This window comes from Bombus bifarius, unplaced genomic scaffold, assembly GCF_011952205.1.
Source record: "Bombus bifarius isolate JDL3187 unplaced genomic scaffold, Bbif_JDL3187 scf7180000008102, whole genome shotgun sequence".
NCBI lineage: Eukaryota > Metazoa > Arthropoda > Insecta > Hymenoptera > Apidae > Bombus > Bombus bifarius.
In genome coordinates this window covers 29,318-95,191 of record NW_022884447.1, presented here as the reverse complement: position 1 = coordinate 95,191, position 65,874 = coordinate 29,318, and the positions used below count along the sequence as shown (strand labels likewise).

Genomic DNA, 65,874 nt, shown 5'->3' with positions numbered 1-65,874 from the left:
GTAGGATAGGTAGTATACTTTCTGGTATGTGTGTTAATTATAAGTAGGTAGGGCCGGGCAGGTTGGCACAGTCTCTGGTCGGGTAGGCGCGTTTTCGTGTGACCAACCTGTTTCTGGAAATCTAATTTGAAAAATCGACGGTGAAACTGGCACGAGTAGAGCATGCACTCGTCTCTGGTTTTGCCTTTCGATTTTTCGAATTTCGCGGTCGCGGTCGCGAATGGGTCGAAACGAACGTTTATTGCTCGAGCACGCACATGCGAATGAGCAACGATTACTACTGTGATCGTTGGTCAGTCCATGTGCACTCCAATCAGCTTCCGCGGTTTATATTTTTATTTTACCTTTATAAGTTTTTTTTTTTTGTTTGCGATTTAGAAGTCTCGAGCTTAGATTTAAGTTTCAGCGGGCATTGCGCCCGAAGAAAGAAGAGGCTATAAGCCGAAGAGGCCCGGCAAACTGCCACTCAAGAGGGCAACTACTAATGGCTGCCCATCCTCTGGGTCATCCAGAGCATGGGAAGTCATTATTGTTACTACTTTGTCACTATGCTCGATTTTAGTATTTGTAGTAGTAGTAGTAGTAGTAGTAGTTTGCTTTTTTGGCCGATGTATATATCGGTCCATCGTCCCATTGGGCAAATCGCGATTTTTTTTATTAGTGTTGCGACAAATTAATTACGGGTTGTATTAGAGTTGCGAAATAACATCGCGGCTTTTCATTAATGTGGCGAGAAAATGATTACGGTTTGAATTAGAGTTGCGATAAAATGATAATCGCGTTTGCTTTAGAGTTGCGAATTACGATATCGCGATTGTCTTTTGCAATTTTTAGAATTTTTCCTGTTTTCTATTGTTTAAAATTAGATTATAAAAGTGTTAGTTTTCAATTAATTTTATAGTATTGCAAGTAGCAATACCAGAATATTTAAAGTAGCTTTTTTATATAGTAAATAGTAATTTTTATTAAATTCACTATAAGAGTTAGCGTTGCGATAATGTTCCATCGCGAGTTCTGCTAATTTTTCCTGTTAGCGTTGCGATAATGAATGATCGCGTTTTGTTGAGTAGAGTTGCGTTCATAAACTGCCCAAACCCTCCGACTGCAATTGTCGGACACTGTTCCTGGATCACACGTACAGCTGCAAGAGCTGTACAAGTGTGATCATTCATCGGCAACCTCCTACATGGTTGCACTGCGATATGTCAGCCCTCCACTCGCGATTTTTTTTATTAGTGTTGCGACAAATTAATTACGGGTTGTATTAGAGTTGCGAAATAACATCGCGGCTTTTCATTAGTGAGGCGAGAAAATGATTACGGTTTGAATTAGAGTTGCGATAAAATGATAATCGTGTTTGCTTTAGAGTTGCGAATTACGATATCGCGATTGTCTTTTGCAATTTTTAGAATTTTTCCTGTTTTCTATTGTTTAGAATTAGATTATAAAAGTGTTAGTTTTCAATTAATTTTATAATATTGCAAGTAGCAATACCAGAATATTTAAAGTAGCTTTTTTATATAGTAAATAGTAATTTTTATTAAATTCACTATAAGAGTTAGCGTTGCGATATTGTTCCATCGCGAGTTCTATTAATTTTTCCCTTTAGCGTTGCGATAATGAATGATCGCGTTTTGTTCACTAGAGTTGCGTTTACAAAATGCCCAAACCCTCCGACTGCATTTGTCGGACACTGCTCCTGGATCACACGTACAGCTGCAAGAGCTGTGCAAGTGTGATCGTTCATCAGCAACCTCTTAAATGGTTGCACTTCTATCTCTCGCTATTAGTGTTGCGTATTGCTTAAATACGAGTGCGTAGATTTATACTTATTAGAGTTGCGTATCAAATATCGGGAATTTTCAGACTTTTCTTTTTTTTTTTTTAATGGTAGATTAGATATAACGAAGCACTCATCGCGTTTGATTTTGAGAATTTTCTGTTTCATAAATATTAGTAGTAAACTAGTGTTGCGAAATAAGAATATTCAGTTCCACTCTCGGCGTGTTGATCGGGTTTATATAGAGTGGAAGACGATTGAATTTTAGTAGCCCTTCTGGCTACTGCTTTGTTTCCTTTTCAGCTCCCCTTATTACCACGTTTATTACTGAAAATACTGCTATAAGACATATTTCTTTGTCAGCGTTAACGTTACCATGACTGCTAAAATACAGAACTTTATTACAAATGTATGATATATATATATATATATATCATACATTTGTAATAATATCTTAATGTTGCTATGAAGGTTTAAAATATTTTTTAAAATTGAATTCATTGCAATTGGTACTAGTGCTGGTGATTGTTCGTTCTTAGAACCATAACTTTTAACATTTTTTCGACCGCGATATTTTCAATCTTTTAACAGTAATGTAGAATTTTATAAATATTCGAATTTCATATTGAATTTTTTATTCAGATTAAATTCAATCACTTAAAATACTTGTTTTCAACGTAACCCTAGTTTCGATTAAAAAGATACAAATGATTCTCTATATTTGCTAAAATTTAATCAATAGTCATTGATCTATAATTAACCATTATTAGTAGTTTATTTTCCATGTATAAAATGTTCTCGTTTTAAAGATACCTGTTTCTTTCATATACCAAATCAAATAAATGAGTTTGTTTCAAATTTATCAATTTGCAGAAAGTACATTTCAGTTACATATATGAAAATTTCATAGCATATTAAATATGTATGCTAGATACCCAAATGATTTTTCTTCCATTGTCTGATTGTTCAGGCTTCTTCCCGTCCCCTATTTTAAAAAGAAACATATTGCGGTAACGTTGGAGTATATAACTTTTCGATATTTTCAAAAGTATAGTACAACGAGTCGTATGTCTCTTTTGCAAGACTCAAAATTGTATACGCAATGTCAATAGTTTCATTTCCATTCTTTCGTTCCAAGTTAGACAAATGTATCTTTGATACCGAATGTTGCCAGTACGGTTGCGAATTACTGTACAATGTCTGTACTGATCGATGTAATCGTTTTCGCAAATTAATCAGTTGATTAACTTTTGGAAAACCACAACATCGATAAGTACAAACATTGCACAATAATTCAATACCAAGCTAAGAACCACGCTAATACAGTCCAGTTTGGATTACGAAAAGCCACGAAGAGAATTTTGGATAATCTAAACTGGACTGCAACGTGGGACGCCGTTGGACGCCGTTGGACGCCGTTGGACACCGTTGGACGCCGTGGGATACCGTCGGTAAAGTTTGGGTCTCCAAAAGCCTCCAACAGAATTTTGGATGATCTAGACTGGACTGCACCGTGGGACACCGTGGGATACCGTCGGTCCAGTTTGGGTCTCCAAAAGCCTCCAACAGAATTTTGGATGATCTAGACTGGACTGCACCGTGGGACACCGTGGGATACCGTCGGTCCAGTTTGGGTCTCCAAAAGCCTCCAACAGAATTTTGGATGATCTAGACTGGACTGCACCGTGGGACACCGTGGGATACCGTCGGTCCAGTTTGGGTCTCCAAAAGCCTCCAACAGAATTTTGGATGATCTAGACTGGACTGCAACGTGGGACACCGTGGGATACCGTCGGTCCAGTTTGGGTCTCCAAAAGCCTCCAACAGAATTTTGGATGATCTAGACTGGACTGCAACGTGGGACACCGTGGGATACCGTCGGTCCAGTTTGGGTCTCCAAAAGCCGCCAAAAGAATTTTGAATGATCTAGACTGGACTGCACCGTGGGACACCGTGGGATACCGTCGGTCCAGTTTGGGTCTCCAAAAGCCTCCAACAGAATTTTGGATGATCTAGACTGGACTGCACCGTGGGACACCGTGGGATACCGTCGGGCCAGTTTGGGTCTCCAAAAGCCTCCAACAGAATTTTGGATGATCTAGACTGGACTGCGACGTGGGACACCGTGGGATACCGTCGGTCTAGTTTGGGTCTCCAAAAGCCTCCAACAGAATTTTGGATGATCTAGACTGGACTGCACCGTGGGACACCGTGGGATACCGTCGGTCCATTTTGGGTCTCCAAAAGCCTCCAACAGAATTTTGGATGATCTAGACTGGACTGCAACGTGGGACACCGTGGGATGCCGTCGGTCCAGTTTGGGTCTCCAAAAGCCTTCAACAGAATTTTGGATGATCTAGACTGGACTGCAACGTGGGACACCGTGGGATACCGTCGGTCCAGTTTGGGTCTCCAAAAGCCTCCAACAGAATTTTGGATGATCTAGACTGGACTGCATCGTGGGACATCGTTGGACACCGTGGGACGTCGTCGGTCCAGTGTGGGTCACCAAATGCCGCGAAAAGAATTTTGGATGATCTACACTGGACTGCAACGTGGGACATCGTCGGTCCAGTGTGGGTCACCAAATGCCGCCAAAAGAATTTTGGATGATCTATACTGGACTGCAACGTGGGACATCGTCGGTCCAGTGTGGTTCACCAAATGCCGCGAAAAGAATTTTGGATGATCTAGACTGGACTGCACCGTGGGACTCCGTTGGATACCGTCGGTCCAGTTTGGGTCTCCAAAAGCCACCAACAGAATTTTGGATGATCTAGACTGGACTGCAACGTGGGACGCCGTTGGACACCGTGGGACGCCGTTGTACACCGAGGGACACCGTTGGACGACGTTGGACGACGTTGGACATCGTTGGACACCGTTGGACACCGTTGGACACCGTTGGACTCCGTTGGACACCGTTGGACACCGTTGGACATCGTTGGACATCGTTGGACATCGTTGGACATCGTTGGACATCGTTGGACATCGTTGGACACCGTTGGACACCGTTGGACACCGTTGGACACCGTTGGACACCGTTGGACGCCGTTGGACAACGTTGGACATCGTTGGACGCCGTTGGACACCGTTGGACGCCGTGAGACACCGTGGGATGCGTACGTTTTAGTCTTAATTAATCGTATGGTAGATACCTATGTTAAGTGCATTGTGAGCTCATTCTGTACAACGATATTTATCCACCTTAGAACGAAAAAAGAAAAATCTCGTCTCCCTCCACTCGCTTACCACACAGTACTTATTGTACTCGCGATTTATCGGTTCGCGATCACTCAGTTCTTTCAAACCGTAGCGTGACGTACTCGCTCGCGCGTATTCCGCGTACGTGCGGGTCAACGTGCACTGGACAACTCTTTGGATTCGTAAGTCGCCCCAAGGACACCTCTGTCCTGGTGACTGCTCGACGACTGCTCGACGTTCGCATCGTATCGCGGGAGTTGTCGTCGCGCCGGTGATGCTGGCGAATCTGTTGGGGATTCAGTCGTGGATCTGCAGTCCTGTCCGATTGGTACTTTGGTACTCGGTCAGGGACCTGCAATTTCACGTCCTCCGTAATTCTGTTCGGGCCCGCGGGAGTGGACCCCACTGTTCAGTTGAGGTCAATGCCTTCGTAATCCTGTTCAGCGGTCCCTCCCCGTGAGTGGACCCCACTGTTCAGTTGAGGCCTCTTGCCTTCGTAATCCTGTTCAGCGGTCCATCCCCGGGTTCCACATGTTCAGTTGGAGTGTGTTAAGTTGCTGGCCTATGTGCTGGATCCACGGCTGAATTACCCGTGGATCACTAGCATCATCGGTCGGCGCCATCGACCGCGACTCGTGTAAGTTTCGAACGGCGAAACAGGAATCGAGTTACGGTCAATTCTTGGGCTTTCCGCTGAACCTCGGGGTTATCTCGTGTACGGGGGTACGTCGTGTAGGTTTGTTAGTTCTTTCGAGAGATCGCGATCTCGTTCGTTTCGGGCGCGCCGCGTTTTTTTCCTTTATCATCTGATTCATCGGGCATTTTCTTGTTTACCCATTTTTAAGGGATACTGATTGAGATCACGTTAGAGTTTATAACTTTTCAGTATCTTCAATATCTTACAGTGTCGCAAAAATAGAACGATAACTAGTTTAGTACAGCGACTCGTATGTCCCTTCTGCGAGACACGAAATGGTATATACAGTGTCAGTAGCTACATTTTTTTCCTTTCATTCCAAGTTAGATAAATGTGTGTTTGATACCGAATGATGCCAGTAGGGATGCGAATTATTGTACGATATTTGTACTGATCGATGTAATCGTTGTGTGGGAGATGGATGTTGCGTTACGTAGGCTTTGTTCTCCGTTTGTAAAGATTCATGTAAGCGCTGCGTTGGAGATATGTGTTTCGCAGTTAGGCTACGAAACAACTATTTCCATACGCAGGCCCATGGTTAAGTAGAGTCAAAACTCGACATTCTGCCAACAGGTTGAATGTCGAGATCGATGTGTAGTGTTACATAACCCATGGGCGGGTCTCGTGCGTAGTCACCTCCTCGTGGTGAGACCTGGTAATTGGCATCCTTTTCCAAAAATTAATCAGTTGATTAATCTTTGGAAAACGATACCAAGCCAAGAACTACGCAACAGTCCAGTTTGGATCACCAAAATCCTCTAAGAGAATTTTGGATGATCTAGACTGGACTGCACCGTGGGACATCGTTGGGCACCGTGGGGCATCGTTGGACACCGTGGGACATCGTTTGACATCGTTGGACACCGTTGGACATCGGTGGACACCGTTAGACATCGTTGGACACCGTGGGATATGTCTTGATTATGTCAAGTCCATCGTGAGCCCATTCTGTACAATGATACTTATCTGACTAGGAACGATATAAAAAGATTATTCTCCTTCCTATCATTTTTCCCGTTTTTATTCTAATTTATTGTTTCATGTACGGAAGCGTGGCTCCATTGATTTGGCAAACGAAAGAAAGGGTCGCAATTTTGAATTTATTCTCTGTTTGATTGCTGTTTCTCTTTGGCTTCTCCCTACTTTTTAAGGGAAATGTAGTTCATTTGTCGGACATTTACGTGAGAACCGTGGAGTGAGTGTGGTGGTGTGCCAAAGTAGGATAGCATACTTTGTGGTGTCTGTTAATTATAAGTAGGTAGGCCCGGGCAGGTTGACACAGTCTCTGGTCTGGTAGGCGCGTTTTCGTGTGACCAACCTGTTTCTGGGAATCTAATTTGAAAAAACAACAATGAAACTGGCAAGAGTAGAGCACGCTCTCGCCTCTGGTTTTGTCCTTTCGATTTTTCGAATTTCGCGGTCGTTGTCGCGAATAGGCTCGAAACGAACGTATATTGCTCGAGCACGTACATGCGAGTGGGCAACGATCACTGCTGTGATCATCGGTCAGTCCATGTGCACTTCAATCAGCTTCCGCGGTTTATATTTTTATTTTACCTTTATAAGTTTTTTTTTTTTTTGTTTGCGATTTAGAAGTCTCGAGCTTAGATTTAAGTTTCGACGGGCATTGCGCCCGAAGAAAGAAGGGGCTAAGTCGAAGAGGCCCGGCAAACTGCCATTCAAGGGGGCGACTACTAATGATCCTCTGGGTCATCCGGAGCATGGGTAGTCATTCTTGTTACTACTTTGTCACTATGCTCGCTTTTGTATTTGCAGTAGTAGTAGTAGTAGTAGTTTTTTGCCTTTTTGACCGATGTACATATCGGTTCATCGTCACATTGGGCAAATCGTGATTTTTCTTATTAGTGTGGCGACGGATTAATTAGGGGTTGAATTAGAGCTGCGACATAACATCGCGGTTTTTCATTAGTATGGCGAGAGAATTATTACTGTTTGAATTAGAGTTGCTATAAAATGATAATCGCGTTTACTTTAGAGTTGCGAATTACGATAGCTTGATTGTCTTTTGCAATTTTTATTATGAATTTTTAGAATTTCTTATTGAACTATACGTATCAGAATTTATCCTGTTTTCTATTGTTTAAAATTAGATTATAGAAATGTTAGTTTTTAATTAATTTTATGGTATTGCAAGTCACAATACAAGAATTGTTAAAGTAGCTTTTTCATATAGTAAATAGTAATTTTTATTGAATGCACTGTAATAATTAGCGTTGCGATAATGAATGATCGCATTTTGTTAAGTAGAGTTGCGTTGACAAAATGCCCAAACCCTCCGACTGCATTTATCGGACACTGTTCCTGGATGACACAATACAGCAAGCAAGAGCTGTTCAAGTGTGATCGTTCATCGGCAATCTCCTAAATGGTTGCACTGCGATCTCTTGCTGTTAGTGTTGCTTATTTATATTTATTAGCGTAGATTTATATTTATTAGCGTTGTGTATCAAATTTCGGGGATTTTCAGACTTTATTTTTTCTTTTTTTTTTCATTTTTTCGTGCTAGGTTAATTGCTATTGCAGATATAACGAACCATTCTTCGCGTTTGATTTTGGAAATTTTGTGTTTCATAAATATTAGTAGTAAATTAATGTTGCGAAACAAGAATAGTCCCTTCCACCCACGGTTTGTTGATCCGATGTATATAGAGTGGAAGGCGATTAAATTTTAATAGCCCTTTTGGCTACTGCATTGTTTCTTTTTCAGCGCCCCTTATTACTACGTTTAGTACTGAAAATGCTGCTATAAAACATCCCTATTCCTTTGTTAACGTTAACGTTATCATGACCACTGAGATACAGAACTTTATGACAGAAATTTTTTTTTTTTTATTTTATTTTGTGCTTTACAATTTGTCCAGCAGGACATTTGGTAAATTTTTTTATGTATATAATTGTATGCGATTTCATGCGTAACAAAGTATTATAACGAAATGTGTTAATGTTGCTATGAAGACTTGAAATATTTTTTAAAACATAATTCGTTGCTATTGGAATTAATACTAGTGATTGTTCGTTCTTAGAACCAGAACTTTTAGAATCTTTTCGACCGCGATATTTTCAACCTTTTAACAGCAATGTAGAATTTTATAAATATTCGAATTTCATTTGCATGAAACAAAAGTTCATTCGCCATCATTGTTCGTTCGTAGCAAAAGTTCTGCATAAAATGATTTATGTACATATTTATCGGTTCATTATGTTGCAAATCACTATGTTGTTGTAGGAAATAACAGATACTGTTAAAAGTTGAAAGACAAAGCAAGTGATTTTATAATGATCGGATTTTCTTTCATCTTAGTTATTCCAAATGAAATTTTCAAGTTTTAATTCAGATTAAATTCAATTACTTAAAATTCTTGTTTTCAAAGTAACCCTAGTTTCCATTAAAAAGATACAAATGATATTTGCTAACATTTAATTAATAGTAATTTTATCTTTAATTAACCATTATCAGTAGTTCATTTTTCATATGTAAAATATTCTCTGTTTAGAGATGCCTGTTTCTCTTATATGCCAAATCCAGTAAATGAGTTTGTTTCAGATTTATCAATTTACAGAAAATACATTTCAGTTACATATTTGAACATTTCATAGCATCTTAAATATCTAATATGTTTCAGGCTCAAAAATAAAGAAAAAAAATATTAAAAATGAGAGAAATAAAAGAAGCGAGCAAAGAAAAGAAAGAAGCTAATATTACGAAATAATGTTTGAGCCTTATACTAAGTACAGGAAATAATTATACGTATTTTATAGAATTTTATTAAGCTTTCGCAGATTGAATTTGTTTCAGGGTTTTTTGTGACATCCAGTGAAGAGAATTCATACTCCATACAATATCGCTTCCCTTTCACTTTCCCTTTTTTACGTTTAGATTTGAGGTGGTGTGTCGTGATAGGTGCGTAAGGAATACTCAGATGTTTTAACGAACAATAGTTTATTAAGAACGAATTAACAGTCAGAGTCAACAAATAACAATTAACAGATACGATCAACAAATAACTGGTAACGATTAACAAGTAACAATAGACACCAAGAGTTCAATCGACGCGTTGCTATGCAATGGTACTGAGGAGTTATTTATTTCACAGCGTAAGACAGACTGACTGCCCTTTTGTTCCGGATCGAACGGATTCTTCCCTTCGTTGCCCATCGATATCCCCCACTAGCGTGCATTCATTAGATGTGCCGCCGCGGCTGGCACGTGTATGCTCTTTCGAGAATTCGGCGGAAAAAGCGTGAAGATATCGATGGTACATTGGGCACGTCGGTGTTGCGCTTTGACGGCGTCGCGTTTTGTATCCAGAGCCGTTGGAAAATTCCGTGGCCCGTGCCGCCACAGATTATTACGTAGATAGAAAAGGGAAAAGGTGAGTCTCCACTCGCAGCACTTCCTCGCGGTGAGATGCGGGCAATCAGTATTATTTGATATATAATTACTGATTATATCACTATACAGTAAAGCAATTAACTGTATAACTGGTATAATTATTAATTATATGGCAAGTAATATGGGATAATTGGCTGCAATCCTGACTAGGTGTTCGTATCAATATTCATTCATCTATACGAGCCTTTTATGACCATTGCATATGCACATTGGTATGTGTTTTTTTATTTGTGAATTATGGAGGCAAGGGATTAAAAGAAACATTAATTCCCTCTACTCGGAAATTTCATAGAACGGTTTTCGATATGCTTTTATGAATTTCCATGAGCAAGCAGGATTAACGTTTAGTGTGACATTCTTATTGCAAAACGTTGAGCGGGGTCGTTTACGTCTGTGAATATCATGGCTTTTTTCTCTACGACTTGTACGAGGTTAGTTGCCACCCCATGTGTCGTTCGATTTGAGGATTACTGTACGCCCCGCTGCTTAGTCTGACCTCTTTTCGTTCGTGTAAGGAGGATTGCTCGCGTGCAGGAATATTTTGTCCGATTTTAATTGTCATTAACTAAAAAACGAAGCCAAAACGCAATTTTTTTATTCTTGATTTCGGCTTCAAGAATCACCCCTTAAATTTCCTGACACCTGTAGCCAAACACCTGTATATTAGAAGCGCGACAGCTAGTGTTACCTGTACATCAAGTACTTTATTGTGCCGGATCCGGATTAAGCAGTGTACTACCTGTATATCAAATATTACACCGGCGTGTTGTGAACGCTCTAATATCACGTTCGACGCAGAGATTTAATCGAAACAGACAGAATTTTATTTAACGCTTCCCATAGTCGTTTGTTTTTCATTGTTATGCCGCTGGCAAACAAGCAGGGATATATTTTTATCGAACAATTTTTCTGTGATTAACGCATCCGTTGCACTCTTACTACGAGCGCACCATATCGCGTGAAAAACAATTTTCATTAACTCGATTTCCGCATCGTTTGATCAACGAAACGATATTCCTTTCAATCCGTAGCGGAACCGACTTCTGAAAGCTTTTAGGTTTTCTCCGGATCTCGCTATTCAGGAAATCGCGATTCCTCTCATTCTTGCTCGAATAAAAATTTCGTGGAGGCACCCGTATCGATTGAATTCCCTCGGGTTTCGCGTATTCCTGGACTGTGAAGCGGTAAACATCGTATCCAGTCGGGATCGGTAAACAAGAGACGGATACAGTCCACGGTTTCTTCGTGACGCTTGACTCGAGTGCGAATAAAGGGTGATATTTATTTCCTGATCGCGTTACGTGCTTTTTGCGACACCGTAGAAAGTGCCTGGGTGCTCGAGAGTCATTTTTCTCGCCCGGAAAATGCTCAAGAGAGTTTCCAAACTTCTTTGCACTCCCCTCTTCTGTTCATACCAGACGTACCAGGCGTGACCCAGGACTCGTTTCTTGTTTATACAGCACGATGCAATTAAGGAGAATGGAATTGTTAACGGAACTTGGGCCGAGGCTTGGCTTTTGTCCCTGTGTCCTAAACGGATCGTAAATCATTCTCGTATTCTCTAGTATACTGCTGGACCCGAAAAATATCCCACTCGAATGGCGACGCTGTAGCTTCCAGTCTACATTTATATTCTCTGGCAGTTTTGGCTGCTGCTGCCCGAGTAGTGAAACAAAATCACTTTTCGGCTAGTTCTTAAAATATTTCTATATACACGACAGTCCCGAAATCTGATGTTACAGAGCATTTTAATTTCCTACGCTTTCACTGTATCCATTTACATATAGTTATAGTTTACATATAGTTATATAGTTATATAGTTATAGTTTTAATATATTTTCATAACTTCAATTATAATTTACTTATAATTCTCAATGAGAATTGATTGTAAAAAGTCTATCAAATAAAAAAAAAATAGTTTTAATAGCGAACGTACGTACGTGAATTAATGCGTATGTAGTTTGAATATAGTGGATTGTAGCTCATAATAAGTTGAGATATTTTTGGGGATAAGACTTCGAGAATTGTGTGAATATTTATGTTGGAGTATTAATAAAATGCAAGAACCGATTCGGAAAATGCAAAGAGCGCTTCGGAAAATTCACGCGTAGTCTAGGATACTTAGTTCCACGTGAAATTTAACAGCTTGTGACAAGAATGGGACGCAGCTGCATACAGTAGCTCACGAAAGTATTCATTTCATGTCCATTTACATTAGTATACCTTAAAACAAATCTGTAAATGTACATATGTAGAAGTTGCAAGGTATTGAGTCACAAATTTATTTAAACAGTTAATTATTCATTATACTAATAAGCCTCGGTATTCAGTAGGATTATCTTTAACATTCAGTGCGTGTTTCGGAATATCAAAATTTATATAACGTATACAGTATATACATAATGATTTTCTATGATAAACGCTCAAATACGTTCGTAGGCCATCATACATCTCCTATGAGCATGGTAACTAGCAAGGCTCAAAGGCTTGTAATTATTTTTGGTCGTAATATGTTAAATCAACAGTTTACGCGTTTGCTCGACATACATGTTTCCTATTTTCTTTGAGGGCAAAACGAACCATAATCAACAGTCTGTCTTGAAGTGTCCATAAACGAAATTAAACGCTTTACCGGTGCTATAAATTTCTCATTAGTTAAACCAGATTTCGAACTCGAGGCTTGTTAACGACTAATTTACGCTTTCGTTCGAAATGAAACGACGTTGAAAATTTAGCGTCGAACTATCGTCAAGGTAATGTTCACGGGGTCGATGTCGATGTCGATGAAAAACGAACAGGTGGTAAATTTAACGGCTTCAAAAGATTGCTCCGTAAACTATAAATAAGCAAAATCACGAGGTGTCGTTACATAACATGCTCTGTTGGTTGAGTGGACTGCTCGTTAAAGGAGATTCACTCGTAAAGCACCTTGTGATATACGGCGCCAGCCTATAGTTCAAATTTTCGCGATATATACTCGATTCCCTGTGTTCACCCTCCGTTTGACAACCGACTTCCGTCGTGATATACGCCGGATCGGCAATAACGTGACCGATCGACGAATCGAGCCGGAAGAAAATTATTGCGGCTCCAGGATTCTTCCTACTGTAAACGTACCAATCGTTTTCGGATACTATGCAATAGCTAATGAAAAAAAGCTTCGAGAAGTTTATAAGAGATTATGCTGCACATTATATATCGTTTGTGACTCCAATAATTGTAGATTACAGTACAACAACATGGTAAATCACATTTTCTATTGCTTATAGAAAAGCAGTTTTAAAATTTAATAGGTTTTCAGTCAATCTCGTATTAGCAAAATCGTATTTATATTTAATTTTAGAATTAAACATGTGTTTCTTATCCGAATAAAAATAATCAAAATATCTTTGGCCATGATATTACGGTATTGAGAATATTCCATAACTGACAATTTATATCAGCTACTTTTAAAAAATGGCAAATAATAGAAATAACTCCTGTATAATTGAAAGTGGAGGAATTTCGTAGAAATTTATATAATCGTACGTAGATATCAATGTACACTCATTTCATTAGCCAAATCTGCGTTTAAAACTGGTTGCTTCTCAAACCAGAGATGTGAACGAAGGTAACATTGAATAAGCACGTGAATGAAACGCCAATAAATTGATAGAAAGTTTCAGCCTGTCCATTCGTAACAGCTTCCATTTCTGCTTTTAATTTCCGTTTTCAGTCCCGTCGCGTCGCGTCGGTGGAAAATCAAGAAACATTCCATCGCTGAATTTCTCTGCGGGATCGTCAAAACGCGCGTTTCAATCTGTTAATTGATTTTGTTAGCGGAATGGAATTAAGCATGGTACATCTCAAGGGAATGATCGCCAATGATATTGAAATGAAAGTTCAGCGAATAATAATACAAGAATGTAACACTGCTTGGTGTTTTCCTTCAATTACCGCGTGAAAACGCCCCGCGATTTCCCGCGAATAACTTTCCTTGTTCTTACGTACGTAATGGTTCTTACGTACTTTGCATAGGTCAAACTTTACGAGATCATTCTGTAAAATTGATTGGAATTTAATTTTTTATGTTCGCGATAAGAATTTGTAACGAGTTATTTCCAGAGCTTCTTTAAGAATTTCCTCAGACGACATTGTCATAAAGCTATTTCATAACGTTGTATTATTTTTTACTCTACTATATTTCTTTCATTCGCATTTTCCGTGTTCCATTATTGCTGGTATTTCTTTCTCGAATTGCTCGTGTTGCGCAATGCGGTCTCGCTGGTAAGCGAGCTGACTCGATAATGAAAAATTATAGAACGTACGTACGGCGTTAATGTAGTTGTAAAGGGACAGACCGTCGTCCCAAGGCTCCTCTTTCTCGCACGATAAATTGGCAGGCCTGAGGTCGTGGCTGCGATCCAACGCTGCCAAACCGTGCGCGAAAACCTGCACGCTGTCGTATACTAAAGCTGGTTCTGCCTGAAACATACGTTTCCCCTCTTGTGAAAAGTTGTTTGCATTCATGCATCTCGATTTCCTTGACTTAAGTTACAGTATATCGTTTTTAGATAGTTTGTTAGATGAGTTGAAAACTCTGTAAAAGTTCCTCTTAACACAAGAGGTTTACTTTACTGTGTAAACTCCATTGTCGATTTACAGTGAAGTAGATTTATCGAATAATGAACGCTAAAAGTGGTACACGAGATTTCGACAGAACGATGAAAAGAGTTTAGAGATCTTTTTGAATCACACTTCAAATCTATCGTTCGAAATCAAATTGTTCATTGTAAGTGTTTATCGCAGCACAGGAACTTTATTCTCAATGGAGTTAGAAAGTTTGTTAAAATTAGGTAACGATCACACTTTTTTGATCGAGAAATTTTTGTTTTGTATGCGAAGAACACTCCAAACAAAAAATCCATCCGCGATTGTTAAAGCCCTTACGAGGAAACTAGGCCGTGTTTCGAGTGCAGTCGATCGAGCGATCTTAATTTCGTTGCAATTTTCGCCACGAGTTTCACTTAATTACTGAAATGCTGACAAAACAGCTAGAAATCGACTTGTCGATAGTTCCGTCTGCTCTTTTCCTTCGTATTTCTACCAGTTTAATACTTCCTGTGTACAGTATACACAGTCGTGATTTTATGTTACACTTTAATTTTCACTGAGTAGGAAGAAAACAGTATTTGACTCACTGAACGAAAATTATATATTAACAAGTAACATCAATAAAGACGCAAATTGCAGCGAAACGCTAGCGAATCAACGGAGCATGATGGAACACACATACGGACCAATTTCCATAAATATTGAACTAATTAAATAGATTTACCATATTAATTTCGTGATCGAAAGAGCGTTATTGTATGGAACTTTCAATGCAAACGCATTCGTTTTTCTACCGAGCGCATTTTACGAGCCGATTTCAATAATTTTCTAGACTTTATCCAGCATAAAATCTCAATTTACTCGCATACATGCATATTCCTCATTATACGATGTGTTAACCCGCGATATAGCGTTTCATTCATGGTTAATCAATAATCTGAAGTAAAATAATCCGAAGCGATTAGAAACCATCAGACAGTGCCGTTTATTCTCTTTTCTATAACTCGTTCGAAAATGGCTATCCGTCATCGAAACTGATGCCATTAGAATCTGTAAATCTCCCTCTTTAAAATCGTTTTCGTTTTATTCAAATCGGACGATCCATTTCCGAGATATCGTCGTCCAAATCGCACCGTAATTTTTGATGGCTCGATGTATCTCTCTCTCTCTCGCGCGCACCAAAAACACTGACCTATCTCAATCGTGCCACGTGCGCGATGGTCAATGCAGGACAATGACACAGCGTGTCTTTTCATTACTACTACATACTCGATACGTACGCTGTTCCCAGAACTGAAACTAGGTCACGCCACTTTCCTGGAATTTCGCGCAACATCCCCATTCGCTATCTTATCTGGCCGTACAGGGTTGCTTCGAAGGTTTATATCTCGGCAACTTGTTGTTGTATCGACTTTAAACAAAGTACGTTTTGAGAGGGACACTTCCCTCTATGTTCCAAGGATACATTTATGGACAAATTTTTAGTGCGGAAGGTGTGAAATATTATATTTTATTCCTTGATACGTATCACGTTTGCACAGAAAGAGAGGTTTTTAATGTTCTATTGTATTCTTCGAATTTTCGGAGAAGCTTGCAAAATCTTTGAGAAGCTATCCCGTAATTCCGCGTAGAATTTTTATTTATGCTTTTATTTATTATGCTTTGGAATTTTATATCTTGGAAATCAATTATCGTATGAATTTTAAATAAAGCGCGTTTTAAAATGAACGCTCTCTTTTATGCCGTGAGAGTAATTTCGTGGGAAAATTTTTACCGTAGCATTATGTTTTAATAATTGATGGTTGGATCGATATATAAGAAGAAAAAGCATCCTCAAGTACATAGATACATAATCTATTCCTTACGTATTTCACGTAGATCGTAAAGAAAAGTTTCCGAATTTTCCTAATCGCAAGATTAAATGGAACACTGATAAAGATCCAGAGCCGATTTCACGCTACTTTTCTTACGCTATATCTAGTCTTTCTTTTCTACAAAAATTATTTCTCCGTCTGAAACTGCTTTTAGCCTGTGGGCGCTGTCTCTTGTCCAGTCATGCGCGATATTTTCGCGTTACGCGGTTTAAGGCAGCATCTCTGCGAAAGAATGCTCAGGCATCGACTCTTATTTCTTAAACTTCGCGCGATTGTATTGTGAGAAACCAGAAAACCGTTTTCCGTTTCGACAGACAAGAAAGCAACGAACAGACGAGTTCTGGGACGATAGATAGCGATTTCCGGTGGCGAACATACCACAGAGTTACTTGAACTTTCAACCAACCTGTATAACTCCGGTTTTGTTGAGGATCGCGTGGCCAATCGGTTGGAAGCGTTCCATCTGCCGCAGAACTTCGGCAACCTTCGGTTCCTCCAGGTCCACCAAACGAAACGCAGTCATGTTAACACTGTTGTACTTGAAATCCTCCAAATCGAAAGTCTCTATGTCCTATAGAATCATATTTTTCCCATCTTAGTCCAAGTGCATGTAGAGTGACTCGCGAAAGTATTCGATCAGTCACCTTATTAATTGAAATTTTTTTTATGTTTCCTATAACACACATAATACATTCATAAAGGGTTTCTGCAAATGTTTGAATACTTTCACGAATTATTATACCTGAAATTAATTATCGAAGGATTAGTTTTCACGCAACTTTCACCGCATTTTTATTATACTTCCAATTCGTTGTTTTTACGGATCAAAAATCAAAGCAAAACCGTCAATAACGCGTTACCCTCGATCGACGCACTTTATTGCGCCAGAATGGAACGTTGTCTGCAGCAGTCACGCCCGCACTAGATAAACTCACGTAATATACTCTGTTAATAAAACTCTGATATAGTTGCTACTATATTCTCCAATATTGGACGCGTTCGACCGATTACAATTCCGTTGAAAATCATCCTGTTGCAACCGATCCTTTCTATAACCTGGGAAACCCAGTTTCTTTTAGGAGTACGGTCCAACATCGGGCGAGTTTCCTTTGTCAACGAAAATCTATTGAACTTTTTCCAGCCAGAGGTCCCTTATCCGACCGAATGAAATGGTTTCTGAATTGAAGAAAAACATTATTGCAAACTGCACAATTATTATGGGGTCTGCGGAAGCTTAGTTGCTTCTCTTTCAATTCCTGTCGACTGGACCAATTTCGAGACGCGAGAGAATCCAGTTGTATATGATCTATAATTATTATTATTACAGAGTGATTTGTATCGCTCCGGGTAAATGGTTAAGCTAAACAAAGTGAACTGAAAAGGTTAGAAACCTATGTTATGACGAGAAACCCGACAGACAAAGCTGCTTTCCGCATCCAACGAACTTCCTTCGACTACCAACTGTGATCTTCTATGTCGTTTTTACCGATTTTCGTCTTTCTTTTCCTCTTGCAAATGCGTTTCTCTTGCTTCAAGTCGTAATATCGTGAACAAGTCTGCCGTCGTAAACCATCAATGTTCCGGGTGAGTGATTTATTCGAGGACCCGTGGTTATGTTTATGTAACGTGTTCCGAAATGGAACACGTTGAAGAATTCCTATTGCGATTCCGTGTCCTGGGAGAATGATAAGAGCGAGAGTCGAACTCCACTTGGGTATTCAGAATCCAGAATGTGTATGCAAATCTTGTTAGCACATCGACGATGGGTTTTGAAGAATTACAGACACGTGACGCGTGTTGAACGTTGATTTGCTTAGTTTAATAGCGTTATGATATACATAGGATGCACGCATAATATATCTAATACGCGGCATGCGCACAATAGTTTCGAGATAGTTTAACGGCAATTAGACAGAACCTGCGTTAAACTTGGATGTCAGAACCTCCGACAGCTGAGTCACACGTGATCAGCAATTACGGTTCCGTTGACATATGATGCGTATTGTCTACTTCATTCAGATAGGAAAAATGAAATTGTTTCTTCTTCTGAACTATCAGGAAGACATCTTTTTACAAAATAAATCAATTAAAAAGTAGGATACTAAATTACTTTGAAGAAAATATAGATCAATCAATAGTATCACGGCAATGTTGATGAAAAACAGCAGTTCTGAGAGACACAAACAGAATTTAAGTCGACTTAATCTAGAACGTATTAGAATGCAATCATTGCTCGTATACGAGACGCTTAATTCTCAATCAAAACTGAACTAGGATTCAATTAAGATTCATCTCTTTGATTCTACGCTTCAAATACCTACCAGTTTATTCGAGAATTTGCGATATATTCGAAAGACTATTATCTAAGCAATCGTCCCTTTGGACTACGATATTAGTAAAATATTTCATGCGAAGCTACGTGAAAGACTATTTAACGTTAACATCCATTTTGATAGAAATGATTCTACATAGAATACGGCATACTTCACTGACGTCGATCATTTTGAAATACTCGCATGTTATTCAAGTTAATATTCTGAGTAATTTCGCAGAGTTATTAAAATTAGTAAAATTAGCGTCATGGTATATGAAAAGATTGTTTGATGAGAGAGATTTCTGAATATTTTATCTTTTGTTCTTTCTTACTTAAGTTCTTCAATAAACAAACTTTACCTATCACCATTTTGCTACACAAGAATATGATTTTTGGATCCTGGTGTCATGCCATTAGAAAGTTTCATTCGACATAATATTAATGGACTCGCATCGTTCCAAATTCGAACGACTGACACAGAGTAGCGTTTCCACTGATCGACAATTATAAAGGTAATACCGAACCACTGTGCGAGGCACGTGCAACATTAACAACGGTCGGCCCGTCACTCGTGTGAAATTCATAGACGACCCTTTGTTACACTGTCCTCGCCTTGCTCGAACGTTCTACGTTTGATCGTGAATAATTATTTCGGTCAACGTTTGCCTGTTAATAAATGTCATAATTATCAGCCAGTTTCATCCTGTCGGATCAACTTGTCAACTAACGAGGACGTTATTCAACCCGTCTGAATACTAGTAAACATCTCTACATCGATACCTATTTTCGTAGGAAACTCGCGAACTCTTGTTAAAGTTTGATAAACACGTTCTACTTTATACAGAAGATAAATAAACAGGTAACAAGATATAAACAAACCGAGCGTATAAATAAACAATGTCTAAGAAAAACAAGAGTATAAACAAATAAGCGAAAGTAGAGAAATAAATAAATTGAAAATGTAAGCAACGCAGACTGTTTGAAGAATCAAACAGAAGTGTGTGGAAAAGATTTGTCACATAACATTTTACGCTAATTATTTGTTATATAATATCTTTCAATTTAATCGTAAGTTGTTTGAATACTTTTGCTTATCTTCGTCTTCTGATATATTGCCCAATTCTAGCTATGGTAAAAGGCAATTAACAGTAATTCATGATATACGGAAACGCAGCAGATTGTGACGTCTCGATTCCTCATTAAACATTAAACTTCGACACGAACTTGCATATTTTCGGTCATTAATCGCCCTGTGGATGTACGATCCGACCCTTAAAGCGGATTACACACCGATGCTCCGTGTCTTATAGGGAAACTCAAATGCTTGCCGATTCGTACGCGATCGTGGAACATGGTTACACGATTTAATACCCTGTCGCGTTTCTCGAATCCTGACAGTTCAATGATGGTCTAATTAAATATGCAATCTGATATTTATGTAAACGTTCATAAAAAAAAACATATTTTTAAGTCTGCTTTGCTTTATAGATTTGTTGCAAATACGATACTTTCAAATCACAGCCCTCTTTTTTGACTTCTCTTTATATCTGTTTTGACTCATTTATGATTTGGAATATTCGTGATACATATTTTTTCATAATACTTTTCATTGATTTTAACGAGCAGCGGTGCGCGTTCAAAAATTCCGAACGTTTCCGATGAATGGCATTTCGAAACCAGATGTACCGGGTCACTGTCGAAAATCCTGTAATTTCATTCGAAATTATTCGTGAAAGTGCTCGAAATATCTATCGGCAACGTTTTTCGAGCGCGGCAGTCGGACACAGTCTATGCTCGAATTCCAAGTGAAGCACGGATGAGGACAGGGGAAAACAGGATGCTCTGGAAAAAAAACATAAATCGAGTGAACTACTGCTGCGTTTTGACACCGAATTGACGTTTAATTTCAGGATTGCTTCGGTTTGCCGTTGAATCTGAAACCTTTCACTTAAATAAACTCTGCAACGTTTGTCAAGCTTTGAACCAGCTTGATTTAAAGAGAAGAGAAAAATGAAATCATTCGTGTGTTTAACGATAAACCCAATTAACGTCTTCGATAACGTTTACTAATTTTTATAAAAATTTATTTTTCCATAAAAACATCAAGGAACGCCAATTAAGCGTTTGCATTAAGATTACTAAAATCGTAATTCAGATCTCGATGATACGTGTATCGGCGCGGCGGTCCACTGGTGAACGTTTCATTGAGAAAAGTCGAGAAATATCGAGAGCAACGAATTTACATGTACTTTAGGCTGTGCATTTCAAAGAAGCTAAAGCAATTTCCGCGAATCCGTATTAAAGCGAACTTGGTTAAAAGGATTCGTTTGTAATTTTCATCGCTGCACGTGGACACGCGATATGGAAAATCGACGTAATGTTCAATACTTACGAACGTGGTGAACATGTAGTGGTATCTGTAATCGTTCATTTGCAGTTGGAGAATCTGTAACAACCAGAAAAACGGCAATTAGATACATGATTACCACCGATTTCGGGCGCAAACGTTCGCGCTTTTCGAGGATACCGCGTCTTCATTTCGTCCTATTTAATATTTAATATTCGTGAAAACTGTAGAAATGGGGAAAAGATTGCAAAGTACCTTAACATGGAAAGTTCTTGAAAATTTATTTTGGTAAATTCTTGTAGCGAAATGATAAACGTCTGTGATCCCTTCAAAAAGAAATATTGAAAAGATAAATTTTACATGAAAATGAAAAATAAAGTTTTCCTGACAGAAGAGTCAAGATTTTCCGACATTTTTTTATGGATTTTATCCTAAAATATTCCTTTCTTTATTAAACCATTTTGGACAATCGCATGAAACGTACCTATAATATTAATCTAATACGTTCAACGAGAAGAAATCTTTTACTCATCAAACCAGTTCTATCTGTTAAATCAACTTCCTGCCTAAAGGCGCGAGGTATTTTATCGTAATGATCCTTAAATTATCTTCTGCCCCTTTTTTCCAACTTTAATCCCACACGTCAACCAAAGTCACGATTTGAAATCAGAAAGCATTCGCAGAAATGGAAACGTGCACGGATTTCCTCGAGAAGGAGAGGCAGGAGATTAAGGTGTGCGGAGAAACGGGAAGAAACGAAAGGAAAACAAGCATGATAGAAAGCTGAACGCACAAAGGGAGGAGACAAGGTGAGGAAGATGGGGGAGGAGACGACCGTATGAAAGCTGGGAGGTTTTTTGATTACTCAAGCAACGAAGGGATATCCGCAGGAATCCCTATGGGACGGGGCATGCAAATACCCAGTTTCCTTCGACCACGTTTGAACTAAGATTGCCTCTCGACTGAAGGCAAGGGGATCGGAGGATCGAGCGTGGCATTCGACTTCGTGATCGTTTCTACCGATCGGTTTTCTGTAATAGTGGACCAAAAATAGTGCAATTAAAAAGAAATTTCATACACATCATTGTAATCTCGGTTTCGTTTAATGAACAGTGAAAGTTGAAGTATTGTGTAGCACTTCTGGGTTTTGTTTTTTGCTTTTATTGGTGATAGATACCATATCGAATTTTAATGCTTTTATTTTTTATTTTATTTATACGTAGACACTGTACCCGGTTGATATGAAGAGGTTCATTTAAAAGAATAATCTTTCAGTTTAATGTATCACCGGCGGAAACTCATTCCAACAGGGCAAATGAATTTCTTTTCTCTCACCTTCGATCAACGATCGTTAATACGAATCACGTTTCGATCATTACGATACTCGAACGCGTCGTACGTAATTATCCGTGACTGTCCTACAACCAAGAATATCGTGGCAATTCAATTAACCAGCGACTGCTTTCATCGACGCGTCGTAATTATCTCAGTTCAACGACAAGCCACAATCCACAAGCTATTATAATGACGTCACAAGAATGGAAGGGGAGAAAAGGCAAGATAAAATCGCCTATTAATTAACTACGAGAGCAATTTCTTTATCGTCGCTGTCAATCTGTCAGCACTAAACCACTCACGGTAATCCGTTTATTTACGAGTCTCGTAAAAACCAGCCGCGCTAATTTTTGTCGCGTGAATTCGCTGCCGCGTATAAACTCTGTTCATCATTTTTCCGTGGAACACGCGAAAAAAACGTGGAACCTCAGGTCAGAGCCGTTTCGACGCAAAACGGTGTACGATGCCGTGCAATTTCCACCACGCCTATGCTTCCGTGGATTATTTCTCGGCACAGCGCTTCGGTCACGCGGGTTAAAGGCCGAAAATTGTGAAAAACATCGTCTCCTCGACATGGACGACGCGGTATCGCGTCAATGACGACGGGACAAACCTGTCCCTAGAAATATCGCTGTAAATTCTACTGGCAAACCATCGTCGAGAACGACGATATTCGTCATTGTTCCAACGAACGTCCCGTCGAACACGCACCGAAATCTCGCGCGTCGTTTCATCGATAGCTCGCAACCGCAGTGATTTCAGTTTACAGGATTTTGGTCTATAGGATTTTGATTACGGAATCGAGAAAAAAAATAGTGGCACTGGTTGTTGGATTTGCAAGTTGCTCGTTTCGTTTCCATCGGTACTGGTAAACTGTTTTTTTCTTTTTTTTATTGAGCATTCGAAACGTTGTGCGAGGTATATTTCAGCCGTATGAATATTTGCAATATTTAAAGACCGCGCGGGAAAAATATGATAAATCCATTTTTGTCAAATTGTTTGCCTTTTATGCCACTTATCGTGGCTAAAGAAAAAAGTATTCCATATTGTAGTATGAAACAGACGAAAAAGAGAGCAAGTACCTATTTTAGGAAATACCTGTTGTTTCATGACATTTCTAGTTTGTGCAGTTTTTAGAGTTTTTAGATTTTCATCAGTGGTGCGCAATCTTTGAAATGAAAAGTCCATCTTGTTTTATTGTAATGAATATTTATGACGGTTTCCAGCATACGGGATTTCTTTGTAAGATTTTTTAAAAAGCGCACAATGGCAAGTAACGCTGAAAGAAAAGAGTCCCCCGGCGAGCGAAAGCCATGGACAAACTCATGAATTCGTTGGAATACCGGAGCCGGTATACTGTAGGACGATGAGTTGCTTGCAGGAGTAATGTCTTTTTAAAGCGACTAAACAGCATTTTATAGAAAGACGGTATAAGTTGCCTTAATATATTCGTTGAAAAATTGAGGATCTTCGCGAAAGCCTTCCGGTGGTCTGGTTGCTGCTGTCGCGATAAAAAATTCCATTAACTCGCTACAACTAAACGTCCTTCCCCTTCCTTTTTCCCTTTTGCTCGAAAAAATTGAGGAAAAAGAGCGAGAAAAACTTTGGAATAAAAATTGAAAGGTTACCGCAAAACAACGCGTGTTACCAATAGCGCGCAGCGCGAAAATTAAAAACGGAACAGAAATACCAACGTCGCCGCGGTAACAAATTTCCCACCAAGCAAATTACCCTTTGCAACGGTTTGCCGCGTGTTCGAATTCTCGCGTCGCTTCGCCATGTTCCAAAAAGTTCGAGGTCAAGCCCGAACGATGGCGATGCATTCGAGGCAATTTCATCTGGCTAACATCCCCTATGCCTCTCTAATTCAACCTGTTTGATCAACGTTACCATTTTTTCGCTAGCTGCAAACAAGAATTCAAACATTCAGAGCTTGTTCAGGCCGTACGCCTATCGTTGTTCACGAGATGAACTCGCGAATTATTTTATAGATCGGCGTAGATATTTCTTTATGTTCTCCCACACTGTTATTTCTGTTCGATACTGTTAGAATTTAATCTCGGAATTAAGATTAATAATCTGCGGAAGACACAATGTTTGTGTTGAAATAATATTATATGATATTTATTGAACAATTATTACAGGGAATATAAGTGAGTGTCGTGGAATGTAGACAGTTGGCTAGTTATTCTCAGACTGACTGACTTAGTGACCCATGGCCCTTGAAAAGGTTTTCAACCCCACTCTCTATGCAGTAAAGAGTGTGACCTAAGTAGATGCCTGTGTGGCGTCACATGTGCCACGGAACCTTCTAGTAGCTTCTCGATACAAAGCGCTACGCCGTCAAGGCGCCACACCGACGTGCCCAATGTTCTATCCATGTCCTTATGCTTCTTCCCTCGAACTCTCGGAAGAGCATGCAGGCGCCAGCCGCCGCGGTACATCTCACGAACGCACGCTAGCGGGGATATCGCTGGGCAACGAAGGGAAGAATCCGTTCGATCAATCACTTCATCTGTATGCATATAGCGACAGATATAGCAAAAGAATCAACAAACACCGAAACCCCCTAATCACTGGACTACTCGATACGACGGACCAAATTCGCAGGCTGAAGAGGCACTACCCGCTAGACCTAAACGTTAGATTCATTTAATTATCCAAATTAAGCATTTGCACTTACTTATAATACTTATAAATTATACCTATCTATAATAAGTATTAACTTATTGTAAATAAACAGCCATGTCACTGCGCCACGCCAGAAAAATTACTGAAAATTCTCAACGCGAGAATTGATTGTAATTTCAACAAATAAATAAAAAAAAAATCTGTATGCGATTAATATCGTTGTGTTCCAACAGATACAAATCTCGAGTGTTTTAGAGAAATTTCAATATACTGTGCCTGGCCAATACAATACGTTAGTCGTATAATGGTTTTACCGAAAATCTTATTTTACCGAACTCGAGAAAATCAAGCGCTCCATGAGTTTTGCGGATCTTTAACAGCGTCCTGTGTCTGTTTTTTGAACGAATACTTTCAATAGAATTCTCGTAATGCGAATACTAAATTCGTGAATAAAAACGATTAATCATTTGTATTACTGTACAGTTCAAAGTTGGCTTCACTAATCGCATTGAAGTTCTCCTATTTTGATTATAATCCACTGAAACGGAAAGCGAAGCGCAATTTACTTCGCGTCCAGAGGAATTGTTTAAATAGTTGATATTTTTGGGGTGGCGGCGTTGTTTCGTAAACGGAGCCAACTCGTATCGTTGAATATCACGCTAGAGTTCGACTGGGTGCTGGGGAATCGCGGTGGCTATCGGTAAATCTAATTGCAATGCTCCTCCGAGCAAATTGCATTTCTCTTCGTCTCTGGTATCTTTTTCGGCTCTGTTATCTTATTATTTCTCGTGAAAATTACGACCATGGGATGAATAAGAAAATCCCTTGGCAATTGGATAACGATGTAAGTAACGAAACGAATTCGCGTTGCTCGCCTCTTTCGTACCGACATCCGACACTCGGTCTAAATAAATGTCCGGCTTCTTCCGGCTGTAATCAGTTTCGAGATGCAGACGTGTTCTAATTACCAGCGAAGGATTTACCTGATTTGCCTTGTGGTTTTCAAATTTTCTCCGTGTCATACTTCTCTGTTATTTCATTTGCGGCAAAATCTGATTGTATTAAATTTCTGGTTATGGAATTGTTGTCTGTCTTGATTGAGATGAAGTAGAGAAACATGGAAATATTTATATTTTAATTTAAAGAATTGCCAACGTAGTGATTCTTAAAATTGCTTTCCTATAAAAAAAATAGGAAATATTCTATAATCATGTTTTTCCTCCTCGTTATTCTTAATCGATAAATCAGCTACAATTACCCAGTAGTCCTAAACAAGAATTCTAATAACTTCGATCGACATAATTCATTCAATTGTTTCATAGAACAAGGCAGGACACTAGATTGGTCGGAGAATATTTTTTCCCCGGCCGCGAACGAATTATAAATCGTTTTCCCCTGATGTATCGTCCTCGATAGCATTACGGAGACTTCGGAGATTAAATACCCCGCGAGCAAGTATTATGGGTCTTCGTTCTGTGTCTATCCCGAAGCTATACACATCGTAGTTGCGGTATCGATCGACGAACGTCACTCCCCTTCTACTAGTCGTTCTCTTTTTCCGCTCCTACGAGTAAGGATGTAAGCTTCTATGGGTTCCTAGGTTGCGTACCAGAGATCTGTAGCGAGCTCCTTGATGCAGCACGTAACGGTATAATATTTCGCCTCGTATAGATGCTACTAGTCCCGTGCTACGATAAAGGAACTATCCAGTAGAGCAACTCGACCTTTTAAATCTTCCACCACTTGTTTCGTTGAATCTTTCACGTGAATACCGATCGATTCCGATTCTGATAACTGATACAGGTACTGATGCGAATACTAAAGTGAAAGTATATAATCTCGGAGGATATAATTATATGCAAATCATAATCGAAATGGATATAATAACGATTATAACTTCACGTCTATGACAAGTTTAGAAAATTTAACACGGTATCCTCAAATTAAGTAATTATTAGGCTATGAATGTTCATGTATCTATGAAAAACTTAAATGTGAATAAATGTTCAATTTAAAAAATGTTTAAAAGAAAGTACTCGTTACAATATCTAAAGAGTGAAATAAATTTCTATCTATGCTACATGTTTCATTAAAACCCATATTTACATAAACGACAACAGCTTCGTAATTAAAACATCTTGACTCACCGCTCGAAAAAATTGTTGCATGTGCGCAGGATCCGTGTCGACGATCAACTTGTAGATCTCCTTATGTCTGACTTCTCGAAGAACCTGTCTATAAGAACCAGGTCCTGCCTGGCGAATGTACATTTCGGTCCTCGCCGAAGGCGGTGATTTCACGAGATCCTGTAGCTTAAACAGACCTGCCAAGAAACAGATAGAGGCACGTGTATATTTCACCCATCAATTACATCCTTTTGTTTCACCTTTTACATGGTAAGTGGAGTATCGTGAGAAAAGTGATCCGAATATCACAAGCAAAAGAAAATCGAGATTCGTCGAATCTAACAGGTTCGATGGCAAACGTTTCAGTGTGTCGCCAGGGAACACGGTTCGAAATGAAATTCGCGAAAAATTACAGGAGGTCTCGTAGGGGCTGGATAGGAAACTTTATTTAAAATCGGATCTCGGTTTTATTGCCGGTCGGTTTTCATTTCGACTCTCTTCCAGTTTCATCCTTTGCCGTTGTGTCGTCACATTTTTCCGCCCGTATCATCCGCGAAAGTACGAAACGAGCGGCAGTTTTTCGAGCACCGTGATGTAGTTTCGAGAATGTAAGAATCGATTTGATTAATATTCAGAAAATATAGGTTCGTGACATTTATCAGTTTCAATCGTGGCAGATACGTTCGTGTATCGACTTGGAAATAAAATTTATCGACCGAATGAACTCCGAAAATTTGATCCTTTCAGCTTTTTCTATTTTCTGAATATCGAGAGCTTCCTTCTACAGCAAACAATTCCTCAATGGCTCCGCCGTTATTAAACTAATACCAAACATCGCGCGTTTTGAATAACTCAAAGAGCGAAATTGAATTTATATAAAATACCACGTTTAATTAAATTCGTTTAATCAAAACAGGTATTTCAATAATTTTCATTCGAGGGCAATGAATTTTATTTCGAGAGGAGAAATGAAAGAAAACTCCTTTGAGCAAAATACGAGGTAACCGAAGTGAAAGAATGCCATTTAAGTAATGGGCCCAGGTTTGCTTGAAACGTAAAATTGAAAAATAACAAACCGCTTCTTAGACGCGGTTTTCAATTATCACACCGCCCTGACGTGGTGCAACGCGTTCACGTCGGCCGACCCTTTGTACTCGTGTATACATACTCAGTAACAACGGGTTGGCTGGAGATGAGGGTGGAGGACGAACGTATGGGGGTGAGACTAGTTTGCAGAATGACTCTGTGGTACCGCGACCTTTACGATTTTCGTGGCTGGTAATTTATGACGGTTTTCCACGATATAAAAAGTATATGAAATAGTCAAGAATTTAGGAAGCTTGCATCCTCTTCGTTGCGTTTTCCAAATGTTATTTTAGATATGAGTTTATTTGCTTCGTTCGAGTATTCGATTTGTTGATTACTTAGCTCGCTCACGAAAATTCGTGTTAATGTGAATAAAATTGCTATTTATTTTCAGTATTTTGATATATGTATATTGGGAACTCTCAGATCATTTATTACCAGAAGATGACATTGTATTTTTATTTAAACTATGTATTAAAAATATTTTCCCTTGTCAAACTTTTTTGATGGAGACACGGACACGTATGAATAATACATACAATTTTTTTGACACGAAACGAAATATGAAATATTAAATAAATTTAATAAAATTGTCTATCATCTATCATTCAGATTTCTCGTCTGATAGAAAAATACTCAAATGGCAACACTACAGATCATTGAGTTATTCAATTCACTAAATTCCAAATCGATTAACCTGCCATTTTCAAAGAACCTAGATAAAACTTCTATCGAAACACCCCTTCTATATGAAACATAACTTCGTCATCTCAAGGGCCGCCAAAGTCCACCTCATTCATACCAAAGAATCATCGACATCTTCCTTCGTACGTATGTTCGAATGGGTCTGAAAGGAGTTTTTCGAGTGTTCAACCTCGATGAATGTTAAAACGAACCAATGTTGAAAAGAACCATTCATCTCCGTTTCCCATTGCGGTTTAATATTTTCGTGCAGAACCATTGCAGTACTGTTACACGAAAACATGGACACAATGGCGCGCTTTCGATGCAGAGATTCAAGCGTCTATTCATGCCAGCTTAACGCCGTGTCGTGACTCGATTCGCGACAGCCAAAGAGCCGAGTCATCCTGTTCGAAGGCAAAGCATGGCTCGGGTAATTAATCCGTGGAAGAATAATTGGCGGGTCTGGCACAAAGCGCGATGAACGCGACAGAGACGTCTAGCCTGTCCCGATTTACATACACGCGCACATTTGTAACTGTAGGCCTCGGGTTGCCTATATTCTCTGCGTAACAAACAGCGAAACCCAACGGTGAAACGTTAATAAAGGCTTGTTGCTGTAACCATGTCACCTCGTAGAGTTGTTCTGCTCGTTGCATTTAGCAGGTGAGAATTATTAGGGGTCTTGAGCAAAGGAGCTTTGTGGTATAGAAAGCTTTGAACCGCCTTTGCGGGACCCTTGCAGAAGGTTCAAGAAGACTGAGGGTTCTTCCAGGAGTTTATACAGAAGCGACATTGCTATGGCAGATGGAGCTTCTTCTTAGATTACATTTTAATTGGATTTAGAGAAGTCCGAAGATCGAAATCCTTGGGATAATGCAAGAGTTTAAGCAGAGATCATTTTCTTTTGCTTCGCGAAGCACGGCCGGCTCGAGCGAAGAACGTTGATTCACATTTAAACGATCGACCCGCGGGAAAGCTTTGTCGTGCTACGGAAGGCAAAATTCTGCCGCATTTTCGATGAATAGCCGAGCTGAAAAATATATTCCATCAGACAGAATATCGAGGAAATGCTCAGTGACATGCTTCAGCGAGAAGAAATTTTCAAACGTCTCTATTCGGAATCGCTGCTGGGAAATTTATGGCTGTCACAGGATGTAAAAAAAGGGACATCCTTCCTAAGGTCTTTTCTTGGTCTTAGCGGGAAACGTTCCGCTTCCTGCACGCCATTCCGTAAGCGATTACGTCGTCTAATCAGGAGAAGTAATTTCAAAGAATGATCACTCTCCTTTCCTTCGGCCATTGTGTAATTTTTAAAATTGAACGAAGTTTGAATAGTTCACTTAAGATAACAAGACCTTTTTTCTTTGTCCAATTACCAACCAGTTAAAAATGCAATATTTTTTTTCAAACGAAATATAAATGAAAGCGATGTAAACCACCATAAAACATGGTTTTCGTTTTTGGTGAAAAAAACTGAGCTTTGCAATCAATTTTTTCCCGCACTCGATCAATGTTTAACGTTACGTGAAAGTTTTTTGCGAAATTCATTGACTACACGAGATTACTTTCGATGCTACGATATTTTAACCACCATTTTTTTGGTAAATATTAGAAAACGCTCTGGTTTCCTATAAAACGTGAAAATTTCATAACGATGCAGGAATTTGGAAAAACTATTTTCATAAGTTATTAAAGACTTGAAACACGCTGAAGAAATGGCATAAATTTCAACGAATGTTTGACTATAATTCATTCGCTAAGTTGTTTCGTATTATGTTCTGCCATTCTTGAGCAAAAAGCTCGAAGTGGAAACTTGCGAGCTCGGGAACAAGAGAACGTTGACTTTAGAAGGTGTTAATTAAATGAGAGTAACTTTGGAGCAGCAAGGTGAAGGAGCAGCAAGGAGCGCTTTGACCTCGAAAACACAAGGATAATAAACCTTGGCCTTCGAAAGCACGAGGTCATGAAGAAGACCAAGGATCAGACAGGTTTAAGTTACACTGGATACGCTTGGACTCTGAAAGCTCTGGGCCAATAATATTTAATTTTCAAATATTAAACAATCCTCCTCCAATCTCAAGATTATATCCTATATATTTAAGTTGAGAAACAAAGCTGGAGGAAAAATATCAAAAGTAGAAGTCCTAGTCTAAGAAGTTTATTCGCGAAATGGAATAATATTGAAACTTCAAATTCCAGCAAGCTGCAAATCCGTAAGCAAAAATTCCGATATCAACGATCGTAGAACTAAAACCTTTGGTCTCTTAAGATACACATATACATTCAATTGTTCTGGAAATATAATCATTTTTTTATCATTTCTCCAGTAGCTATTTAGTTAATATTTAGATACTCATTGTTGTAACACTGCATCCGATACGAAATATTGAAATTTAATATAAAAATAAATTGGTATTTAGAGATTTTCGAATCGAAGAAATGGAAGATTGTTCAGTGACACTTGTAGGAAAAGTAGATGGAAGAAATGTCGACGATAATGACGAATCGTGTGATTTTACACGCGGAATAGGTTGGTTTGCGTGTGCGTGCAGGTGACAGGCGTACATTTCAGCGTCGCGTTGGCATCCACTTCCGCCGGCTGACTCCGACGTTCTATTTGCATAGGAACGCATCGCGCCAACCGACGCGACGCGACGCGACACGTGGAGTTAGCTGTTGAAAAAGAAGAAACGAAAAACAAAACAAAACAAAAGGAGAGAAAAAAGAAGGAACAGCGTAATAACTAGGCTGTATGACACGCTACGGCACGATATCCGCGAAAGCGCTGTTTCGTGACTCCTTGGAGAGCGCTACTCATATGCTTGCAAATCTGCCGGCACATAGGGTATTTGCTCCATTGTTTCAATGGTATGGTTCTCCTCTTCGTCGTATCTTTTTATTTCCCATCGTCCCACGAAACATAATATGTGTATAACTATGCTTACGAGCAACGAGTTTTGAATAACACGATTTTTGAACGGTAACAAGGATATAAGTGTAAAGTGTATGGTGAATTTCTGGTTTAGGATTGAATGGTTACACAAAAATAGTGTGTACAAACAAATTGGGTACAAGCAAGCTCGAAGCAATAGCCATCCTCAAATGAAACATGCTTATGGCAATCTCTAATTGTTACAAATTTAAATCTTGGACCGTGTAGAACAATTCAAGCGGCAGCCTAAAGTGATACGTAAATTCTTTCAAGGAAAAGGAAAGTTTTTTACTAGGTATCGCATGAGAAGTATAACAAAATAAATATAAAAGATTAGATATTTACCATAATCTTCTTCGTAAATTATGGCCACCCTGGTCCAGTTTAGAAAGGACATGAGATCTTTGAAGGCTTTGTTCAAATGGTCCTGCGACGGATAGAGATTTATACTAAACTCCTTGAACGTTGGCTCGAAGTCCACTCTTGCCTCCAGATGCGGGACATCGAGAGCTTCACAGATACTCTGGATGTGGGCACCGAGGAGAGGATCAGACGGTCCGAAGATCCCCTGCACCGATCTGGACAGTTGCTTGCACGCTGAAATAGTATACACTAACTTAATTAAATTTACTCGGAAGCAATTATTATACGAATGTTTACAATCAATATACTAAAATACGAAGAATTTATTTCCACGAATTTATTTACAATCACAGAGTATAAATAATTGAAAATTTCAAGACACATCTTGAGACACGATATTTATCTTTTGAATGTTATTTTTTGTTAATTGATATATTTCTCTACGTTTCATTTATAAAGTTGATCAACATTAAGTATTAAATACAGAAGTATTAAAATCAAATCATGTACTCTGCCATCGAAAGCAACAAATATTTCAGAAAATAGAGTCGATCCATTTGACGTTTGAGTGGCTCATATATAGGTTAACACCTCCATATTACTTCAGTGTTGCGTAAATGGAGTTGAAGAAGAGTTTAGCAGGCAAGCAGGTAAGCGATAGAGAAAAGTGTTGAAATGGAAATACGGGGAGGAGTGCCAGTGACACACTGATTTCATATTTCCAGGCGAGACACACTCGGGATCTTTACATCACGGAAAGCTGTGCCACGCTGAAGATTCTGTCCCTTACCGCGTCGTTGCTACACTATTTCCTGGTAATCTCCTCGTAAACTTTCATCGTGGTCGCGGCGCGAATCAGGCGAGAAAGAGATTGACGCGGAACTTTGCTGCTTCCTCTTTTCCTCGACAGTAAACAAGTTGCGCCACTACTTTCTGTAGTCGCGTTCCCATCGTCTAAAATCAGTTCCACGACGAAACATTTGCATTACGACTTTTCAATGGACATTCATTCCATCATTACCAGCGTCTTTGGTTCGGAACTGCAATCCGGGATGTCGATACACCGGATTACTTGTAACCCTTCGATACATGCCGTAAAAATCTATTTTACTAGATGACAGTCAGTTCCCTAATATAGTATTAATTTAGTAGTATTAATATAGTATATGATGATATATGATGTGTTACCATTAAAAAGTTAATAAACAATTGTCGAAACACTGGAAGTTAAACATATAGTTAGAGATAAATATGCAAACTCGATACAATTGTCCAATATATTATTATTTTTACAATACTATATAATCTTTACCTTCAGTATAGGATCATGCGTACGTGTACCATTGGAAAGTTAGTGAAAATTGTCGGAACGATGTAGGTTCGGATGAAACGATCAGATGTCACTGTATCAACTAGCAAATCACAACGTATCAGAATCGTGGATCGGAACAAATTTTCGAAACGTTGAAAGTTTAACGATACCAGTACGAACGAAATGGTCAGATGTCACCGTATCAACTTACGAATCATAACGTGCAATCAAAGGCGTGTATCGGAACAGATATTTTTAACCGAGCCGCTAGTTTTTCGCGACAATACCGTCTCGTGATACTTTTCCATCGACTGCGTACATATTCGACGCACGGCTCGCGTATTAATCGAGCATTCATGGACCCGATAGAAGCGACGTGACCGTATGATTTACGAGTTCGATGTCTGTACGCGCGTACGAGCATCGTAGAAAATGGACAGGAAATTGATACGTTATCAGACCGACGGCTTCCTGATCCATTATCCGCGATATACCTTCAGAACGGCTGTTCTCCTTTCGTAAAGGATCGTGGCTGGCACGCGTGCAGAGAGCGGCCGACTCCACGCCACGATGGATGAATTCGATTTCGAAAGTGGGATTCCGGCGTGTCTAAGTATTCTCGTTTGCTACGTGTTCGCTGAATTATTCACGTGACTTCGTCTTTTTTTCCGTTGCCTTTCGATCGGCTGCCATGTCAGACATCTGACTCATCGTTTCTTCGTTTACGTTGCCGGTTTCACTTAACGCGCGATCGAAAACTCGTTAGGCAATGAAATTCTTGCCACGGAAGGTAATACCTTTCGAGAAAGAAATTTAATTGAATCGATCGCGCTTGGGTACCTGATCGGTGCTGAGTGATATAGGAACGGTAAAACTCGAAATTTAATTTTTCTGAATAGCTTTCTTGTCGTTCTTGAGGATTGCAGTTTAGTTAGAGATTGTATCTGTTCATATAATTTCGCTATCTTCCATTTAATCGAAGAAACTAATTTAAGAAGATTTATTAGCCAGTAAGAAGCGTTTTATTATTCTTCGATAAAGATCGATCTCTTGCTGTCCAGCGACCGTAATTTTCTTTGAATTCGCCGGTATCTGTATCCTCAAGGGTGCAACGAAAATCCTGGATCTCTGCGCCTGACAAACAGAAGACTCAGTTAGTTCTTTGACTGCTCCACCACGAATACTTCGAAATTCCTCGCTCGTCGTCGTCCCTTCTTGATTAAGTCGTATTCTCAACGTTGCTAAATAAGTCTCGCTATTTCGTTACGAAGTCTGCTCTTCCGGTTAACGAACCAACACTGCCCCCCGTTTCAACACGCCAAACGCGGAAATGCTTCGAATGATCAGTTATCGGGCCGCTCACTTCCGCTCTCTAAGCACTCCCAGCAGAGTGCGGTTTTCAGAAAGTCTGGAGAAGGTTTACCTTCACGAATAAAACACCAATAACTAATTTCGTAAAGGTCAAATATTCTCGTGTACAATTTCCTTCAGCTAGATGGTACGTGGTTATTTCATAGCAATTACTTTGAATTCGTGTAAAATTTCTGCAAAATTGTTTGTGATATTGTTTACAAAATTGATGTGGCATTTAATATATTATACATTCCGCAATAATCGGATCTGCATTGCAATTGTTATTCAACATCAGATACCCAAGAGAATACTTCGGTACATAAAATGTACTATAGTGCCATCAATAAGGCAGACAAAATGGATTAACAGATCAGATAGCAGATTAAACATGAATCTTTATTACACTCAGACCATTAAAATTGCTTCCTTCGAGTTATTAATCGAAAATAATCAACGATAGTTTCACACAAAAATACGTCTCACTGCGAAGTAAAATCCTACCGTAGTTTAGTTTTCGTTTAACGATGGAGAAACGGCGTCGCGACGATCGACGATAGTCACCGAGTGCATTGACATCCAGAAATGGCTTCGTCACTAATTTCCGTAGTTCGTTCGTTCGTCGCAGTCACCATTTGTACACGGGGAATGCAGGGCCAAAGATTGCGTAACAATGTGGAGTTAACGGTCACGTTGCATGAATTCACCGAGGAAAATCGTGGCTCTCTTCCGCAAATGCTTTCAAAATGGTAACGAGAGGAAACACGGGATTAAATCTGCGTTAAACATCGCCTTTTCAGTTTTGTTGTCCATCTCGAGGATGGGAACTCGTACGTCTACAGATCGATAGAGAAAAATGGAAGGGTAACAAAGTGACCAACCGCATCGGAACCCTCGAATCGCAACATTTTACCATTTCTGCTGTGATATATTTTTCTTGTGTTTCTTTCGTTTTTTCTTCTCCTGAATCACGAATACTGATTTAATTGCGACGCGGAAATCTCGTTGAAAGTTCGGACGTAGTAGGAAGCGAAATGTTAGCAATCTTGCGTTCCGGTTGACCTGAATTTTCTGCCGAATCACTGGTCCTTCTGTAGAGGCGCGAACAAAGGTATAGAGGTTTTGTCCGGAGCATAGGAATACCGAGACGAAATGGGAGTAAAAGAGTGTCCAACGGGAAAGCAGTAAATTAAAAATACAACGGGTGTTCGCGTGTCATCCGAATTTTAAACGGTCCCATTTAGCTGTCTGCCGAAAAAAAGTTCTCCATCAGCGCTTTCAAGTGCACTTCCCCGTTTTAAACGAATTACATCGGTCGCATCCGTGTCTCCTTTCTCTTGGCTTCTCCGCAAGAGGGGATGATAAAAAATGATCGTCGAGGACCGTTGGATTCGTGACTCGAGTGCTCTATTAAATTATTCTATTCGAAAGTAGTATATTTCTCGCGCGATATCAGCCGAAAAAAGTTTTTATCGCGAGGGAACGATTGTCGTAGGTGTTACACGAATTTTGCAGAGTGGCGCGTGTATAAGAAGCTGAACATCTGAGAGGGAAGATTTTCCGGCAAATCAGTGAATGCTGCAGATGAACGGGGATCCTGGCCACAAAGAAATGGCTATAACGTAAAGAGAGAGTTTGCCGGTAATAAACGAAAGCTTCCATTAAAATGTTCCGCCTCGAGAGATCAAAGGGATTCGGTGTAAGTTATTCAATGAATTTTGAGAAATTGTTACTTCTCCGGTTCTTTGTGTCTTCCGCTTTCTTGTGTGCCAGTTTGAGCATAATCGAATACACTTGAAACGAAGTTGCGAAGACTCTCTAAATATTGATAAAAGCATCGAAAGAGTTCCTTATTGCGATGAAACTGGTATTATAAGACTTCGTACGGACGGTTCTGCTATTAACTATGATCATTATTACATGGTATTGTAAAAAACCGAATGCCTTTCCCATTATGCGAAACAAAATCAAAGATTTGTCGCAACTGAATGGGAATATAATACGATACATGACACATTATTATGTATACGCGTCGCTTATCATAGATTATTAATATAAAAACTACTTCGACGTTCTGATCAGTAGTCATTAAATATACATCAAACAAGTTATTATTAGAGTAATAACGGATACAGATATCAATAATTATTGGAATGCTTCAATTACTATCGATTTGGTCAGTGAAAACAAATGGACGAATTTAAAGTACGTGCAGCTACGATATCTGCTCTGTAAATCTCGTATGATAGATCATCTACCAAGCGGAAATATTTTACTTTTCCTTAGAAAGTTAATTTGGGTATTATTGGTAACTTGTTAAATAACATTCGTAAATATTGAAATAATTAATATTGCATTTATGGATCTATTCAGGGGAATATTTTTAGAAAATTTATAAAGCAGAGAATATCTAAAGGTTTATTTCTTAATAATATCATGTACAATATTTTTTAAGGAATCAGTTATTACTACAAAACCATAAGTTGACTATGATTTTTGCATAGTACTCTACTGTCTGTCGGCAGGATATGGAAATCTAAACAAAAACTATTCGCTTAATTTTTCTACGACTCTATACTTCGCGATACAAGGAACTTTTCTCGCGGACGATCGACCAAGCTTCGCTGGAAAATCTAATTTTCCTCGCTGGTCGATTCATTTCCCGTTCCGCTCGAATGCGGCGCCAATATACGCGTCGACTATAATCCTAACAGGCAGTTCTCAGAAATTCATCGAGTGCCGTTCCCAAGCTGATTTCCTTCCCTCGCGAATTCAATTTTCGCCATGTTCGTCGGCTTTGTCTTCTCTTTCAGTGGTTCGTGCAGGCACGGCTAGTTTCCGGCATGGACGATAATTTTTCTGCCCACATACACGAGCTTCTGAATGATGAATTTCGAAAAAAGGAATCGATAGAACGAGTACCATTTTCTCTTTTTTGTATTTTTACATCAGGCTTGTTTTGTATTTCAAATCGGGTTGGGATCGTAAAAGGGGTCGAAACTACGACCAGAATTTGACGTTTAACGGTGAATAAATCTGATCTGAATTTGTCGCGCGATTGACATCGCTCTGGTCAGGCGGAACATCGACGCCGCGCCGGTCAATTCGTGAAATCATACTTTTCCTGATCGCATACGAGCATCGGAAGTTAATTGCGAGAAAAATGAAAAGAATGAAAGATGAAACTGATACGTTTATAGAATTGTGAGACTTGGAAACGCGAATTTTGGGCAACTGAACTTAAAAATTAGGTAATTCGGAAAGTAGAAAATTAGAAGATTAGAAAGCTAGAAAATTGGAAAGGTAGAAAATTAAACAATTAGGAAATTAGAAAGTTAAAGTTCTAAATTTGAAAATAAGGAAATTTGAGAATTTATGAATATTCTCGCGATATTTTCTCTGCTTTTTACTATTCTGCGTCGTAAGATTTCACTGTACGCTTGCACTTTCCATGTGTTTCACTTTGAACAAAACTCCACATCAGAGCACAAATCCGACTTGTGATTTCACGAAATTTCACGAGCGAGTTGCCGCATTCATTCACGGAGAGTAACTTTCAAAATTCCTATCCAAACAAAACGTCGCATTGTCAACACCTGGATCCCGTTCTTCATAAATCTACATCAGCAAATCGGGACATTAGCTTTCATGGGGATTTAAGCCAGTCGGTAGACGATGTTAAGCCCGCGTCGCGAAAGACTTGACAAGACGAAGAGGAAAAAAGTGCGTACCGAGTCGTGGTCCCGTGGCGTCGGGGATTTATTACGAGAAGAAGAGATGCAAACGGAGATGCTAAGGGACTGAGGAAAATGGAGAACGATGGTGTGGCCCTGGGTATCCAGCCAGACTACTGAAAATGGAAAATCTTTTCAGACGAGGCTGGAATACCTTTAAACGCGGAAGCTAACGTGGGTACGAGATGTCAGACTGCAAGGGCTCGTCGCCAGCATATTTATGACGTGAGTGGAATCGTCCTGGTAAAATTGAGATCCTGGAAAGGGTGTCGGCAACCACACGCGGTTGATTGTAAGTAAATGCGGTCTACCAAGTCGTTCCAACGAGTGTATTTTAAGCCGATCCTATTCCATGGACAAGGGTAGATTCTGGGGTTAATTTACTCGGGATTAATGTAGGTAGTGGGCGGGAGAATCGCTGTAGCGGACTTATGATGTGATTGTTTTCAGAGCGCTGTTTGTTTTACGAGTTAACGTTAATTAGGATGCGCCTGCTGTTTGGATTTAGTTCGAAGGAGAAATGTTTCAATCATTCATAAATTAGACTGATTAACTCAATTTTTGAAAATTTCTGAATTTTAGTAGCAAGATGGATGATCGAGATCAGTTCGCTATCAATATGGCTGATTTGTATTTCGGTTCTTTAATTTCTAACGTTAAGTACCTACTATGAAAAATCGTGTTGCAAGAGATTACATCCACACTTCGTATTTTAATAAAAGTAATCTGTGTATTATATAGCTTTAATGACCACGACTGTTCGAGACAATAACAGCATTTTACGTATTTCCACTGTATCTTACAAACCGAGCGATGGGATTTCTTGAACAGAAGAGCATCCTTTCGAAAATACGACTCTCCCCATTGTCCGGCTGTGAAATACGCTCGCATGAAAAGGACGCGATGCGATGGGAAATGAAGTGTCTTTGAGTCTCAATAATCCGAACTGCGTACTCGACGAAATAGATATTCGGAGTGGATAGAACTTTGTTGCAAATTTATCGATGTCCGTGCAGATTTACGGTTTGCAATTTACGCTCGCTGGCCACCTACGATCGGCCAGCAAGAAACATTGTTATGGTTTCGCGGCGGCTCACCCCGACTTGCCTACGGAATTATTTTGCATAAATTTCATCTTATGACTTCGCGCTCACCCCCACCCTCTATCCTCTCTGTTTTCGTGTTCTGCTCGCTGAAATCAAATCACTGAAATATCGACTTCCAGTTATTGTCGAAAACGAATTAGTCTGTAGCGCGTACGACATCTGTTTTCTTATTTACAATTATCCATAATTATTATTCGTAATGACAATAATAATGATAATAAATTTATCTACTTTTCATGAAATTCTCAATTTCACGAACTAGTCGGATAATTATTAATATCTTTAAAGAAAAATCATATAGTCTCATCTTTTCTGTAAACAATCGAATTTGTTTTTTTTTTTATAAAGATAATCATAAATTTTAGAAAAAACTATTCTCAATTATCTCTTTTTTTGCATTTCAACGTATTAAATTAATTACTATTGCAGTAATTAAAGATCGAAAAACAAATTTTGAAATATTTTGGTTTGCCAGAAAAAATATATTAGAAATTAAACTTGGAACAACATTGTTCTACGACGTGAGGTTGGTTGGTAACGCAAGTTTCCACAGAGAAATCTATTCGAAGATTCGAAGGGTCGGCTTGTCCCCGTATGGGTGGGATTAAGTTAAGAACAGCCACAGATTTCCACAGCCACAGATTTCCACAGCCACAGATTTCCACAGCCACAGTTACATTTGGTGTTTTACTTCCGTTTTTTACGGTTAATGCGACGAAGTTAATTCTACCATTTCGAAGATCCACGATTTTTCTTTGTGGCGGCAGTGCGCGCTGAATAATCCCTTTGAAAACGAGGATCTCCATCATTTCTGATCAAAAAAGTCGCTATAAAATTCACACGGTCCGCGGGATCGTATGGGAATAAATACGAGCTGTATCTGGCTTACGGCGTCTGCCGATCGATATTATTGTCTCGAGAATGGGGAACGACGATCTCTTTTCCGACTCTACGTTCCAACTTTCACCATGCACGTCGCGGAATACCGATTTCTCGACGAGTGTGAAAAGTTACGAGGCCGATGGAACCGAAGATGGTATCGACGATAGAAATCAGCTTGAAATAGTAGATAGAACGGAAATCCGACAAACGTTCGTCTGACTGTCACACCTTGAACCTTCTGTAGTTTATTAAGCTCTGAAATAGTAAGAGTCGTGCACTCGAGTGCGTCTCCCATTTATCAGATACGAAATCCGTGCCTTATCAGCGCTGTAACGTTTCAGTGTCGAGATGTTTGCCCTAGACGTTTCTAGGTGTTAAATACGTTCCGCTGCGACCGAAACGAGAACTGGTACAGTGTCAGTGTTAGGATGATGGAGAATGTAGAAGACTGAGATATGAATGCGTAGATTTCTGCTATAATTTTGTGAAAAATGTGAAGGAGAATACGATGGAAATAGTGAGAACGATGCTGCAGATTTACCTTTCTTCGACGTTCGGAAAGAATCGTCCTTAGGAACGTATTGAATGTCGTAGACCAACGTCGTGTTCGCTAACAGAGTTTTGTCCTTGTTGATCTTGTAGATGGCATATTTGAACGCCAGCTCCGAAGGGCTGTCCTTTTGATCTTCCGTAAAGATCGCACCTGTAACATTAAGAAAAGTCGAACCATCAATAACTGAGATGCTGGGATTCTTCGAAAACTTGGAAAATAATTTTTTTTGTATAAGTTGTTTGTAGTAATACTTTGTGGTGAAATAACCAGCGGTCTAAATAATAACTTTAGATACTTTGACGAAAGCATTTACGTACGCTTCGTCATTAGTCGATCGTTTTGTATCCAGCTTAATGAGTTGTTTACAGTAGAGCCATGGAGAATCAATCTTTAATTAAATTCCGGCGATCGAATATGGCAGGGTCGCGTAAGAAACTATCGCTGGCAAGAAAATGTTTCGATGTTAGCAACACGTTTAACTCGAAACATCGTATCTCTGTTCCGTATATTTCTCCACCAACCTTTTAATTACATTATATCAATTAGACCCCTGACAAGTTGAACGGACGCAATTACAGACGATCGATTACATCTTCGTAAGAGCAAAACGTTTATAATCGCGTTTGGCCGCGAGCTAACGTCTACTGAGAGCAACGATTGAAAATAAATGTGCGCTTCATTGCTTTACAATTACTTAATTGAGTCGTATAATCCGCGAAACTTTGGGGAGGAACAACAAAAGTTTCTTTTACAAAGAAAGTAAAACATTTCCAATACCGACGACGTACATTTCGCGAGAGGGAAGCCATTAAATTAAAACCACGGTAAATGGCTACAGGAACTTTGGACGAAGAATTAATCAATGGATTATTCGAAAGCTGTCGTATCTCTTGAATCCTAAGAATTCCGACAAAGAGCCATGCTGATATTTAATAGATTGCTTTACGTATTGCGTTGTACGAACATTACAAGCGTCCAAAGTCATTGACATTGTTTCTGCAATTCTGATATGACTATCATTGATATGATCTTTGTGACCCCTCAGAATCTTCAAATGACTTTAATTGTCAATTTCATTTCGCGATCTCTACGATCCCTTGCGACATTCAAATGACCTTAAGTGTCAGTTTCATGGTCTCAGTGACTCCGCGTGACCCTTATTTCGTCCACTATCATTAGTTGTTAAGATGTTAAATGAAAAAATAACGGTTAGGAGCTGTGATCGATATCGAGCCTGGCAGAGTAATCCAGGATATAATTTGATCAGATGGGGGATTTCAAACGAGGCGAAGATATAAACGAGATTCTGTAGCCAAGCGTCATTTTCCTGGTCATAATATTATACGTGCCCGAAACTTTCAACTTTCACAACTTTGGTAATCAATTTTATTTGCCGAGGTTCGTTATATCAATCCTTGCATGCTTCCACACGGATAAAAGATGAAGTTTCGTTCTTCGTCCTGCGTTCTATTTCTTATTTTTATATCTTTTCTGTTTTTTTATTTCATTTTTAAAACTTTACGTGTAGCGTGCGTTAAGGAATTTATTAAGAATGATCCATTTTCGAGCAGTCTGCCAGTCAGACTACTTTAATTCTCTTCTATTTTACTTTGTTACCTTATTTCATCGTTCCATCAATTTTGTACCCTCGGTGAGTCTCGCTCGCGTTCCGTATTTCTCTTTCGTTTCAAATAACTAAAAGCACGAAGGACAATTCCTTTGTTAACCGCCCTTAAGCTGGAAGGGCTTGTAGGTATTAATTTACACGGTGAAATTGTAGGCTGAAATGTAATCGACGGTAGACGAATTTATCTACGTCAGTGGCGAAAGTTTCCCTAGCAGAGAACTTCTTTCAAACCAATCGATCTCCATCGCTCTTCCGAAACGACATCAACGATAATTGACCAAGTTGAATTAATTGTTTCTAAACGATCCTTAGACAAGAGTACACCCTCGCCTGTCTAATTATCGCTAGCTGAAAAGTTTTTCTAGTTTTCAAACTGACGATCCTTCCATCGCGTCGGTGCTTAAAGCATCGCGATTCTAATAAAAATTTATGATATGCATGGAAGATGAATACAGAGTGTCGCATATTCTCGGAAATTTATTTCACAATCTACGAAAGTTCCATCGCCTAATTAAGCTTTCAAAAATATAGCATCCTCTGAATTATTCATATTTCTTTCATATTGGTTTCGATATAAAAATTACAGTAAATTTATTTCGCGATATTAAAATTTTCTCATAGAAGAAAGATAAAAGGATAGAGGTAGTCTAATGTAAAAAGTTCACGTCATAGGATTGTTGAAGGGTTTGTCGGTTTTCATAAAGTTGTTGCTAACGATCGCAACAGCCATTAGGATGATCCATTGTCTCAAAGTACTGTGTATATTTTCCTCCTACGTTCCGCTGGTTGTCGTTCAAAGTCACCTTAAGGAATGCTAGCGGAGACTAGAGGGAAACGTCGAGAAGCCTGGATTCAGTATATTTGGATTCCGGTGACTCGATAAAGATCCCATAGATAGAAACTCATGCACTTTCCTGTTTGCACGTGCCGTGCAATCTGTGTGCTCTGTATTCTTCGCTTGAAGTTCTGTTCATATTTTACGCACACAAAATTTTCCTAATTTTTTACTATGAGCCACGAGACTATTTTTCCATTTATACCTATTGGTATAATTTATACATTTATAATTTCATTTCAATTTATACATTTATACATTTATTATATTTATTTTTTCTATTTATATTTATTTTTAATAGTCAGGAGAATAATTTTGGGAATCTTGTAGCAGTTGTAATCAAGTGGAAAAATGGCTGTGATATATGTAAAGATTCATAAAAGGTGATACGGTTTGATTCAGCAAAGTTACGCTTAGGGGAATCGACGGCTGATCAGTGCGGCCTCTTTCCACTTGCTCGGTGTGAACTTCGCCTCAGCCGCGCTCTCAAGGGGAACGTTGAAGAAGTCGTGTTCGTCGAAGGATTGCATTCGTGTGCTTTCTAAATCGTTCTAGCGCTGTACGCAGTAAGACGTTTCCTTGGAGAACTCTTATTGAAATTGAGTACGTCATCGAATCGACGCCACGGATAGAAATCAACGTTGCTGTTTGAAACTTTTTCACCTTGTCGAACACGGAGGAAAATATTTCCTTTTCATTTATAAAAAAAATTATAATCTTTCGTAAATATAACATTAAGAAAAATTATGATAGACAGGAAGTATGCTTATGTCAAACAATAAGGAAACGGCAAAATGCGCCTAAGCTTCCTTTTACCGACTTACAACAGCGTCGATAGTGTTTCAGCTGAACAGGATTCGAGCAAACAAGTTTCTCTGCTTGTCTTGCCAAGAATTCCGTGACTCTAAATTCAGAATATCCACTGATTGTCCTACGAAGTCGAGGAATTATGTCCATAAGGCAGGATTGTACGTTTTTGCTATCAAATGCAGATGAACTCCAGAAAACGTATAAATCAAGATGTTGGCTTTGTTACGAGATTTTAGGAGAGATTTACACGAATAATAATTTTAACAGAATAGTTATACAGTTCAAGTTACTCTAAACTACGTTCACAAAATTCCCAACGTTAACGTGGCAATATCTGACGGATTATTGGATTTGTATTGGAACGAGTGCTTCCGTGCACAACACTAGCGTTCCAGACGTACTTGCGTATGAACCCCTCGATTGTAGATAGATAGTGATATCGGAATATAAATATTTCGCGACGGAATTCCAAAGTGTTTCCTTCCCGTATTGTGTTCGTCCATCGAATAGGCTGGTATTATATTGGCTAACCCGCGATATATGGAACTGATACATTGAGTTACCGCGTTTGTTTGCGCGCCCACGGCCATTTAAATGCGACCCGCGCTCGACCGGACGATTTTGCTCATAATATTTCACTCGGAGCGACGTGGCCAACAAATAGGAAAAGAGACGTAGAACAAAAAGAAAAAAAAGATAGGGAATATGAAATGAAACCAGTCGTAATTCCCGTATGCGGGTCACTCTTTATTGAAACGGATTATCAATTCGAATATACGGTAGATACTAATAACAATAGTTTACGTGCATGTATAATTTCAATTTTGATTGCTATCGAATGTTTTGATGAATAATTTATAGAGATAAAGCAATGACGCGTTGATAACAATGATGGTATTAAATATGTTTATCTTTGTGTTATTATCGACACCTATACTTTTCAAAAAGCAGAATATATTAGTACACGTAAAAGTTTCAGCTTTTTTATAGAGACTCCAAAGGCTTTTGAGGTTTTCGCCACAGAGGCGACGCGGTGTAATGTCGTCCAGGGAGAATTTAATTGATGAAATTGCTCTTTCAGAGAATCATAAAGGCCTCTGTTTCAGAAAGTTCGTCAAGATGTCACGGTAGGTGAGAGGAACACGGTAGCCGGTACTTTTTAATTAACCGTAAGCGAACTGACGCTTTTTATTCTGTTTCGCCACGCTGCTTTTTAACGAGTGTGAATAATTAATGAGTTCTTTTGCACGACGCGTTCTCATTCCATGCAAATACAAATTACTGGACGCACGTGTGGTTAACGAAGATTGAACTTCCAAACGTTGCCTGAAGTTATCTATTCCCTCACGCATTTCTTCTACAAAAAAAAAAGAGAGAAAGAAAATTACAATAAAGAGTAGTTTAAATTTTACCAACGAAAGCATAACAGCCCGTCCTGTCTCGCTACAATATTAATGAAGCTTGAAAATTTTTTATATGACATATACCTATGCATAAAAGATTTTTGTGATAAAAGTACAAGCACTTTTACGAGCTGCTATATTTGTAATCTCAAAGGAATAAAGAAGAATCATGACGTTTACGGTCGACGAAAATCGTGCCAAGCAACGTATTTCTGTGGTGGAAATTCTCAAAGACGTCTAAGGGAATGGCGTAAAGGGAAAGAGCGAGAGAAAGAGCAGTTCGAGTCAAAAACTGGGCCTAACGGCTGAGACGCATTGCGTTTCTAGTGGGATTAACAAGCTTCATAATTATTCGACGAAGCCTCAGCTCGGATGTTTTAAAAATACAAGCCTCTCGTTCTATTTCGAATCTGGGTTAAAAATTCGAAAGTCTGGGGGAAAAAGTCGTTCACTGGGAGCTTTTATGAGACAACGGCGGAAAAGCAGCCATTGTGCGTTTATCCACAGTTAGGAGGCCTAAGGGTGAAGTTCGATCGTGGAATTCGGTTTTCGCGTTTATCCGTCGTTTCCCGAGAAAATCTCCGATCGAAGTCCGTTCTTCCATCGAGCTTCTTTCTCTTTCTACGGCCATGTAAAATGTATAAGCATTTTCAGTCGATCCATTGAATTTTTCATTGAACATGTTCTCAGAATATCCTTCTAGCCGCGAGCTTCGACTGCGGATGGAAAACGACTCGTTGAGGCGTAAAGAAGAAGAAAAGAGCAGCAGAAGGAGCGAAGGAAGAGGTAAAAAAGGACGGAGAAGAAATTTCTTCGCGATAATAAAGTTCCTTATTCCTCGTATTATTCAAATTTTCCAGCCCTCCGATCGAAAACTGTGATTTCTCGATAGTATCTTTGGCTTAGAGACAACCGGCCCTCGAACATGTTCGATAGAGAAAATCCTTTATCTCACGCTGAAGAATAAGTCTGGAAATCCTGAACGCGTTAGATTCATAAATGCCTCGCGAGATTCCATTGAATTTCCTATGAAAAAGCGTTCAGCTGTGGGCGATCTCGTTTGGAACAAGAATATCGTCTCGAGGGGAAAGCAGCGAGGAGAGGGATAGCATAAAGGAAGAAACGAAGAAGTCCGTCTTAATTGTTGTCTGCCAGACAAACCTCCGGTGTGATCGTGACTCTGATGATCATTAGCACCGTGAGAATTTTTCGCGTGACGAAAGGTGCGCTCGTGCTCTCGTTCCCGCGCGAAAATCGCCAGAAGAATGCATACAGACGCGTGACCTACAAAAACATTCCGAGGGAATGCCTCGAAGGGACAAAGGGATGCTCCATTTATATAGATGTCTTGACGTTTAGAAACTGATCGCTCTGTGTACGGGAAAGGAAGCCTAAATTGCTTTCGGCGTGAAATATTTCTGGATGCTTGACGTAATTGAATTTTGTTCCTCGTGGCATCCAAAAATTCGCAAGTTTTATGGGCAGGAAATACATTGAGTCTTCATCTACTTATACGTCGTAATTTATTAATATGTCGATTATGTGGTTGCAGCAAAGGATCCTTTTTTTGATCGTCTGATTTTCCAAACATGCAGTGTGCACAATGCAATGACAATGCGTCGTTGTGTTATATAGGAAGACGCGTGTTCGTTAATTATTCCTTTTATTTTAACGTAAAAAATGACGCGCGGATCTGAACAGAAAGGGAAGACTAACTCCAGTGAAAACTACGCGAATGAAGAGAGTAAACGAAGGCAACGAGCACGTCTACGCAACGAAGAAAATAACTGTCACATCGTAGGGGCATTTGATCGATCCAGAGGCACGAAAACGAGCACGTTCTATAGGTGGTTCGGTGAAACCGATCGATTTGTCGCATCTTGACCGAGTTTCCGGTGAGAACCACTCAGCCCTGTCCTCCGCGCCGCTTGTAATCTGCCGGAACGACAACTTAAGCGTTGAAAATCGAGTTGGATGCGTCGATGGAAGTAATTCTCCGACGAGTTGGTGGTCGACCGCTGGAATTATTGTAGCCGGGATGCAATGCCCACGGGAAATACCGTTGGTGGCTTCTGGAGGGATCAGTGGCGTAGCCTCATGTAGATGTGAATACGTGAACAGTTTCGCGGGATCATCAACTGCTGCGCTATTATTCGACGGATTAATAATTTATTAGTTTGTGGCGTCGCACGAGATGACGGCAGTTATGCGAGGGATCGGAGGATATTTACGCGTAGACAGTTCTGACGCATCGCGATTGAACGGTCAACAGGGGAACGTAACCCAATATTGTACTCGATTAGCGATCGATTGCGATCTTTGTCCAGTTAACATTCAACGATCCCCTTGAGAATATCCTTTGTAGATTGTTCAAACATTTTATTTGCAGTCGAGTTGAGCGTTTAATGTAACAGTTGGATGCGCGAGCGATGATACTTGTTGGATACGAATGGAACGAGCATTCTTATCGCAGTTTTAGACGAAAGTAAAAGGAAAAATCTGGTAGGTTCGAGCGTAACCGAAATGTTATCATCATGATCCGTTGATAAACTATCGTGGGAGGGGATAATTGGCTGAAAGATGAGGTACACCGTCGGCATAATCGCAACCAGCGAGAATCGTAATTACGCGGCTCACCGCGATACCATAGTAACAAGTTGCGAGATTTGCACGAGGAACTTCTTATCGTCGCGCCCTTCCCGCTGTTTAGCGAACTTGGTCGCTTCTTCTAACCAGAAAGTGGGACCAGGACAATTTAATAGCTCATTAGCAACGCCAAGCCGCAAATTTGTCCGAGATAATATCTTTTAACCAGACGACTTTGATAATGTATTCCAAATTTTCAGAGCGTACAATATTTTTCGTGTACGTAGAAAGTTTATTTGTATTATATCGCAATATTGCACTCTCTTCTATCAACTTCAACGGCCAACGCTCCACATGATAAAGGCAATAAAAATTTAAAGAGAGAATTCACGCGAGAATTTCAAAGAAGCACGATTTAATAAAGTAGCAGCGAGCAAGTTTTGCATGTCAAAAGTCCGAAAGTGTCTCGAGAGCCAGTAACGAACCATGGCAGAGGCTTTGAATGAAACAAACGAGCGATTCCAAGCCGAGGAACAAACGATACGAATGATATTTCCGAAGAAAAAGTTTCGCGAGGCGCGCGCCACCGACATAATCAAGAGCGGTGAAGTTTCTCGACGCGAACTCGCCACTGAAGAAACGAACCTGCTGAAAGAGAAGAAGTCCGTATAACAGACAATGATAAGTCAGACTCGTAATTAGCGGACTTGCTCTCGAGTTCCACGCCAGTCCTGAGGAAACGGCTAGCTGTTTAAGCTTCTTTCTCCCCTTCTTCGTCCTCTTCTTCTTCCTCTTCTTCATGTACTTGATGGACAGCTAGAAACGCCAATTGGGCTCTCAAAATCTTGTACCAGATTTTTCCATTTATCTATAGACTCGGTAACTATCAACAAGACCAAGAAAAATTACGAAGAATTAATTTTCCGGAACATTACTCGATATTAAAATTAAATGATTTATGCATGGTAAACTAAATATTGAATATTTGCGTAAATAAATTGCAATGAATTCTTGTTGGTATATTATTATGGCACTTCTCGTTTGGACAAGGGACTCGCCCAATTAAACGAGTTAAAGCCCTAGGGAGGTAGATGACGAATTGCAGCAGACAAGCTGACACATCATTTGGTTCGGCGCGGCTCAGCACCGAAGGTAACTTTGTCTTTGACAAATTAGACTGAATACACCTTCGACAAACTTGACCATTGCGGCTAGGCGGTTAGAGTTCGCGCGAACTTGTCAACTTCAATCTTGTCAAATTCGCCAGACCCTCGATATCGATGAAACCCAGTCAATGCTCGCCACGTCACCGAACTTCCCTAGCCTTTGACTCATCTTTGAGGTAAACGTTCTAGAAATTGTATTGACGATGAAGCCTACTTTCGTTCCATTTATGTATTTAAAGTTATTTATCCATATTTGTCTTCGTTTTCTACAGTCTTTTTAATTGAATATACGAACCAACAATGTGAAAAGAGTTTACAGCACTCTTCCACGAAAACACACAAAGCTTAGCGTCAACGTCGGTCCGGGTGTTAATTGGAACTAAAATATTTTCCTTCTCGTTGAAGCAGCTTCTCGAACCGTTTCCTTCGATTCGTTCCGACGTCGATGAATTAACGTGGCGTTTTTCTTCCGACTGTCTTGTTTGACAACGCACGAAAGAAGGTGTCCCGAAAGTAGAAGACAAATCTTTCCAAGTATCATCGAACAGACAATTTGCTAATTGGAACATCGACTCATCGTCGTGTTTAATTGTAGAGCCTCGCTTTTATTTCCAGCCGTGGTTTGCCCTGTCTGTTGCTTAAATATCCTTCACGAATCTTTTGATCATCTTACTAATTTAATCTTATCCTGACTCGGTCACCAAAATAATTCGCAAGAAATTGGCTTTTTTCTTCAAACAAACTACTATTGTTTCTCCGAGTGCGAGCTGGCTTCGCGGAACGATTTCATCGAGGAAGCCGTTCCATTCAAGGAAAAGACTGAAATCTTACACGATTTAATCGTAGCAGATAGAAATGGAAACAAAGAGGATCGACAGTGGATGAAATCAGTGAAGGAATTTTCAACGAGAGGAGAACGAGCAATTATTCGCGGAAAAAGTTATGCGCTGAAATATGCCAAAAGTTCCACGTCCATCCGTGGATTAATGCATGGCGAAATAATCCATCGACATAAATCATCCAAGTTTCACAAGCCGCAGCGTCCTTATGGAAATACGGCGGCTACGTTAATTCCGCTTATTCGTTAATATCGTGGAATTTTTGCGCGCCATGCTACGATACATCGATCAAAGGGATACTTACATCCGGAACGAGCCAGGGCGATCCTTCTCTTCATTACCCTCCGCTCGGCTCGTTAATCAACAATATAACGTGTCGGTTGAGTAAAAAACACCTCGTTGTGCCAGAGAAAATTCTAGCATACCATGAAGTTTCTTGTTTCGCGGTCGAACGACGTAGAATCAGATAGCGTTTCGTTTATTTCTGGTTTCAATTAGCAACCTGATATGCTGCTATATTTTGTTAATTAAATATGAAATGATATAAAGGGGAATATACTTGATAATTATTTCGAATTACAGTGGCTCTGTGTAGATACTGGCACTCGCGTTTCGTTTGACTTTTTAAAACAGTCGTCTCCTTCGTCTATTGTTCGTACGATACTAGTTATTGACTTTGCATCGGTCAATATGTCATCCGATATGAAATTGATATGTAAAATTGCATAAAATACAAGTCAATCAATCATACGGGGAGGAATTGTTTGCTTTATTATTGTATACGATGTTATGAAAAAGTTTCTTTCTTTCATTTCGATACAGAATCAATTGATACCATTTTTCCTAATTGACGTGTATAATCAATACAAAATTGATACGATATAAGAAGGACTGCTTTCAGAAGATTTTTGTTAAATTGCATATTTTGTATTTCTGTCAGTGAGTATTACGAATTAACAAAATGTTGGTTCATACTTTTATATATTGCATATCGAGGTCCTTAAATAACAGTGTCTAAGAAAAATATTCGTTTTGGAGCAGACGCGTCGGAAACGGTGGAACGTTTCCGTTCGAAGCTTTTGTAGGAACGTACGATGATGAATACTACCAGTTAGCGGTATTGGTATTGGTGTCGAACTCAGGGAACAATTCCACGTGCACGTGGACTTGCATATCGGTCCGGAAACTGCGAACCACCGCAATATTGGATGCAGCAGTTACGCGAAAAGCCGGTCAGCGGGATCGAGATTTATTCGTAAAATTGAGAATTTGCTCGAACGCGACCGGTTAGTAGCTTATATTTCAACGGTGTTCAGACTTCACGGCAACGAGAGCTTCTTTTTTCCTCTTTTTTCGTCACTCCCATCCGCCAGTTCGCGTTTCCGTGCTCGTTTCGCTCGAGCCGGAAGCGGCTGACAGTTGAACGTTTCCAGTCATGAGACTTGGTTGAATTTTTCTTCCAACATGTAGTTTTTCGATGTGAAACGTTGAAACGGCGGAGCAGAAAATTTATCGTTAAATTTTTTAACGAAATTATTTCGTTCTCATAATGTACAATCCGCTATGCAGACGTTTCTAATTATTAAATTGATAGAAAATTACTTTCACTATATTCCTATTTACATATTTATGCCATTATTTTGTGGATTTCTCCAAATCAAAGTTACACGAAGCGCGAAGGTATTTTAATAAGAAAAATGAAAAATTTTATAGAGACAGAATAAATTGTTAAATATAATAGTAACAGTGGATCCTATATCGAAGATTAACTAATAGAGGAAAGTTAAGAAAGCTGATTTTTTAAAAAAAAGCCAGCAGAATTCTCCGGTCAACGCAATGTAATGTCATTCAAGATATATAATTTGTCCAATCAAAAGTTGGCCAATAATGTGTATTGTTCTTGTTCCAATTTGAATTTAAATTTGAAACGATAATCCGAGTTTGTTCGCGTTTCTAAAGAAGTTTCTCGCGACAAAAGCTTTCCTGTACGACTGTATTCGTCGGTATCGAGAAAGCCTCGAGCTTTCTCAACGGTTTCCCGGGGCTGAACCGAAAAGCAATTACGTGGGCGGTTTATACGATACGATGTGCCCGCCCTGGCTGCGGAACGGACGTTGTCATACAGACTCATTCTGTTCTATGCTATTCTGTCTGTAATGTTGCTTTCAGAACGCCATTTTATGATACCGTGTACCACCTACTGTTCTCCTTGATCCGTTTCTACTTCTGTTTACTCTCGCTTAGATCTTATCTTCTCTTCCCTTTCTACTTATTTATTGCCGTCCCATTCTAAACGATCATTACGTTTCTATTTTCTCGGATCAGGAACTATACAGAGTCGAAGAAAGAAATGTTCTAGAAAGTGTAATTACCGTAATAGATACTCTTGGATGGTTTATCGATAAGGTTGAATAAATATTTAGAAAGAATATCATTATTATCGGTTCGATCGAGCAAGAATTCGCTTCGAAATTTATAATACGCGATATAATAGACGATCGATAAAATATGTTGGCGAATAAAGCGCATAATTTCAGCCCGTAATTAATTGTCTGAATAGAGAAGAGAAGAGAAGGGAAATGATCAAAGCCTATTGAATATGCCTGTCCATATAATTCCTCCTTAATTGACCCAGAACCAACAACGGAACCAGGATAATCGGTCTAATCGATTGAACAGTGATTAAAAAGATCGTATCACAATATTTCTGCTTTATTATATTTGTGGAAAAATTGGTCAGCAACAACGTTTAATATCTCGATCGTTCGCATTGCGTAAGAAGACTCTTGAACGATTTATTCGCGATATCATCGCGTCGGCAGCCTTTCTTTCAGGGCCGCGAACGAGAAGAAAAAGGCAGTGGGTCCCTGGGGGCGCGCCTTAAACGCTGCAGCATCGGGAAACACGATAAACTACGCTTGCGGAGTGTTGCACGCGAGAACGCGCACTTACGCCTCAAAGAGGCTCGATATAGCCGAGGAAATAAGATAAAATCGCGCGCAAAGGCGTGTACCAGGCGCACGAACCGACGCTTTATCGGGCTTCACCCCGTTCTGCTGCTTCTTTGGAATTCATACCTTCAGCCAGAGGGCTTTTTACCCTTCCTTCCGCGTCCGCTACGCTGCCAAACTCGAATATCCGTTTCCTACGCACCCGCCTCTCCGCCTGTCTTTCCGACTGTAACGGTGAAATTTATTGGCCCTCTGCCACTTCCGAGGTATATTTATTATTTATTATTTATTAAATGGATAAATACGTAGACAAGGATTACAAATGTGTCAAAGTCAGTGAAAAATGGGCAGGCCGCAAGAAAAAGCCAATCAGCTCTGCAGACTTACGGATATAAATCAACGTATGATACAATAGCCCAGACAATAGACAGCTGGACATAAAAATGTGTGTAGCTCCGAGTGTTTTCTGTTGACTTAAATGTTTTCCAATCTATCGCGGAGATTGCAATGATAAGGCGATCAAATAATAAGACAAAACTCCAATCGAGGAGAGATTGGAGTAGGATAAAGAATTCTCAAGGCGTTGATATTTTTGAAAGATGTTCTGCTAATAAAATGAGGAGGGCTGAACATGATGCTCTATCGTTGATTTATATTTATATATATAAAGAAGTAGTGCAATAAAAGTTGTACCTCGGAGTGTTCATTATCGATTCGATACGCGCCTGCACAATAACGTTCAATGTCTGCGACCGTTACTAAAGTGCGGTGATTTGTAACGTCAAAAACTGAGCGCGAAGGGATATTTCGTTTCCCAGAGAGGTGAACAGAAATTGAATAAGTGGTGTCAGGAAATAGTGAAAAGACACGATTACCAGCTGAATATGTTGAAGCACGCAACAACATTTTACGAACGTCGCTACAATCCATTTACTCGAGGTGAAGGCATGTACAACTGGCTACGAGTTCTACTTTTAAAGCACCCTGACCTGGGTTCTCCTCTTCTTTTACGGCCCTCCCTATAAAGGCAAAGAAGTTCTAGCTTCGACCGTCTCGTCGACGCGACGCTAGGGTATTAAGGCAAGAAAAACCGCGACCGTTGAGGTGTGCCATTATTCTTAACGCTTTGCGATTCAGTCGGCTTCTTGCTAACTTTTCCTTCAGCTTCGAATCTTTACAGTTCTCTCACGAAATTCACCGGTCCGCGTTCTTGACAAGGCTAAGGAAAGACTTCGCAGTACCTCGAAGCTAGGCACGTTCAATGAAAGATGACAAGATCGCGCGAGTGGGGTGACAAATAACAAACTATTCTAAAAATCTACAGGATGAAAAGATAAAAGTGGACGACAATGGAAAGCAAATCTTAAGACAGTTTCCGTTAGGTTTAGGTTAACGTGACATTACCACAACGTTAATTGACATTACTACAACCCATAACTAAGCCACTTCACTATCTAATCACATTATTCAGACATTCATAATCCGGTAATCTATCCTTTACGTCTTTCATCTAGCACAAGAACACGGATCCAAAGAGGTTCGATTTGACATAGTTCATCCATCGATATACTTGTAACACTCTTTGCTTGTTAATAGAATTTTGACGGCCATTTCGCGAGCTCTGAGCGGTATCACACTTTATCCACCGTAACTTTTTACGTTACTGTGAATTACGTTCCGAGGCCAGCGAAGTCCGGCGCAGAGGCCGATGATAAAGTGGCTGGGATCCGCTGCAAACTAACGAAGAAGGAAATCGAGGATCCTTGTTGGTTTACTGGCACAGGGCCAAGTAACTTAAATCGTGGCGCGAGACACGTCGTCCATGGAATCCTACCAAACTGCGCGCCCGTGAACGATCAAGAGCTGCTTCAGGAACATTTTGTCCTATATTTTACGTTTGCACGGTCCATTGGTGCTACGAAGCCAAAACTCGAAACAGTTCAAAAAACGATATCTAATTATAAAATATTAAATGAAAAATAACATGACACGAAACGTGTACAGAGAACAGTTGATGAAACTTTGTGACAGAAGAGAATAAACAATGACCAGAGACCAGATTTACGTACATTTTTCAAACGGCGCATGAAACTGGCGTCGGTGCCAAAGTTTCGGCCCTCGGCGCTTTGAAAAATGTTGTTTGCGTTGGAAATAGCAGCTCGTTAATGCCTTCTGTCGCTCGAAGCTTTTGTAACACACGGATTTGGATGTTGTTAAGGCGCGTTTGTCTGGATAAATCAACTCTGTTTGAGTACTTGGACGCTCGAGCTCACAATGATGGTCTTAAAGTCATAGAATTAAAACGAACATTACGACCCCCTGTTACATACCATCTTCACATACAAGAGCTTCTTGAAATTCCTCTGACATCTCTACCGTAGAAAGATCTTCCTAGAAAGCATTTGATCTTACAAATTCCTGTCGTTACGGTTGTTTCTTACGAGACAACGCTCGCTCGTAATTTACTCTTTAAACGGAGGACTAAACCACTGTTCAAGAAATAACAGAGGACGGAACAGAGTGAGACGATATATTATCGCGAATTGCTGAAAAAGATCATCGTTCGCCTTAAAATATGAATCCGAGTAAATTTCACGTTGAGACAGTTTAGTTGTTCCTTCCTCTCCAAAGATTTTATCTTTGTTTTTATCTACGAGCTGAGTAAGAAAAATCCAAGAGAAACGAGACGTTGCTGATTGCTAATTGGTTGATTGCTCGCTGCAACGAGGGCGACGCAATTCGTTTTCCGCCATTTTTAACGCGACGAAGCTGAATCAGTTGTATCGCCTGAAGAAGCGTACCGACTCGAAGTCGATGATCAGAACGAAATTGGGCAAAAAAGGATGCCCCCGATGATTGCAATTGCAGCAAACGGCATTCTATCCTGCGCTGTGAGACGAAACTCTCATTTTCGCTGCGGCAAGAGAATTACTTCGGGAAAACGGTCAAATGCACGTTTCGAGCAAGTTAGATATTAGACTCTGAATGGCGGTACGAGTGCCCTTGTGAACGAAAGAAACACGGAGGAACTTTTTAGCTAACCGTGCCACCAAGCTCACTTCAATTTTGTGAAGGAGCTACCGTCTACGCTGTCAGAATGGTATAAACACACAATTTCTCCGGATATGAAGTACCCACGTGCACGAGTGGCAATTATTTTAAATGGTAAGCTGTAGAGAAGACGGCCCGGAAGAATTCTCGTGACCCTGCTACTTTCATGCTTGACACTATTTATATTCGATTGTTTCGCTATTATAACAGCTTTATGAAATTTAACTAATGAAATGTTTGGATATGATAATCCAATTAAACAGAAGCTACTAATGACCGGTTTGTTAATTATGCGCGATTATCGTTCACATCGTTTCACAAGCAAAGTGATTGCATTCGACGCTAAAGTAGTCCCTTTTGATTCGCAATTCGAGCATCACCCGTAATCCGAGCCCTCTTTCTCTCTACATTTTCCTCGCTCTCGTTCCTCGTTTCTGGTTACGAATGCATCGTGGCACGCGCCACCCCGATTACGCCGCTTCCTCTCATGGCTGTAATTTAGAGATTCAATAACGGAACGGCTTTAGGAGCACGGACAACGATTGTTCGCGAATGGTTCCAGAAAATGGCACACGGAAGTGCAACGCGTCGAATAGCATTCCGAGTGAATAATTCACCGGATGCTGCAAGATGTTAACGTTGTTGGCTTAATTGTTGAACGTTGAAACTCTAATTTACAAGAGAAATATTCCATTAAATAAAAATCTTTCGTTAATTACGCTATTCGAAAGAAACGTTTCATGATATGATTTTCGATATAACTGTCACCGCGTTCGACGTTATAGAGCACGTTGGAAAGAGTTAGGAGGTGAATAGTACACACATGAAAAATGTTAACGATGCGCTGAAAATTGAAATTTTATTTAACAAGAAACGTATCACATAATAGAATATTATTATAATTTTACTTCATCCTGTAGGAATACGATGACTTCCAATGCATTTCATAGCTCAAAGACGATGTCTCTTGAATTTTACATGGAAGAAACGATACATTCACCGTGAAAATTAACAATATCCAGCTTAGCAATCTCCAAGATAAATATCTAGCCGCTATTATTGCACCGCTATCGTGGATGTAATAGCGATTGGCTGAGAATTGCCCAGACGATTCGTACAAAAGTCGTATAATCTCGATCCTGAAGAGAGCACGAGCGGCACATCGATTTTATCCAGGCTCGAAAGCCACGTCGTTGCACAACGCGTACTGCGATACAGTAGGAAGTGCGTCAAGTCAACGATATTAAGAAATTCTTGTCGTGAACACATCATAAAAGCGCAGCAGACGCAAAACTCATCCTTAGGACATTTCTCATTCGATAGACTGGCTTTAACGCGCGCTACTTTCCGCACCATTTCTTGGCAACGGTCGCTGCCAAGCGTCTTGGAGACTTAACCGCACGCTGTTCGGCGTCGTCTTCTGTTTCGTTCGTTTGAACGCGGTCCTTTCGACGAGGCGCCATATGCATCGCGATGAAAATCGTTGGCTAGGTTAAGTGGTCGTCCTTCGAATAAAAACGTAAGTGGGACGGCGTATATTTTGGGAAACAAATATAGAAACATTTGGCGATCTTTAAATGGAATACCGTGTCGTTGAACCTATTCTGGATGAAGTAGAATTTATTTCCTTAGGAACTGCAACAAGGGAACAGACATAATAAATTGATATTCTTTAAATTTCTTTTCTCTAAAGCTATAACTTCAGTTACAGTTACAGCAACTTCAGAATACAGATAACAAATTGATGTTCTTTATTTGTTTAAGAACGTTCCAATTCCTCTACGAGTTGTATTGTAATACAGATCTTATGGCAAACTTCACGAGTTGCAACCTCCTCCTCGATGTCTCATTCAGGAGCGAGCAGGTTTCGTGGGAAGTACTCGTAAGTTAAGACGTTGCATTCAGTGAAGGCGCGACGATAGTCAACTGGAGGCGGAAACGCGAATGCTCCACCCGTTTCGTACGTTATCCGCCCATTCCTGTCCCTGCGGTGGCTTTATAACGTCAGAGATACGAGCCACGAGGATCCAAAACTCCGGATAATTCTGGAAATGCTGGTTCATGTAGTTTTTTTCCCCCCGTTTCCTTTCCTCTTTTATTCCGACAACGACATTTCTGCTCTCTGTTCCTCTGCGTTTTCGTTCTCGCAATTGCATCCCATAGTGCGACGAAATGTCACTAGAGGGAGGAATTTTCCTGTTAAAAGAACCATTTAATGCTTTTCGTAATATTTAATACGTGAGTCGCATCCTTGACGAAAAGTCGACACATATCCTCGAGAACTGCGACATTTCCTCATCTTCCTACACCTTTGACGAGGAGTTTAAAGCACGAATTTGGCACTTGTAATCACGTTGACGAATACAGGCGAAGAAATATGCATTTTTTTGCAAAATAATACAAAGATAATGAAGGTAGAAAATTCTTTGTACCAGTTTTACAAAAAGTTATAAGTTCCAAATATAATACGTGTTTCCTCGAATAGCAATGAATAATCTGTCCTCACAAACATACACATTTTTTTACATCCGTACATTTTTGCATTAAATGGAATTATTTTTATTTTAATATTTTATCTGTTAGATACCATCATCGCAACCGTAATACCGTGTACAAAACGCTTGAAACATTTTTACCGCAATTCAATAATCCTTAAACGTATTTCATACTTTTACATAGATTAATACATTCAAAAACAATTGAAACCGATTGATATAAAATTCGCTCATTGAAAAGCAACCGCGTTGATTATTCTAACCGTACACTGTCTCTGTATTACGATTCTGCTGACATATTCATCCACGCCGTTATTCGAGATTTACCGGACACGAATTCCGGAATATCGCGTGCGATATAATACTCTCACGGCCAATAGGAGTACCAGCTGCTTTGTTGCAGAAAATAATTCGTATATTCCCTGAAAAAATTAATTTCATTCGGTGGGGAGGGGTTGCACAATGGCCGGGAATAACGTAGTTACTGGTTGAAACGCGGTCCCGAACAGAAATTCGACGGCCAAGCCGCATATGGATTTGTCATTCGATTATGCCGGTAATTCGACCAGCTCGCTAGTGCAGTTTTGTACAACGCGATCGAGGGACCGCAAAAATATTACACGAAATTATGAATCCAGCGCTTCGACCAACCACGTTTTACTAACGACCTGGTCGAGTTAAAATCACCGATGAGTGCGGATTTATTGATTCATCTCGCACGAACTCTCTCGTTCTCTTGGATTCGGGATTTTTATTTACGTCAGGCGATTATAGAAACTTCAATGGTGAATCCCATTTCCAAGAGTAAGTAGTTATATTCATGTGTACTACATCGTAAACGGAGAATGTCTATCTTTTCTTTTTTTTTCCTTTTTTTCGTTATAAAAATTTAATTACAAATTCAACTATAAGAATTTCATGGTCAAGGGGAAAAAATACACGATTCGTTGCACGTTAGGAAAATTATGCTCTCTGTGCAATTAAGAACGCTAAATGTTTCAAAGGCGTGGAGATAGGTTTAACGGTGAGTGTTAATAAATATGTCGTGGTCACATGGAATGGCGTGCACCTTGCAGCGCTGTACGAGTCCGTAGGGTCAGACACGAACGAAGCCGGAGAAGCCCCACGCTACACGATTAGTTAAGTCGACGTCCACCTATATAAAGCGTTATACAGGGTGTAGAGTTTCACGTTGGATACAAATATATCACTGAGATATATCTGTTGTTAAAAACTGTGGAACTGTGGTAGAAATTATGAATAACTATGACGGCTGTTTGAAACATTTGTATAAAATATTATTGATAAAAGCCGTGATAGAATCAATAAGAAATATACGAACTAAATAAAAATTTGATGAACATGCAGAGAATTAATGTTAATAAATATTTGATAAACAGGATCGTAAAAGATACGAAGCGAAACGTATAAACCAATAGAGTTTTCATCGAAATAAAAGGCACCACGAACAGAATTCTTATATTTTCCAATCGTCGCCATTTCCATCGAATATATTCTAACAAAATTCATGGAGGAATAGACGGTGTTCGCCAGCTATTCTTGACACCTGTGTGAGCATTCGATATTTCTCTCAGCCTTATCCAAGCACTGACAATTTATCTTTTTAACTTCAATCTCGTGAACCGAACCTCTTGTCGTTATAGTGGACTGGAACCGTCGAAGCGATGCAACCTCGCGTAAAATCTATGGATCTCCACTCAAACCGCACTGTTGATGATCCAAGTACCCTTTCGAATGGAGTTTCTCGAGTTACAACACAACGGTGATTTAAAGGGAATAAATTTTCAGGATGTAACCAGGCGACACCCACAAATTCCACACATAACAATGTCAACGTTGACGATGTACAGCAGCTGCACGTCGATAAAGTAATTTTTTATTTTATTTCTCCAGTATATACAGAGATGGTTGAATCACAGCGTTGTTCGATCTTTTGCAATTGTCGATCGAAGCCCTTCAAATCGACTCTACCACGCGGAAAGTATTGGATTTTATTAAACGACCAACGAAACGGTGCTCGACTTTCCTACGTCGGTCACTGCACGTTTTTCGACTGACTTTCCCATGCACTGGTCGGCTAACTAAACTAAAACTAAAAAAAAAAAAATAAAAAAAAATAAAAAATAAAAATGAAACAAAAGAAAAGGAGAAAGACCGAAGCGTCTATAAACTTTTAAGGGTACTTCAGGCTTCCAGAAACTCGTCGCGTGGTTTACTGCGATCGCGAAAGAAGGTTTTGCGCTCATTTCGTATCCGTTGAAACCATTCGCACGAACTCGCAGAAATTTACGATTTTTACTATACAGATCCTCAGTGTTTTCTCTTTCTCTGCGAACCAACGCCCTCGAAGAGTGTTTAATAACGAACCTCCATTTCCGCCGCGGCTCTATTGGTAAGAACACGAGAAAGAACTTACACTTTCTCATCGTTTCAGTCGAAACAAAAGTAAATTTAATTCTTACGAAGAAAAAGCTAGAAAATGTATAGAAGAATTTGAATTTAGGCTGGTTTACGGTTCCACGGTCGTTCTTCTTCCTATAAAACTAAATATATTCGAAACGATTGCGTTGAGTGTCACAGAATTGAAATTCCATGGCAGCGTGAAAAGTGGATTAAATAGGAAATCCTCGTCAGCCGGAGCAACTTAGCTCATTGATGACAAAGATATACGAGAACAGATGAATTTCGTGGATGGAATACACGAACGTTTACCCCGTAAAATCCAGCAATCATAAGGAATCAAATGCACTGCGCCGGATCGAGATTGCCATTGGAGATGTCAGGCAATGGTGTATGGAGCAAATGCCACGTGTGCGTGGAATAATTCATGAGGTGGAAAACGTTGGTCGACTGTTATCATCGTCATGAAGCTCTGAAAGGGATTCTTTGCAGTGGAAAATGCGCGGTATCCCAGTCAGACACAGCGAGATGAGACTGATTCTCGTCTAGGCTGTTATTTACCTCGCCCCGAGACACGTGCGGGCTCCTCTGAAAGATACATTCGCCATACAGATCCCTATCTCTGCGGTTATTAATTTTTTCGGAATACAGATGACAGTAACCATTATGACAAGATGTTGTTGGAAGATACTATGAGTTTTTGGAGTAACCGTGACGTGCACGTGAGTTCGTAATTATCTATATTACGATGCTTGTTATTTTTATGTAAATGACACGTTTCAATTAATCTAATATTCAGGATTATCAAATAATTTTAAATTCATGATACAATATTACTTATGGCAAGTACTATGTTGGCAAGTTATGTTGATTATATGATATAGATGAGATCATATATGGATCTCTTAATCTGAAGTCTAATGTTAGCTTGGCCAACATATCTAGTGCTTCTAAACGTGGATGCACGTAAATTGATCGAAAATCGTCCCAAAGTAAAATGCTATCAAGGAAGCCCGATCGGAATTTCTACCCGACCAGAAGGTATCCCAAAGCAGAATCGAACACAGTCGATATCCGTGCTCCGTAGAATCGAGGAAGATCGCGATTGGAACTTAATCCTCCTGCATGCAGAAACTACGTTCCGCTTCTTCGTTCCTCAGTTAACAGAAGCAATTAAAACTTGTCCAATATATTCCATGTAAGTCTCATTTACTTATCCGACGAGTGGAATTCCACGCGTCAATGACTTAAGAGTTTCCCAAGCGAACTTCTTGTCTGGAGTATACTTAACGATTTTACTCTCTAAATCGTATCTACGCTTCTAATGAAAATTTAACTGCAACCTCGTAACAGGTACGACAATGGTCCCCACCTTTCTCTTCTCTTTACTTCAAAGTTACGCTCTCGTAACAATTTCTCGAAACAAGTGCTTAAAGAGAAGTTACGTCTGCCACGTCTGCCACGTCTGCCATGGAAGGATCGCTATTGTATCGAGCACTCGATCCTATTCTCCTTCGAGGAAGACAGGTTGATGTGTTATGTAGGTTCAGTGGAGTGGAAGTATCGGCAGAGGTAATCCAGGTAACTGTCAGCCGTCGTTCGCGAGGCGTTTTCGCACGGATGCAAACAAAGGCACTGCTGCTACTATAGACGCTTTGAGAGCAGGTGCTTGTAAATTTGCGGCTTTGTGAACGCCATCGTCCTCCACTCACAATCAGTGGATCGTAATACCTGAGAGTGGATCGAAACACTTCACGATGCGGGTAGGTCCTGAACTGAACACGTTTGGATAGGTCACGTACCAGTCTGGAAATTTGATTATGCCGCTAAAACTGATTTTGTCTCGTTTCTCATAGCTTCTTCCACGAATCAGGTTTTCGCCGGGAAAGACGGTCGTTTGCCTCACTAGCCAGCTAGTGTCGTTTGTCTACGTCCCCCTTGGTTCCTCATAATCACTTAGCGTTTCCTGCAGAGACGTTCTGATGTCAGCTATTTATCTGTTTCGTCTAGAATATCGCTCGGTTTGTCCAACCGTACGACGCGTGCGTGTTTTGCCTTATCTTTAATCTTTTCCGTTGAAATGGAACAGCTGCTGTTCGAGATTATTAATTTAATTTTTCGAGACTACGATAATGGGATTGTGCACGCGGTTTCGTTTTAGCTATTATCTGGCGAATGATTTCTCGAGGTATACAGCAGCGGCGCGTTGTGCACACGCGATGTACGACGTTTTAGCGAATACTTCACTTGGAAGGCATTGATTCCAATTTTCTGTACGACTCGTTGTTACTCGAGTGAGCTTCACTTCAACCGCTAATTGGGGTAATTATTCACTGCACGCCTTGTGAAAAAACCTAACATCAATCCACACGCTCCATCATTTTATGCCGCTATTGAAATGAGGGTTTTACAAAGATCGATAGGATTATTCGAACATTTCGATCCTAAACTTGTTGAAACTACCACTTTCAGAAATTTGGATATCGAATCTTTCGTAAGTTTTCATTTTTATAAACAATTATCTTGACAAGATTCCGCATATAACGATAAAATAAAATAGATATTTAGATACGCGGTGTCTCTGATAATTCAACCCTTTATGTCTACTGACAAATTTTACAGCAAAATCAATTTTAGGAAGGGAACGAGGCTTCCCAATGGGTACAATATAGTCAAAGGAAACGGGAGAAACTATTTAGCAAAGTTTCGCGATAGAACAGGCACGATACGTGTAACTAGTGGTTAAATGATTTAACCGCGAGGCAGCTTTCGAATGCGAACGCGGTTCGTCGGTTGAATACAATTTGGTTTGTTCGTCAAAGGCGATAAGCCAGTTGCCTTCCCTTTTCAGCGAGGCAATCCGGCGACGTGGCAGTCGACTTCGAGAAACCAAGAACGCAGTTTAAACCGGATCCAACCAGTTGGCAGTTCCCGCGAGCGAATTTTCAACGATGGAAGCAAACAAATCTTAGTAAACCAGGTCGCGGTGCTCTAGAATTTCCAAATCGAAGCCGCTTGGATTATCCTGGCGAAAAGCTCGTAAAACGTGTCCTAACGAGAAACGAAATCGTGTTAAATCTTTCGTGAAACTATCAACGTTCGCAAAAGTTTTCATTCACTTTATTGTAAGATGGTATAATTCGTATTTTTAGAGCCTCTTGGTACGGGGAGAAAATTATAACGAATTGTTTATAAGTTATATGTTATTTATTTTATAGAAATGTAAAATTAACATGTTTCTGGAAAAAGACTATTGCAGTAATGTATATGTTAATTTGAATGAAAATAATTGTTGCTCTCTTAAGATACAAATATCCGAGCGCAACATTTTTAGCAACCAAAGCGTCTAAGTACGCCAGAATCATTCTACTGCGCTTTTAACACGACTTGCTATCGAAAACAAGAAATATGGAAACTCTTCACAAAGTATTTAATTTTTCGAGGTATTTTCGACATTTGTAAAATGCGTGATGATTCTAATGCAAGATCTATTCTCAGAAACGTTCCTAAACGTTCAAAAGCGTTCAAAACCATATCGTGCCACAAACTATGCAGCCAAAACTTCAACATTGACCGCGATAAGAACGTTGTTTATAGAAATATTATCTTCCATTTCTTATCCCAGCTTTTCAAGACATCTGGAAACAGCGCCAATATGGAGAGACCGAGATACGGACAATCCCAAAGATGTTGACCGCTCGAAAATCGACGATCTTGAAGCTGTGAGCCGCAAGCGGAATCTCGATAAAAATGCCACGTCGTCGATATCAGTCATCGATCCACAATGAATAATGCATGCAACGAGGCACGTGCAAACGACGAAGCAACAAAGAGGTCAGTTTGCGGAGAGTTCGATGCTCAAAGTTGCTTCTTGATCTCAGCGATTCCCCCGGACGGGAAGGTCGGTGGCTCGATGCATAAAATGCACGAGAGCGTGACATCTGACACGTCTTAGGCTGTGTTTGGGCCGCATCAGTTATTTAAGGATCGTTTGCTATGCAGAATCAAAGTTCCACGATCAGTGCGCCTTCGAATACCTTTCGAATTCAGTCTAAGAGTACTCCACGACCAGAAAGAAAGTTTCTCTACTTTGCCACTAGTTGCAACCTCGTCGACTCAACCGCGAGATACGTCTTGCGAAGCTTATTGCTCGCGTGGCGGTTCAGCTTCTTTTTCCTCGACGAAACGAGAGACGCTGAACATATGTTTAGTTGGGAAACTCGATATTGAGAGTGATTTTAACGAGGGAAGCTACACAGTTAGAATTTCTTTATTCTTCGTTCCAGACAGTTGCAAGATTTATTTTTTGTTCGGGCAACTCGAAACTGAAAGCTTGTTTAATTACAGGCCTCTTTATTTCTCTCGTGAAAGAT

General features: G+C 39.8%; 1 protein-coding gene across 1 annotated transcript; it reads right to left on the bottom strand.

Moving 5' to 3' along the window:
- Nucleotides 1–14,268: 14,268 nt before the first annotated feature.
- Nucleotides 14,269–56,871, bottom strand: LOC117208450 (glutamate receptor ionotropic, kainate 1-like; the record flags this gene model as incomplete). The annotated part of the gene is made up of 8 exons (XM_033449638.1): nt 14,269–14,559; nt 16,969–17,133; nt 21,269–21,322; nt 27,337–27,512; nt 32,363–32,614; nt 41,306–41,467; nt 50,163–50,168; nt 56,856–56,871. Coding segments are annotated over 8 exons (1,107 nt in total), but the record flags the coding sequence as incomplete, so codon positions are not given.
- Nucleotides 56,872–65,874: the final 9,003 nt, after the last annotated feature.